At 36.0% G+C, this 72089-nt stretch overlaps 1 protein-coding gene across 1 annotated transcript; it reads right to left on the bottom strand.

Moving 5' to 3' along the window:
• Window positions 1-15742: 15742 nt before the first annotated feature.
• On the bottom strand, window positions 15743-26053 carry LOC131154477 (uncharacterized). Its single transcript, XM_058107277.1, has 6 exons — window positions 25521-26053; window positions 21967-22146; window positions 21416-21497; window positions 21230-21337; window positions 20916-21074; window positions 15743-16426 (listed from the first exon to the last, which is right to left on the bottom strand). The coding sequence occupies exons 1-6, from the start codon at window positions 25770-25772 to the stop codon at window positions 16230-16232; spliced, it is 978 nt and encodes a 325-aa protein (XP_057963260.1). The 5' UTR covers window positions 25773-26053; the 3' UTR covers window positions 15743-16229.
• Between the last annotated feature and the right edge of the window lie 46036 nt (window positions 26054-72089).

Here is a 72089-nt window from a genome sequence, read left to right on the forward strand (position 1 = left end):
GAAGGGTTAGTTTTGGTAGGGATAGTATGGTTTTGTGGGAATTGTCCCTAGATTTCATTTTTGAGATGTATATATGGGAGTACAGTGACTGCAGTAACTCTGGTACATTGTGATGTATGTTATGATGGAATGAATATAATTGTATATTTTCTGCGGCGTAGGCTTCTGTTGTACGTTGTGTTTTATCCCTCGTACCCACGGGTCCAAGTGGATGGTGACCTGCTGAGTTGGATGTGGAATTTGTATTATTGACATGAAAAAAAAAATGTGTAAAATGAGCAGGTCGTGACAAAGGGGCAAAAATAAAGGCTTAAACCCTTGTTTGAAAATAAGTTGGATGCATATTGAGAGGGGGAGCCTTTTTAGGCTTAAACCCATATTTTTACTTGTCGTATTTGTCATCATCAAAAAGGGGGAGAATGTTGACCTTATAGGTCACGCCCAGTTTTAATTATGACAAATACTCATTGTATCTAATGGGTACTTAAGATTTTGTACAAGAACTTAAATTGTCAGATCATAATGCATATGGAACGAGTAAAGCTTGAAGACCAAATTTCCATTAAAGACTAAATTGTTTATGCTGTATTATAATTCATTTTTGTAATTGGTCTGCAATAGTAATTAGAGCTTTCTGTATGTAATAATCACACACATCACATGCATGCTTTAATATGTAAGCTCATAATGCTTATAATACAAATGACCTTAGAAAGACCTTAGGATTTACCCTTCGGTCAACCGAAGGTCGACCGACACCGGATTTTTTCGGTGTCTTCAAAAGTACCCAAAAATGACCCTAGGACACTTGTCATTGCACCTATGAATGTTAGGCACTTGAATAGGATTTGTGTGAATCATAACAGGATCGAAATGCACACTTTGTGCACTTTCGAGCGACCGACCTTAGCAGTTCATTCTGCCCCGATCGATCAAACCCAGGTCCAGGTCAACGGTTGACAAATGCCCCGGTCGACCGAACCATTGTAGCTCAAATCCCCTGGTCGACCGAAACCTCCTGAGGTCAACAATTTGACAACTTGGTCAACCGAGCCAAAATTGAATACCAACTACCTGGTCGCTCGAGGGTCATCAGGAGTGAAATAAGGAATAGCTTCCCAAAAGGGGGCGTGAATTGGATTCTTTTAAATTTTAATGATTTTTAAGCTTTTGATTTTAATACCTAAAAAACAAAATATATAAATGATAATCACACTTAAAAACACTGAAATTTAAATTTACAAGTCAATTTATGAAATCAAAGTAATTCAATCACTCAACCAAGAATATTAGAGCTTCAGTTAAATTTCCTGTAAGCTTTTTAGAATGCACCTCTCTTGATCAAGATATCCGCAGATTAACCAATGTACTCCCTTTTGGGTTTCTGCAAACGATTAATTAAAATGTACTTTCTAAATTTCAAGTAACTTTGTTTCTTTCTCACATAAAAACCTGCAACCTGCACTTTTAAACCATACAACGATAACAAGTAAAGAATATAAAATAAAGCAGAGAGAAAGAGACAAGAATTTTTACGAGGTTCAGCTTCAACACAGCCTACGTCCTCGCCCTTGGAAAAATACCAAAGGGTTCCACTATAGTAGTTCCATTACCGGGTGGAACAACACCTTTTTACAACCACTCATTCTGTTAGGCTAGAGCCTGCCTCTCCAAACGAAAATCCCTCATTTGGTCCAACGATTCAACAACTCTGAATCTTCTAAGAATCAAGAAAAATAGATTTTGTGTACAAAAGAAAAACTCTCACAACAGAGTAAATTAGTACAACAATCAGTACAATGATACTTCAAGGTAATTCAAATAAAAAAGAATTTGAAGCTCAATACTTAGTATGAATCACCAAATAATTTTCAAAGAAAATGAAAGATTTTGATTTTTCAAAGCTTTGCTTCAAAGTATAAATCAATAGAAAATCAAAAATTTTAACACAAGAGAGTTTTAGATCCTTTGAGAAATTTGAATACTTGAAGATCACTTGATCTAAAAACCTTTGAAGGTTGCTTGATCTAAAATCTTTTGAAGGTTGCTTGCTCTAAAGACTTTTGAAGATTTCTGGATCTGAAAAACTTTGAAGATTGCTTAATTTCAAAAACCTTTGAATATTGCTTCAATCACAAAACCTTTGAAGATTAAGACTATTTATAGATGTTTTAGAAGCCATTCATTACTCCCAAAGATTCATAAAAACCATTTCCAAGTATTTTAAAATAAATATGTCCAAAAGTGTGGTTTAAAAGATCTTCCCGTTGAGAGATTTAATGCCAACGTTTGAGTGGCAGTCGCCTGCCACGACTTGGCAGTCACCTGTCACAGAGCAATCTCTCAACACAGAATGCTGGTAGTCACCTCCCAAAACCAAGGCAGTAGTCTGGCTTGTTCACACAGGCGCCTGATAAGTTTAGGTAATTGCCTGTCTAGCTACTAACTTTTAAAAAAACTATTTCTTAATGTGGTAGTCGCCTAACCTTTCAATATTTGAAAATTTTTCTTTTTCAAAAACTTTTCTTTTCATTGATTATGAAAATATTCTTTAGAGTATATATATAAAAATATATTTTTGAATTTCTAAGAGCTTCAAACCAATTTATACTTGAAATTTAACTTTGAAGTACTTACATTTAGAATATCCTTAAAAATATAATTCTTTGATCTTCAATCTTGTGCTTCCATCTTCTTTGTTGCTTCAATCTTTTCTTTGAACTTTTCACCAGTATAACTTTATTTCTCATACTCTTTGTAATCCATAAGTTTTACTTTGTGTTCTTCGAGAATTCTTTGTAATCCATAAGCTTCCTCATGCACTTGAGCTTTGTCACTTTCCTGAAAAACTTTTACTCGAAACATATTAAACATATCATTGATTTGTTATCATAAAAATAAGAATTGTAAGCCTTATTAGGCCAACAGGGAGAAATCCCAACTGTATGGTCAACTGAACCATTTAGTTCAAAATGGTCTGGTCGACCGAACCTTGATAGAATGGAAAATCGCCTTGAGCATGTACATTTCGGTCGACCGAGTCTCCAGTTCAAAAGTGTCCTAGTCGACCGAACCATATGAATTCGGTCGACCGAAAAGGTTTCTAGTCGACTGGGACCTATCGGGTTGCCTTGATTTTTTACCGTGGCTAATTTTTTAAAATAGGGTTAAAATAATTAAAATATCATTAATCTTTTCTAATAATACCAGACTTGTCCCCAACGGTTATATTTCATGGGGTGTATATATATACCCCCTCATTTGGGATTATTAGAACAAGATTAGTCGATTTGATTAGGAAAAATTCTCTGAAAATCCAAAAACCTATAATACTCATTTTCATACCAAAACCACTTATACTTACCTTCTTCTGTTGCTCATACTCTCTGTAAGTTGATTAAATGTTTATCTTTAGAGGTTTGCTCTCCCATTTGTATTTGATTGATTCAATTTTTTTGAGAGCCAAACCTAAGTGTTCTTAGGGGGTTTCGTTCATAAGCCTATCCTAAGAAGACTTGCTTAAGCTTTTGAATGTTGCATTTATGTTGCAATATCTTAGAAAGCTTGTATTTATCTTTGGGTTGCAAAATCATTTTCAAAACATACTCAAATATCTTGTGTGATTTATATTTGATAATACTTGTGAGGAGATATTTGTGTTTGTGATAGTAATCTTTGTGCAATAGTTATTCACTTACATATTACTTGCTGTATATAAAGATTACACATCTTTTGCAAACCAAGCATATACATTATCTGATGTACGTGACTGAGATATCATACTGATTAATATACTTGAGAATTACTTGATATCTTTGTGTGAACACGATTGATTGAATATCTTAAGAAACAAAGATTGTTCGTTGACACTCTCACGCACTTATTACACTGATAGCAAATATTTTGAGAGTTGAGATATTGGACCACACTAAGCTTACATATTAAATCATATTGTGGTGTATGTAATTGCATGTAGTTGGGTACACATCTGCTTTACTTGAAAGCATAATCACTGTACCGATATTATTTGATTGCAAATACTATTGTATTTCCAGGCACGGGCCTGAAGAGGGAGACTTGCCCTGGAATAGTCCCGGATTGGCTTAGACTCGGTTAGGAAAGTTAGGTGCGCCATCCTGTTAAGGCGTGTAAGTTGAGGTCAGCCTCGCTAATTGACCTGGTTAAGGTTGAGGTCAGCCCTATGGTAATTGACCTGATTATAATTGCTACCGTTCCACCCTTAAGTGAGCTATTAGTGAATCCTCGGGCTTGCGAGCTAGAGGTGGGGTCGTAGGCACAGTTAGGCGAACCCCGATAACATATCGTGTGTTTGTTTATATTTCTGCACTTTATATTTACTGCACGTGTATGTTATTATGTGAATGATGCGTTTGATTTAAATTTTCGTATATTATATTTATCGGTGTATTTGGAACTGCACAGAAAGACCCTAGGTTGTAATATTCTGCTAACATCTAGTTCAACCTAGGAGGAAAATTTAAAATTTCAATTCACCCCCCCCCCTCTTAAGAATACACCAATTCTAACAACGTGAGACAGGCACAATAAGATAGACGATAAAAAATTTAATTGCGGAAAATAATCCTATGTTTAACCATTCAAACAAGAAATAAAACCTATGTTAAAAATTTCAGACAAACGTCTAAAAAATGAAAACTTTATCACGTAACTGAAACATGCAATCCTAAAATCATCAATCAAACATAAACTCAATCAAAACTAAACTTTAAACATTCAAGAACTTAACAAAACGCAAACTAGAAACTAAACTTTAATAATAACCAAATATAAATTAAAAATTCCAAACTTTAATTAAACACAATTCCAATAAACACTAGTAACTTGGGCAACCATTAAAAAGAAAAGAGAGAATGAAAGAGGGAGATAAATTAAACTAATAAGATTTAAAGATTTTTAAAGAAAAGCAAACTAAACTTTAATAAAATTAATCAAACAACTAATTAAAATTCAACAATGAGAGAGAGAGAGAGAGAGAGAGAGAGAGAGAGAGAGAGAGAAATTGCAAGGTCATGAGGATTGGAGAAGCCTCCAAAGAGCTACTATGCAGCGCCTCTTCCAGCCCCAAAAGAAAACCTAGCTACAAAACCTCCAAGAAACCCTACTTCCTTTTCCATTTAATGCCCCCTTTTTTGACTTTTCAAAATTGCCCCCTTTGTTGACTTTTCAAAATTGCCCCCTTGCAAATTCTTTGCAATTTGTGCAATTCCTTGGGAATCCATGTGGGTCTAGAAGCCCACTCACCACGCGGTCACATCATTGGCCTCATATATGGGCTTTTCCTTTTAATTCAAAAGCACACGACATGTCCTGCACTTTCAAGCCCAATTTTGACCTTCTTATAACTCATATCTCTCAAAACTCAAAACATGAAAGTTGTAGAATATTTTCTTGGCTTTCCATATCATAATGAATTATCTCAATCGGATTTTCGATAAGAAATTTATGCCCAGATTACAAAACAATGTCTAAATTGTCCATAAAAAATAGCGTATGGTAATTTCACGTCCGATTTCGACCTTGATGCAACCAATATCTCTTAAAATGTAAAACATGAAAGTCGTAGAGCGTTTTCTTAGATTTCTACATCATTTTGAATCATCTGAATCATAGGTTGGATGAGAGAGTTATGCATGTATTACGAAGCAGTGTCGAAATTGTCCACAATCGCCCAATTAGCTTCGTTTTGCACTCAATGCCTCCATTTGCATCATTTTATTCTTTATCCTCCATGAACCCCCACATACGCAGATCTTTCAATGAAAAACTATGGCCTTCATGTGCACGGTTTACTTTGCATGCATGGCTCGATTTCTCTCACGCATGACTTGCGTACATTTTAATTTCAACTTTAATGTCCAAAAATCTTCCTACAATAATAAGATACCAAAAATCCATAAATTATCGAATAAAAACCCAAATATTATAAATTGAGCTCATTATTAAAATATTGAACATAATTTGATATTTAATTAAAATTATAATCTTTAATGCATGAATTTAAACGTCTAATTACGCAACTTTGATGCGTCATCACACCCTCCAACTAACGTTTTGCTAGTCTCTAGAAAATAACGTGAATACTCATACAACATGCTTCCCCCTATGACGGGTTGTGTGGCCCAAAGGCTGAATTCAGCATATGGTCGATCGACCATAACTGAGTCAAAAAAAGTTTGTTAGTACAATTGTGCCTACCCTAAAGGGTCACCTGGAACTGCATCGGATGGGGTCCCCGAAACTGCCTCGAAGTAGTACTATACCCAGGTCTCCAATCGACTATCCCGTATCACACTTCCATCCCCGTGTACTTGCACTCACTACTAACACATAGCTACAATACCGTGCTCATAATATCACATCGCATATCCACAAGGTTCTAAAATCATATATAGCAATTTACATAATAATATGGAAATTATAATTCATTTTTCATAACACTGTATAAAACATATGATGTTCGTTATTCTGTCATTTTCTATCTCGGTATAAAACTGGCATATCAAATCTCGGCTCATAGTCGTCACATCACATCTCAGCTTACAGTCGTCATTTCTCATATTAACTTATAGTCGTCACATCACAGTAGTTCACAAAGTTTGTTTATTTATGCCAGTTAAACTATACTCATGTCACATAATTTTTCACCTGATAAATCATAAATAAAGTAAACTGTATGATAAAATATCCAAGTTGCTGTAACCAGGGGTATAAGCATCTCCAGAGTTTTATTTAACTCAAACTACATATTTTATTGAAAATAGGAGATGTTCAAACCATTTATATTAGTTTTCCCCAAAAACATATAAATGTCAAAACAACCATTTCCATATACCCAATTCATTCATAAAATCATATATCATGTTTTTGTAAACATAAATTGCAGTTTAACCGGTCCATAATTCAAAAACAACTGACATAATATAATCTCATTACTTGTTTTCTTGAATCTAAGCCTGTAGGGATCCCAAACTATTTGCAGCACTTATACGAACCCTGAATTCATAAATCCTAATCTAATAAACTCAACCCCAGATAAAGACTATTTTAACATTTCCCAGACCCACAAACCCCAAATAAATGATTAAACTCGCAGAAACATCAAATTTGCTTAATTCCCTAAATCTTACCCTAACTTGGAGTGGTGCCTGGAAAATCCAGTTCAAAAATCTATTTCGTTAGACTTGTAGAGAAATGCTCCTAAATCATTGTGGTGACTTATGATCGTTGATTTGGGCGACAAATGTCGAGAAATCGAAGAGAAAGGAGATGGGATTCATGGGTTAGAGAGAGAGAGAGAGAGAGAGAGAGAGAATATTATATTTCCTAAAAAAATCCCTTATGACTTCTTTTATAAGCCATTGACCCGGCCACATTCTTCGACGAAATGGAGTATTCTTTGACGAGTTGCAGAAGAACATTCGTCGACGAAAGAAGGGGTTTGTCGACGAATCACAAGCTTGAGATTTCCTAACTCTCGGAAATGATTTGTCAACGATACTAGCACTTCGTCGACAAGTCAAAGAAGGGCACTCGTCAACGAAAATAGTCCTGCTAATTTGCCTTTTTTAAATTTTTTCTTCTTTTTATTTATTTATTTTTTTATTTTCTTAGTTCGAGTTACTACAATTAAAACTAATTTGGATGGTGGGAGCAATCTATCATTTAATATAAAACTAGTTTCCTACTCATGCTATGCAACGAGAAAGAAAATATATGAAATCAAAGAGAAATTTAATCAAATGAAATGAGTTGAGTTTTCTATTTGGTTCATAATAGAAATAGTAGTAATCTCTAAGTATGAATGAAACCTAAAAAGTTCATATATGAGTTAGACTTTTTGTACCATAAAAAAATAATAATAAAGACAAAGGAAACCAATGAATGAACGACACATACTAGACATATGGTACCACTGAGATACACTATGCTCTATTGAAAATAACCAAAAAATGATATTTATATCAAACTTTTTTCCATGTGAGAGAGGGAGAGAGAGAGAGAGAGAGAGGAAGAAAACCATGTTTTTGAAAGAGAGGACACGTGGTAAGTTGGAATGTACTGGCCTTTCTTTTTATTAAAAAAAAAACATTAAGAGAAAAAAAAATAACACATGGCAAGTTGTGGAAATTCGGGATGCACTAGCCTCATTTTTAAATGCATCAAGATTATATACATAAACACACACACACACACACATACACACATAGGCCTAAAATCAGTTAATTCAATTTCAGTTAACCGTTTAAAATGATTCAATTTTGGTTCACATTTTTCAACGAGCTAAAATTTTGTTTCAGTTAACACTTCAAGGGGTATGATTTGATTAATTAATCACTGTCAAGTGATAGGACTACCTACTAATTTAACAATATTAAATAATTAAATTTGAATTGACAAATAAAAAAAATTAAATGTGCAAATGGGAGTGAACTAGTTTTTGTATGCACACATTTGTCAATTAGAGAAATTTAAAAAATATTAATTTTAATGGATATATATATATATACACAAATGGGAAAGTTATGGGACTAGATAACATCCCAATTGAAGTTTGGAAATGTTTGGGTGATAACGGAATTATATGGTTAACTAATTTATTTAATACAATTGTAAAAATTAAGAAAATATCAGATGAATGGAGGAAAATCATTTTAATACTTATATACAAAAATAAAGGAGATATTCAAAATTGTAATAACTATCGTGGAATTAAACTTATGAGTCATACGATGAAACTATGAGAAAGAGTAGTTGAACAAAGATTAAGGTTAGAAACAAAGATCTCAGAAAATCAATTTGATTTTATGCCTGGGAGATCTACCACAGAAGTTGTTTATCTTTTAAGAAAATTAATGGAAAAGTTTAGGAAAAAAAAGAGGGACTTGCATATGATATTTATTGACTTTAAGAAAGCATATGATAAGATACCTAGGGAAGTTCTATGGTGGGTTTTAGAAAAAAAAAATGGTATATGTTGTAGGTATACTGATGTCATTAAGGATATGTACGATGAAGTAATGACTAGTGTAAGGACTATAGATGGAGAAACTAGAGAATTACTAATTACCATAGATGTACATCAAGGATCTACTTTGAGTACTTATCTTTTTGCTTTAGTGATGGACCAATTAACTAAGAGTATTCAAAAGGAGGTTTCATGATGTATGTTGTTTGCAGATGATATTGTATTAATTGACGAAACTAGGGATCGCTGAATTAGAATTATGGAAAGAAGTTTTAGAATCTAGAGGCTTTAGGATAAGTAGAAATAAAACAGAATATATGAAATGTAATTTTAGTAATGATAGGAGGAATATTTGAGACAAAGTTAAACTTGATGATGAAGAAATAAATAGCACTTGTAGATTTTGATACCTCGGATCTATTGTGCAAGCTGAAGGAGAAATTGAAGATGATGTAATGCATAGAGTTAAAGCAGGTTGGGTAAAATGGAGAAGTGCTTCAAGTGTGCTATGTGATCATAGAATACCTTTAAAATTGAAAGGAAAGTTTTATAGGACAACTATAAGACCAGCTATGCTATATGGATCGGAATGTTGGGCGACGAAAAAACATAATATCCAAAAAGTAAAAGTTACCGAGATGAGGATGCTTAGATGGATGAGTGGTATAACATTGAGAAATAAATTAAGGAATGAACATATTCGTGATAAGTTAGGTGTAACTTCTATAAAAGATAAGATAAGGTAGGGACGACTTAGATGGTATGGACACTTGCAATGTAGGCCTTATAGTGCACCTGTGAGGAAGAGTGACTTAGTTATTGTGGGGGCCAATAGGAGAGGTAGGGGTAGACCTAAAATAACTTGGAAGGAGATAGTGAGTAAGGATTTAATATCCTTGAATCTATCAAAAGAAATGGTCCATGATCACATAAATTGGCGAAAAAGGATTCATATAGCCTACCCCACTTAGTGGGACTAAGGTTTGGTTTTGTTATTATTGTTGTTGTTGTTACAAATGGAAAAAAAATAATGCAAATAACATTAGGCGGGAGATGGACTAGAAGAGAAGTTTGGGAAGAATAGAAAGGTCATAATGCCTATTTTGGATCTTACCATTAATGAGGGAAATTAGGAATTAGAAGTGAAAAAAAAAATTAATGTATTTGGGGTAGAAGAGACCATACATGAAAAAAATAAATAAATAGGTAAATAAATGTTTTTAGACAGAAGGAAAATCTCATTTCCCAAAACTAACTAAAGAATGTGAGAGAGAAGATTAAGAAAAAAAAATCGAGGCTAACCTCCTCCCATGCCTAGATTCAGTCTCACTCTTTTATGTTTATTTTCTTCGATAAATCTATTTAACTTTGCAATTAATTCTTATATTGATCACCAACGGTTAACAATCAATATTTATTATTCTATCATAGGAAAGTGACACGTGGCAATGAAGAGAAGAATAAAAAGTAGAATACTAAATATGAGATACATGATAAGGTATATCCCTTTCAATTTGATTCTATAATAGTGATAATTTGATGAAATAGTCATTTGATTACTCCTATGAGTAAGCTTTGCAACTTACCAAAAAAATAATTATTATTATTATTATACTAAAACCGACATGGTGTCCTCTAAAAAAAGGGAAAAAAAAAAATTTTTGACTTGAGATGACTAGCTTACAAGAATATAGGATTGGCTGCAAATGGTTTGAATAATTAAGCCCTTCCTTTAATTCATAAAGGTTATATTCTAGAAAAATTAAATTTAAAGTCTATTTGGTATCATTCTTGTTTTCTATTTCTGTTTTTGCACAATGATGATATAAATTATAAAAATATGTTTGTTTATGTTACCAATTTTCTATTTATGTTGTTAATTGTTAGTTGTTTTCAAAAAAATTGAAAATCAAGTTTTGTGTATTATTTTGCAATTTTATTATTTTAATCATATTTTTATAATATTATTTTATTTAAAGTAAAAAATGAGTATTTTTAATTAAGTTTTTCATTTATTTTAATTTAATAAATACTAACCAAACAAGTTCTCAGTTCCTGAATTCTGGTTTTTATTTTTATTTTTTTTATTGTATTTATTAATGTGTGTTATTTTATATTTTTATTATTTTAATCATATTTTTATAATATTATTTTATTTAAAGTAAAAAGTGAGCATTTTTTAATGAAGTTTTTAATTTATTTTAATTTTATAGATATTAATCAAATAGGTTGCGAGTTCTTGATTAGTTTCGGTTTCAGTTTTGGGTTTCTGATTTCCACTTCTATAATTTTTGACATCAATACCGAATGGCTCCTAAGATGCCAACTTGAATTCCTCTCAAAAACACTATAATAACATTATAATTAGATAAAGACTTTGACCTTCACTAATATTCAGCCCAAAGAACACTCACAAATCAATTAAAACACAAGCTAGGTTTTTCAATTGGTGTGGGCATAAAATTAGGAATTTTTTTTGCCCTTGGAGCCTCCTAATCAGAGATACAAGCTTAGTCATGTAATTAAAATAAGCCTCACACTAGACATAAATTTAATTTGGCATGCATGCTTTAATAGATTTTTAACTAATCAGTTTGTTCATTTCACCATATACAAGTCAAGAGTATAATGATTATCTTATTGAAATGCTAGCCAAAATGAAAATTCATACATTGAATCGAATACTAATATTGAAAAAAGTATGTATATTTTTAATACTTCGGTCTCGTTTGAAATGTCTCAAAAAATAAGTACTTATTAGAAAAATATTTAAGTACTGTTACCAACCAGTAATGTTTGGTTTACAATTAAATGAGTACTTATTTCAAAATGTACTTTTTCCAAACAACCTTTTTTTTTTCAAAGGAAAATAAGTATTTTCTTAAAATAATTTTTTTAAAATATATATATATATATATTGCTGTGAAAAAGTACTTATAATTGGTATTCTCATACTACATTCTAAGATAAGTGGCTTTTTATATAAGTAGCTTTTCTTTTATTATAGAAAAGTAATTTTTTATAAGTGATTCCAAACAATAAACTGGACATTTCATTTCCATGAATAAAGTTTACAAAATTATCATGTTACAGAAATATTTTTAATTTCATAAATTAAATGGTGCCAAAGTTCCATTTTTCATTTGTGTCCTCAAAAGTCAAAACTAGAAGTTTAAAGCTCAATTAATTTATTTGTTTCACAAAATAGCTATTTTTTAAAAATAAAAGAGGTATAGTGAAAATTTTGAAAATAAAGATAATAGTTATTCATTATATATTTCTTACTATTTTACTTAACATGTAATAAAAAAGGAATATTTATTCCCTTATACTGTGTTTGGGAGCATAGATTTCGGATCTCGGGTTTGAATTTGATCGGATATAGAAATTTTTCAATATAATTTTATATTACATTTTATCCAAATCCAATACAACTTCAAATTCAAGTAGAATTAGTGAAATTTAAAAATAATTATTCCTTATCTATTATTTTTTATGAACTTATAAAAAATTTCACTTTATTATTTACTTTATGATATCAATATAATTTTTTATATAGTTAAATATAATTAACCTTTTACAACGAATCTATTTCTAAAAATAGACATTACGCAAAGCAAACATAGAGTAAGGAGAGTAAAATTATCCATTCAAGTTTGTAATTTTGCTATCCGCAATGATAACTCATTAGATAATTTTAGGTTTCGCTTTTGCTTTATTTTCTTATTCAGTAGGAAAAAATATTGTCCAATGAGATAATTACACTAATTAAATAAAAAATTGTCGAAAAATATTGGAAGAACTTATTAAATTTTGTAAAATTTGTCCAATTAAGGGATTTTTCATTGACCCTATTAGTTTTATGTTAAATCTTAAAATTAACATCATTCTATTTTTTAAAACTAGGAATATAATATTTACCCACCACTTGGGAGTTTGAAATTTTGGCTTCATATTCTAAATCTGATACTAATATTCAAAAGAGGATGGTCGAGAAGAAGAATGAGGCTTCCAGACTTGGAAAAGCAAACAGAATGTTTTTAGCTTAATTAGTTAAGGGGGGGTACTTAAAAGAATGTGACAAGAATACGTCTTTCTTTCATGCTCTTATGAGAAGGCACACCAACAAGAATCATATTTCAGCAAGCTGAAAACCCATCAAGACTTGGGGATTTCCCATCACCAATACTGAACAATGCTTGCTTGATCTCTTCATCAGTAATAGGAGTCATAATATGGTCTCTTTGAGAATCATTAAGGATACAACCTTTTGTAATGATTTGATCATCAACCATAGTATTATACACCTCCTTCCCCGACAACTCTTTATAGAAACAAAGAAACTCCTCAGCCACCTGCATTTGGGAGTTTATTTGTTCTCCATTGTTCTTCATAACATCTAAATTATAATTCCTGCCGGTGTGCCTTCTCATAAGAGCATGAAAGAAAGACGTACCCTTGTCACATTCTTTTAAGTACTTCCCCTTAGCTGATTAAGCCAAAAGCATTATGTTTGCTTCTCCAAGTCTAGAAGCCTCATTCTTCTTCTCAACCATCCTCTTTTGAATACCCTAGGAAAGGAGTTTACTAATGCTGTTAAAGAATTCTTCTCAACTGGGAAACTTTTGAAGCAGATTAACCACACTATTATTGCTCTGATTCCTAAGTCTAGTCATGCCTCAACTGTTAATAATTTCATACCTATTTCCCGTTGCAATGTGATGTATAAAGTCATTGCGAAGATCATAGCCGCAAGGATCAAGCCTTGTCTTGAGGAGATTGTTAACCCAACTCAATTAGCTTTTGTTAAACATAGGAGTATGGTGGAGAACATATACCTTGTCCAAGAACTTGTGAGGAAATATGCTAGAAAAAGGTGTCACCCAGATGCACGATGAAAATAGACCTCAAGAAAGCTTATGATTCAGTGTCTTGGAAGTTTTTGAATGAGATGTTGGTACAGCTTAACTTTCCTCAGGTCATGGTCAATTTGATCATGGAATGTGTGTCTACTACATCCTACTCTATCTCTTTGAATGAAGGCTACTTTGGGTTCTTTGAAGGGAGGAAAGGGCTTAGACAAGGGGATCCCCTTTCCCCTCTGCTCTTTCTGATCTGCTTAGAGTACCTTTCTAGGCTTTTAAAATCTCTTGAGGAAAATTCAGATTTTAATTTCCATCCTAGATGTAAACATCTTAATATCACCCACCTTGCTTTTGCAGATGATTTGATTTTGTTCTCAAGAAGGGATTTTAATTCAGTAAAGCTTCTTCTGGATTGCCTTGGTAACTTTATTCAGTGTTCAGGGTTGATTGTTAACTGCCTTAAATCCAACTTGTTTTCAACTGATGTGAAAAGTGAAGACTTTGATGGGATTAAAAGAATTACAGAGTTCAATGAAGGGGAATTTCCTTTTCGTTACTTGGGGATACCTTTGACAGCTTCAAAATTGAATTACATGCATTATTCACCTTTGATTAACAGGATCACTAGCCTGCTTAGTGGATGGTCAAGACACACAATCTCTTGTACAGGTAAGCTAGAATTGATGAAATATGTTATTTTGGTTGACTATTTTCCCTATCCCTAATTATGTGTTGGATCATGTTGTAAAACTCTGTAGAGCGTTTCTGTGGGGTGGAAGGAAGAGGCCCCTTGTGGCCTAGAGGGAGGTTTGTCTCCTTAAAGCTAAAGGAGGTTGGGAGTTTTTGATATTAAAGCTTGGAACAAAGCCCTTTTCATTAGAACCTTTTGGAACATCCAAAAAAAAAAAGACTCTTTTTGGTCAAAATGGGTTCACCAGATTTAACTTAAGGGTGCTAATTTTTGGGATGCTTCTTCAAAACATGATGACTCCCCTTTATTCAAGAGGATGATTGAGATTAAAAATCAGATCTTGTAGAGATGTGGGGGTCATGTGGTTGCAAACAATTTGTTTAATCAGTGGGTTGTAGATGGTCAAATTTGTTCTTCAGAAATTTACAATTACTGGAGGAACAAAGGAAACAAAGTCACGTGGTACAAAAAGGTTTGGGAATATGGTAGATTGCCTAAACATGTGTTAACATTGTGGCAAGGAATAAAAGGGAAACTTTTTACAAGTGATAAATTGTTTGTTGAAGGAGTTGACCAGAACTGTGCATTTTACAGAACTGATACTAAGATAATTAACCATAATTTTTTTAGATATAAATTTTCTAAGATTGTATGGGATCTTGTCTAACACTATATGGGGTTCACTAGAGTTATGTCATCCCTGAAAGTTGCTCTGAAGTGGTTGCATATGGAGGCAAATGGCACATGTATTAAATATATTGGAAAGAAGATCTGCTTAACTGTTATTGTGTACTTCCTCTGGCATTTTCAAAACAAAAGGAAGTTTGAAGGCAAATCAATTAAACTAGAAGGGTTGTTTAAGTTACCTTATAAAGTCGTTTATGATAAATTTGGATTGTACTCCTTTGATTGAGTTTTACATTGCTTGTTTTTGCTCTCGATTGTTCTATTTCTTTTGGCCTCTTGGCCCCTGGATATGCTCAGGTTGATCTATATCTAGTCATTGTTTGGTTTTGATTTGATCTTCTGATTGGGAGCTTGATTTCCACTTGCATGGATATACCCAGTGTATATTGTACATATCCATTTTGATCAATACTATTTAACATTAACTGATAAAAAAAAAAAAAAAGATGAATTATTTCTAGTCCAAGTCTATAACAGTATACACCTAAAAACTTTTTATGGTCTTACAACAAACTCATTTATTCAAACACTTAAACAATGTACATTTCCATATAAACACAGTTGATCATTAATGACATCACAAAGTAGATCCATACGAGGAGATCAACTTTTGAAGGCATAAAACCCTTCATCTTGTGAGACACTGGAATCATGGAAGAAGAAGAATTTTTCCAATATGCTGGCTGCTTTCCAAGAGCTGTTGAGCTTCCGCTGCTTCAGACAATGGGAACGATTTGTACAGCACAGGCTTCACCTTGCCTGCCTCTATCGCTGGCCACACATTTTTCTAGTCCAAGTCTATAACAGTATACACCTAAAAACTTTTCATGGTCTTACAACAAACTCATTTATTCAAACACTTAAACAATGTACATTTCCATATAAACACAGTTGATCATTAATGACATCACAAAGTAGATCCATACGAGGAGATCAACTTTTGAAGGCATAAAACCCTTCATCTTGTGAGACACTGGAATCATGGAAGAAGAAGAATTTTTCCAATATGCTGGCTGCTTTCCAAGAGCTGTTGAGCTTCCGCTGCTTCAGACAATGGGAAGGATTTGTACAGCACAGGCTTCACCTTGCCTGCCTCTATCGCTGGCCACACATTTTTCTCAACCTCAGTTACAATTTGCGCTTTGTTTTCTGGGCTTCGGTTTCGCAAGCCAGCCGCTGCATGCCCATAAAATAAAACATCATTTGAAGTTCAACACATAATGCGCCCTTTTAAGTGAAACATACTCAATATGGTAATAGTTACTATTTTGAAAAATAGACGCAATATAAAGGAAGTTCCTAGTAACCCAAAAGGGCGGCGAGGAAAGCAAGCTCAAAAACTAGTAGAAGATTAAGATGGAAAAACAATTTGCTGTGCTCTATACTTTACATTTATCTTTGGGAGCCTGAAGGTTAGGCCTTGAGTTTGAATGATTTGGATTTGTGTGGATTTTGACAAAATCGAGTACAAAATTACATTCGGTTTCATCCATCTATGAAAATCCAAATTCAAGACTTAATTCATGCTCCCAGACACAACTCAAGCCTATAGGAAAGCTAGTGAGAGTCAGCAATCATACGATAATATTGAGCTGCCCCTCCCAGTAAAATGAGAAGAGCATTGAAGGCCACTGCATTTGAGAAAGCAAGCTTTGCTACTAGAGCCTCCCAAACAAAAAGGGGTTGGTGAGCCTCCATAAACCTTTTGTCAGAGGCTCTTACTGCAGCATTGAGGTTACTATTCAGAACATATTAATTGGGAGAGATCCAACTCTGAACTTGCTTTGTCACATCTCCCAAGGTTTTCACTTCTCACGGCATCAAATTCAGCAAATGAGGAGAGAAATCTCCATGAATATTTTCCTGATGTCACTGCCAAAGCTTGTCAATGAGTATTGCTGCAAACACAGGGAGAATATGCATCTGGATGATCAAAACTCAAAAGTTCTGATTGATTAAAAGCTCATACAGGCCACCTTCCAGGAGAGACTGGCTGCAACCCATTGTGCAAAATGCAGACTTTTTGCCCACTGGCATTCGAAAAAAAGAAGATGAATTTTCATATCATATCATTTACTACAAGTAGGCAATCAACAGTCCCAACTGCCTTCAAACCACCATTTTCAGCATCTCATGCAATTTTGGTGCCTAAATTTTCTTCTGAATGTTCAGTCCTCTTGAGCTGCCCTAAAACACCGGGATTGATCTGCCCAATATCCTCCCTAGTGGAGAATGACAGCAGAAGTTGCTGAACAACTCTACAAGAGTGCGCATTCTACAATATTTATGGTTCAGAACTGAGATCAACTTCAAGTTATGACAACATATTTTCCAACTAATAAAGACAGCATTCATTCTGCAAAAACCGATCCTCCCACTTGTTTAGGAGCACAAATGGAATCTCAGCTCTTAAGCATCAGTTTATTACCCCCACCATGAGAATAGCCTCAACAGGAATTTCTTATCACGACATCCCATTCCTCACAGAGGGAAATAGGGATTTTCATTGAAGTCATTACATAGGATGGCATAACCAAAACAACTTATTTTGATAGAGATACTTTTCCAATAAATGATAATCCTTGCTTCCAACCACTAATCTTTGCTGCAATTTTCTGAGGTACGTAACTCCTCCAAGGTGAATAAGGAGCCTAGACAAACTTTCAAATTGATTAAGCAATCCATAAACATAATGGCCACAAATTCTCTCATTTGCGCTACAGAAAATAAACAGAATGTTTGCATCAAGAAAATGGTTAATGCAAGGGTGTTGTCGAGCAATTTTAGTATCATGTAAATAACCTGATTCTTCTTTCCACAGTAGTAATCTTGAGAATTGAGTACCTTTGCTCCTAGAATAAAGAGGACAGGGAGATAGAATCCCTGTCTTGTAACCTTTTGACATTCGAAGAAACTCATTGACCCTAGGAAGGGGTTGAAATGCTCTGCTTTACAAAAATAAACTTTGAAGCCCATCAACTTCCCCCCTTTTCTCTTGCATATAATGCATAATTTCCTGCAACAGGATAGTATTATGTTCTATATCCACCCCCCTCCCCCCCAAAAAAAAAAACTGAAAAAAGCTCCTTGGAAAGGTGAGATCATTTTCTCTGTTAGTGGCTTAAGCTTGTTAGCAATGAGTTTGGAGGGTTTGTGTCAAAAATTGCAGAGTAATGGGCCTATATTGCTCTATCATGTTGGATTTTGGAGATTATGGAATCAGAAATTTCAGAACAATGTGTGTGGTTTAGTTCCCTTAACATCCTGCCCCATGAAAGAAACTCATAACCATGTCAGTAACATCTTTTGCCATTGTATTCTAGTACTGCCCTGAATTCCATCCAGGGTAGGAGATTTAAGAGGATGCATGCGTCCAAGTTCTTCCACAATTTCCACCTACTGCTGGGCTGCTACAAAGTCTATCATTTTCTTTGATGGGTATGCAGGTAGAAATGAGATTCCTAGGTGTTCTGGTAAAATTGAGTTAGTGATTTGAACGACGTACTTATAATAAGCTCCACAGTCCTCCCAAATTCTTTTCTGTCTGTGAGCCAAGAGCCATCCCAGTTTAAGCAATCAATGGCATTTCTTCTTCTTCAACAGTCAAGAGACAGAAGAACTTTGTGTGTGTATTCCACTATTCCCCTCTATTATTCATTTGATCCTAGATCTCTGACCCCAAAGCCACAAAGCTGTTCCTTGCTACATATTGTTCGTTGAGGTCCCATTTCAATGAGCTTCAAGAGCCAAGACTTCATCTGTTGACTGGCTCTGTTGCAACATATCGATTTGCTTCTGGATGTCATTTATTTTATCAAAGCAGTTCCAAAAATGCTACTTATTCCACTAGCTGAACACAACTTTAGTTTGCCTGATTTTCTACAAAAGGCATGCTTTAATCCTAGGATGCTCTTCTTCAAAGCCTTGTGCACGACTTCAAAGCCCATAGGATCTCTAGTCCACTTCATTTCAAACTTGGAAAGTTCAGGAAATCCATTAGTCACCTGTGTGTTAAGCAGCAAATGGTTGTGATAGCATTCAATAGCAGAGAGATGCATATCTGTAGCTCAAGGGAAAAAAGACATCTCCATGCAAAATTAACAATTCCCCTATCAACCCTTTATTTAACGTGAACCAAATGACTGAAAATTCCAGGCAAAAGGATTTCCAGAAAAGTCAAGTTCAGTGAGTCCTTTATCTGCGACAAGATTCCTCACCCCTCTTCCAGAACAAGAAGCAATATATTCCCTCCTTTTTTTTATCAGCCCGAGAGAAGAAACTGTCCAAATCTCCTATGCAGAGGGACGCATCCTGAAAATCCTCCACAATCCCTATCAGGACCCATTGGAAGGTCCAGCAAATGAGTCTGAATTCACCTCATCTTTAGTTACTTGACCTTAGTTTCTGACAAGGATACCAAATCTGGCATATCCCTCACCAAGAGCTAGAGTTGATGAATTGTCAAGGCTCGACCTAGCCCTCAGCAATTCCGCTCAAGGACAATCAACACACTTGGTGGGGCATGGTGAGGCCTGGCTCCCCAGTTAGTTGATGAGAGTAGTACTCAGTCTAACTTGAAGGCCAATTCTCCGACAAAGCATCAGATTGGTGCTAACTGGTTTATCTAGCCCCACATTCATTGCAAATTTGCCTCATTTTTCTCCTTATCTTAGTTTCTAGCAGAATGGCATAGCCATCCTTTGTTTCCCTGATGCCTTGAGTTGATGTACTGTCAAGGCACAGCTTAGCCTTCAGCAGTTCCAACCAAGGAAAATCACGGCACTTGGCGAAGTATGACCTCCTCAAATTAAAAATTTTATCTCATCTTACATAGACATAACTTAGTGGTTAGGCAATGCAACATGGAAACAAGATTTGAATTCTAATGCTGAACCTTTTTATGTCAAATTAAAAACAGTTACTGGCAAACACTTGCAATGAGTGTGTCTGCAATATGAATTGGATAATTCATCTTTCTATCTAAGCAAAAATACTAAATATACATATAAATTTATTAAATCTTATGTTAAAGTTCATACATTTAGGGTAGACTAGATCAGAGAAGTACAGGGCAAAAAGACTCCTTTCTGGTAAATAAATTTATTGAAAACAGAGCCCCTGTTTGAGAAACCAGTTGTCCTCTTACAAAATGAATTTCTTGTAGCTATAATTCATCATCCAATTGTGAGAATTTCTCCTCGTTCTGACATCTGATTTATTTATCTTTACTAAGTGTCTTTCAACAAAATTTAATACTATCACAAAAGTGAGAAACTTACATGGTTCTCTTCTTGAAAAGTAATTTAGACAGTTTCTCTGTTTTACGACAGAAGCATTATTACTTTAAATTCCAATATTCTTAAATCATGTCAGTAGTTATGCTCAGGCACAGATATTTCATTCATCAAAGAAAAGAAGAAGTTCATGCATGAACATTTACATAAGGAGGAAAGAAAAAATCTGGATTTGCAAAATGAATCAATCTATTTGGAAATTCTGCTGTGCAATTAAATTTATCATTTTTTGTCCAAGTAACACTGTGCTGTGATACTCTACAGGGGCACCTTTGTCAAAGATTCTCACTGTCCCGCTTTAATTAGGTTAACCCTATAGTCAGAAGATACAAAAGCCAAAATGATGCAGAAACAAAGGGTAACTGGGATACCTTGCACAGTGAGGCGCCTTGCAAGCAAACACGAGAGATTCACCTCAGTGACTGTTCCACCCTGGAAGCCAATGATAAAAAGCCGCCCATCAACATTTAAACAGTCAAGGTTCCGCTGGAAGTAGGGCCCACCAACATTATCCAGAATAACATCAACACCTACCAATCAGCATATCAAAGTTAGATTTCCTTTATAAAAACAGCTGAAGAAATAAGACACTATCCTGTAAGAAGTTCAGGAATGTGGATGAAAGAAAACAATTCCAAGCCCAATTTAACATACAAAATAATGAGAATATGAAGCTGGAATGTACCTCTCCCTCCTGTCTCTTGCTTCACTCTTGCAACAAAATCTTCTGTTTTGTAATTGATGCACACGTCTGCTCCAAGCTCTTTGCAAACAGATAGTTTCTCTTCATTGCCTGGAGAACAAAATATCCATAATAAATGGAAATATGAAAATCAAATTTATAACATGTGCTAAAATCATGCCACCAAACCTGCAGTGATGAATACCCTTGCTCCATTGTATTTGGCTATCTGAATTGCAAAAGTACCAATTCCACTAGAGCCCCCATGAATCTGGAATTTATAGTCCTCAATACATTATTTTTTATATAGATAAAAACCAGAAAAGAAATTACATGTGTGATGTGGCTGATGTATCTGGTTACTCTAAACAAAACTCATGTATCTTAATGTGGCCAGTCGGCATAAATTTATCATAAGATTTTATAACAACAATGTGACAGTTTTGCACTCAAGAGGGGGCAGGAAAAATAACTCAATGAAATGACAAAACCGAGATTTCATAAATTTTACCTGACAATGGCAAAGATAAAGGATCGGTAAATCATCGTTTAGACATGTACAAATATACATTTCCCAGGCACTGGCTAAGAATTAAATAATTGAATTTTAGCAGCATTGGTCATTCTTAAACCATCACAGATTCATCATTCCAGTATGCTGGTGCAATAATATAAGCTACAATTTCTATATAGGCATGCATGAAATGGAAGAAGAGGGAAAAAGGGTTCTCAAAACTTACCAAGAATGTTTCCCCCGCAGATAAGTGACTCATCATAAAAACAGTTGACCAAACAGTGCACGCCACCTCAGGGAAACTAGCAGCATCTTTCAGATTAACACCAGTTGGAACAGGAAGAACTTGCCCAGCAGGAACAGCTACTTTTTCAGCATAACCTCCTCCACTAAGAAGAGCACAAACCTGCATAAAACCATTATATGGTCTTGCATGTTAGCAAGTCATGTTTTGTGAGTATAACTTTTACAAACTTTTCCTCAATGCAACAGATGGCCAGGAGCCAATAACTCAGCATAGAAAGTTAATTCTTCATTTCTTTCCTCTTAAACTATAAGAGGAATTGAGAGGCAATAAAACAATGAAAATTTTGACAATTTTCAGAATTCTTTTAGATGGACTAAAATGACTGATCCATCTATAGCATTGCTATCATTAAAATTACGGGTAAAGGTTGTATCTGTAGCCACAAATCATTGCAGTATTAAATATGAACCAAACAAATTTAGGGTCAGGCAGAAGAATGGTATTAATGCATTTCCTGCTTTTCCCCTTTGTAGATGTTTGGAAATTTTGCGGGAGTTGAACCCACAAAACCGTTGTTTTCATGAAATTTGAATTCAGATATGCATAAGCAACACACAAATGTGTGAAAATTTATAACATAATGCACATTGATTTTTTTGGGGGGGAGGGGTGGGGGGATAACAAAGAAACATATTGAGAGATAAAAAAGAAAAACAACTAGAAGAGCAACAAGAAGTACTCGAGCAAAGAAACCAAAAAGTTTTTTTTTTTTTTTTTTTTTAAAAAGAAGGAAAAAAAGAGAGAAAGAGCCTAAGACATGTAATGTGTAATGAACAGCAAGGCCTTCCATACTATTACTTAAATATTTTGAGTTTTGAGTCAAAATTTGTATATTGAAGCCTAATCTAACAAGGAAACGTGTGGAGAATTGAAGACACCCCAACATGTGAAGATGAGCACAAGAGGCATTGAAAATTGAGTTTTGGGCAGGATTGGATGAATGATCCTGATCAACAACAAAAACATGCACTGCTTTTCTGCGCTAGGCAAGGGAGGAATTAATAGACCGTGAAAGAGATAAGTTTCCTATTTTGGATTGAGTTCCATTTTGGCTGGTAGAGGTTTCATAAAGCAACCAACAAACATGAGGATAAGGGATAGCCTGAAGAGCAAGGAAGAGTCTCCTACTACCTTTGTTAATAGGATATTTGGAGATCAACACTATGTCCATGAATGGAAGTGTGCTTCAAGAAGGAAGATGGCTCATCATGAGGAAAAGAGATCTCACAACTCAAGAGGAAGGGGCTTTGCCATTATAAGGCACTTTTTCCCGAGGTGAAGAGCGCTCCACATGGCGTTATTAAACTACAAATGTGTGTGTTAGCACTTAGCAGGCCTCCAAGCGTGGTAACTTTATGGAGTGTAAGAGAGGTGTGGCTCCCATATGTTTTAACTCGTGTGAGGATGTGTGAGTTCGAGTTTATGAGAATTGGGGTTGAGAGAGTGTGATGAATGCTCATAAGCCCTTTACTTAATGATAGTGGATTGCCCAAATTTACCAGAAAATGCTAACACCCTAGCGAACCACATATCGATACAACATTCCAAAACATGGTATATTTTCGTTCTAGAACACTGAATCAGACGATCCAAAGTTTTAATTCAATATTTTTCACACAACATATTTTTTTATTATTTAAAGTGGAGAATTACTGCATTATAATTCTTAAGTCATTATCAATATATTTAACAAAGGCAAATCTATTTGAAACACTTATACATCCTTCCCAAAATATACAAGTGTCATAGCATATTTTTCACCAATATATCTATATAAGTTTACCCCTAGCATTCCACGTTTTAAAGCATGTGCCATACTGCGATCATGGTTTTAAATAAAGGCCGCGACCGTTACGTAACGCCGTTACGTAAAGGTTTTTTGGGTTACCGATACCGTTACACACCGCGAAATCGGTAGGAAGAAAAATCACGGCCGTAGCGGCCGTTACGGACCGCAACCGTTACGTAAAGGCCGCTACAGCCGTTACGTAACCGCTACAGGACTGTTACACCAAAAAAAAAATTTATTTTTTATTTTTTCTTCTCACTTTTTCTCTCTCTTTCATATATCATTCTCAATATACCAAATGGCAAGAGGGGGAAAAATTATAATGAGGATGACAATGATACAAAATTTACTTTTTCTTTAAATACTCACAATAGATGCATTAATTAACAATTTCAAAATACTAACTTGTTAGGATTTTTTTTTTATAATAATATTAGTAATGTGATATTTATGTTCTTTATTTTTCAACTTCAACCTTTTTTCTTTTCTAACTATTTTATATTTATATTATTCGTATGTCTTATGTGTCTAATAGATTAATGGAGTGTATAATGTATTTTATTTTGTTAATTCATTTAGCACACATAAGAATTTATCACAGATAAGAACAATGAGATGTATAAATACGCACACACACGTAATTTTTTATCAATGATGGTTTAAAAAAATGTAAACTTGTTGCCCTTACTAAATAACTTAGTTACTCGAACTAAAGGGTTCAAAATACACTAAAACCCTTTCTAAGAATGGCCAAAAGCTTAAAACATGCAAGTACGCTAATATGCACAAGGTTGTGCGTGCTTCAAAAAAATTCACGGCCGTTACACCCGCTTCCCGTTATGTAACACCCGCTACTCCCGCTTCCCGTTACACCTGTTACCGTTACGTTACGCTACCCGCTACCGCGATTTAAAACCATGACTGCGATTCTATTCCCATTCCACGGACCAGAAGGCTCCATGTTCTAGGTAACAATGCGATTGCCCATGTATGCATTGTGGACCTACCAAGCAGAAAGGGCTGAACCACATGTATTCTCTTGCTAGTGCTTGATGTTATTCTGCTTGCATGTTGATTTGGGCCTAATAAAATATCTAGACAAACAAAGACTTGCAGAAGCTAGCATTTTCAGCTTTTGAATAAAATAAGTTTTCAGCTTATGAATAAACTAAGGAGAAAGTATGGGGGAGAAAAAAGCAAAAGACTTGTTTGCTCCAAACCGATATTTCTTCCTCGTATTTATGATTATCTATTCATCCCATCCGGGTGTGCACACACGCAAGTTCATAGACAAGGACTACACCTACAACCCCTGAAGGGACGTCAAAGTAACTTCAACCCAAATTCTTCGTTGTTCAGGACTTGATCAAACAAAAATTACCCACTCAGCCAGCCAAAGTGAAGTAATTCCAACCCAATTTCTTCGTATGTGAGGACTGATCATCTGAACAAACAAAAGCATCCACCATGTTCAGACTGAAACCTCTACTAACTCCAGAAATGCTTTACCCAAATTTGACAAGCCAAGAAGAAACAACCAAATGCACACAATCAAACGCGCGATCGAAAATCTTACGAAATTTAAGTTTTCTCGGCAACAAAAAGAACTTTAAACAAGAATTTCCGACGCTCCAAACACAAAAATTGACTCAAAAGACCACCACTTCCCATGAAACTGAAATACCTGGTCGCCGATTTTCCACCGAGTGACGTTCTTGCCGACGGCTTCAATAGTTCCAGAACATTCGAGACCAGGGTACGGACTGGCGCCTTTTGGGGGAGGATGGAAGCCCTTCCTCTGCAGCGTGTCGGCTCGGTTGAGGGCTGTGGCCTCGACCTTGATCAGAACTTCGTGGTCGTTGAGGTCTGGGTCTGCGACTTCTTGCAGCTGAAGAACTTCGGGTCCTCCCAAGCTTGCTATCACTATAGCTTTCATTGTTGGTGCCTGGTCGGAGTCGCCGGAGAACTGTGGCCGTTGACTGTGCCTGTGAAGAGGGAGGACGGGAGCGATGTTGGTTGCAGTTTGCTTCGGAGAGAACCAGAGTGCAGATCGCAAAATAAAAAATTATAATTAGGAAAACCAAAAAATTAAAATTAAAATAAAAAATTAAAATCAGGAATATCAAAAATAAAAAAATAAAAAATAACTCTAGCTAGAGCTTTGGCTAAATCCATTTCTCGATTCATTAATAAATGAATCAAAGTCATGTACAACTCAGATTTCAAGTTCAACTTTTACCTAATTTCATCACATAATATTATATTATTTTATTAATTTTTTGTATTTATGAATTATAAATTAATATTGCAGAAGATAGGATTAAAATATTTGAGTTTATAATCAATTGGATTATAATAAATTATATTGAGTTTTAATGTAATATCTAATATTTATGTTATTTTTAAGTTAATTGATTTTATATTTTTCAAGTCGGCATTCCTTTGATGTTTTTTTAATATATTTTATTTATTTATTAAAAAATATATATTAGCAGCTCACACCTAACTTGTTTGCAACTTGGATAATTAGAAGGAAGAGAAAAGAATTGATAGTAATTTCCTTTATGAAGAGAAAAGAAAAGAAAGTAAAGTAATTTTTTTTCTTTTGATGTTTGGATAACTAGAAGAAGAGAAAAGAGAGGACAATGAGTTATCTCTTGTGTTGTTTGTGTAACATGAAAGAAAATAAAGAGATAATATTATTTTATTAAATTGATATTTTATTTGTTAACTAAATTAATTAATTCTCTCTCACCCCGTCTCATTCCTCTCTCTCTCTCTCTCTTCTTGAGTTTCAAAAAAATAAAAAAGTTAATTTTCATCTAAATTTAGAATTCCACTCATGTGATTTGTTCACTAGGCATAACATGATTAATGTGTATTCATGGATTCATAAACTTCAACCAACACGTCATACTAATAGTTTGGCTAAGTATAATAAATTTTGATCCGCATCACTTAATTCTCCAAAATTCTGCTTGATTTTCTTCCTATAAGCAGTGGAGGCAACGGTTGATTCAACCCTCTGGATTTGGGCTGACTTTTAAGTGTACTATAATAATCGAATAGTATTAAGCACTAGAATCGACAACATACATTCAAATGGGCTATAAAAAGATATAACATTGATGTGGAGAAAGATAAAGAAGAATTGGTTGTGTCGAACGTACAAAAGTAGGGGTGGCAAAATAGGTTAATGGGTCGAGTTCGAGAGAGTCATAAACAAAATTGGGGTTAAACGAGGTTGGGTTCGGATTAATCCGTTTATTAACGGCTGACTGCTATGTAAACTCAAACTCACTCGTTTAATAACGGATCACAAGTTTAAAAAATATAATTTATTTATTTTAAAATTTTTAAAACATTTCATATAAAATGACATATATTTTTTTTTAAAAGTATTCCTTCATTCTTTTTAAACGGGTCATAAACGAGTCACCCGGCGGGTGACTCGACCTGAACCCCTGTTTAATAAACGGGTTGGGTCCGGGCTGACCCATTTATAAGTTGACCCATTTATAAATGTGTCAATTTTTATTAAATTTAAACCCAATTTAAATGGGCCTGTCACGGATCATCCGTCGAGTTTCGACCCATTTCACTACTCCTATACAAAGAAGTTGAGATAAACAAATTGCTTTTTTAAAGGGAAGAACTGACAACTCTTGGGGGAAATTAATTGATATAAGAGGGAAGTGAAATAAAAGTCCTTAAATATAAAACTAATTATTGTTATTATTTTAATAGGGCATTTTCTAACGTAAAAAAAAAGAAAAAAAACATTGCCCAATTCCTTTCTCTCCAAATCAATTAATCCAAACAAAGTGTAAAAAATTACACAAGCTTTCCTAATGCTTAAAAATTGTGCTATATGTCACGAGTCCATGTCATCACAAGCCCGTTACTTTAAGCATTTTACAATATTTAATCATTGCAAATTAAAATTACAAAAAATTGTCCATTCATTGAAATTAAAAATCTCGACAAACACTAACTTGACATTCTTGAAGTCTTAATGAGCAAGTCAATACAAAAAATCTTTTAATATAATAATCACAATTTTTAAATAAAAAATTTTACAATAACATTTAGGACAACTCTAAATTGTGGAGTCTTGTGTGTATAATATAATTTTAATTTTTTAAAAATTTAACTTACAGAATATGATTGTTTGTATGCATCTAGCTTCATTATATAATGTAAACTTATATCATACATAGATGTGTAGGCTCCAAATCATATTTAGCCCTCCACAAAATAATAAAAGAGAGACAGAAGTTTGAATTTTTTCTTTCACATAGTTTTCGTTTATTATACTCATCCCAATTCAATAGTGTTTTAGAGAGTGAGAATTTAGTAGTGTGTTTAGAGAGAGAAAGAGAGATGTGTTTAAAAGGCTTTATAGAAAAAGGAAAAAATTAAAAGAAAAAAATAAAAAATTGTTATAAAAATGCAAAAAATAAATAGAGACGAGACAGAAATTTTTACGTGGTTCGGCTATGCCTACTCTACGGGCGGATGGGATTAAAGTTTCACTATCACAGGAGAAATTATAATAGGATATGGAACTGGCCTTATACAATATATCTCTATCTTCTCTTTATCTCTCCTCTTCTTTTCCTTTTCTATATGCTCCTCACTTCAAGCATGCAATATGTACATATAAGCATGTTATGTGTCTGTGTATACAAATGAGAGGGAGGGGGTGCCATTTTATAGGGCGATAAGGATGGGAGATGAATTAGTGCAGATATATAGGGTAGGTTTATAGGGATATGAATTAGTGTGTGTATATATATATATATATGGAGTAGATTCATAGGGACATGGATTAGTGTAGATATATAGGGTAGGTTCATAGTTGACATGGAGGACATCCACCTATATTTCATAACACTCCCCCTTGAATGTCACCTATATATTAACTCCTTCTGCTAAGATCTTTAAGGTGACTCATTCCGATGAAATGAATAAATTTCTTGAATGTTATAGTAGGCAAAACTTTGGTGAACAAATCTACAAGATTATTACTTGATCGGATATGCTGAACATCTATATCACCATTCTTCTGGAGTTCATATGTATAGAAGAATTTTGGAGAGATATGCTTTGTTCTGTCACCCTTTATATATTCTCATCTCAGTTGAGCTATACATGCAGCGTTGTCTTCATATAAAACTGTTGGAATATTCTTGATTGATTGAAGACCACAATTTGCTTGGATATGAGAAATCATTTATCTGAACCACATGCATTCTCTACTTGCTTCATGAATAGCTAGTATTTAAGAATGATTGGAGGATGTTGTTGTAATTGTCTGTTTTACTGATTTCCAAGATGTAGCAGTTTTTTTGTAAAGAAATACATATCCAGTTTGAGATTTAGCATTGTGAGGATTAGATAGATATCCAGCAACTGCATATCCTACTAATTGAGATTTGGAATCAAATGAGTAGAATAGACCCAAATCAAATGTACCTCTAAAATAGTGCAGAATGTGCTTAATTCCATTCCAATGCCACCAAGTAGGAGCAGATTTGTATCTAGCTAGTAGATTTACAATAAATGCAATGTCGGGTCTTGTACAATTGACCAGATACATTAGAGAGCCAATAGCACTTAGATAGTACTTCAGGATTAAGTAATTCTTTCCTCTCATCATGAGGTCGAAATGGATCTTTCTTAACAGCAAGTGATCACACCATTATTGGTGATCATAAAGGATGAACTTTGTCCATATAGAATTGTTTTAATACCTTTTCGGTATATTTAGATTGATGACCAAGAATTCCGCCATTGACATGTTCAATTTGTAGGCCAAGACAATATTTTGTCTTTCTTAAATCTTTCATCTCAAATTCCACCATTAAATAATTAGCAACTTTAGTGAGCTATTCAGGAGTCCCAACTAAATTCAAATCATCAACATAAACAACAATTATAGCAAATCCGGATTCTAATCTTTTAATAAAAATGCATAGACAAATTAGATCATTTATAAAACCTTCTTTCACAAGGTACTCACTTAATCAATTGTACCACATGCGTCCGGATCGCTTTAGTCCATATACAGAACGTTGGATTTTAATTGAATGTAAATTTTTGGATTTTGCTTCAGGCAATTTAAATCCTTCAGGGATTTTCATATAAATTTTATTATCCAATTATCCATATAAGTATGTTGTTACTACATCCATAAGATGCATGCTCAGTCGTTAAGCGATTGCTAGCCCAATTAAGAATATGAATATGATTCCATCCACTACGGGAGAATATGTCTCTTCATAATAAATTTCGGGTTTCTGCAAGAAACCTTATGCTAAAAGCCTTGCTTTATGCCGAGTAATTTAATTATTTTCATTTCTTTTGCACACAAATACCCATTTATGTGATGCCCCGATTTTCATACCATTTTTTCCCAATAAATAGAACATATTAATCAAACATCAGTCACATCAAAAACTTTGATATCATTTAAAAATAACCCAACCCAAAGTGGGGTACAGGGTAATTAGTTCACCATATACACACATTTCTAACAGCGGAAGTCAATATTTACAAACCATCCAGAATACAAATACCCAGAGTTTTATACAACCATACTCATCCCTAAAAACCTACAATATACACTAGGAATCATATATGTAACGACCTGATTTTCCATGCAAATTATATATATATATATATATATATATATATATATATATATATACCATAAAATTATACTACTTTGATACCCTATATAAAATCTATAAGGTCATCCCGATCCAAGTGGGGACCGGGAAGCCTGAACATCCATAAAATTTCCTATGCAACGGTAAAAAAAGGCATATATGCATCCACATTTACATTACCTGAGTTTTAATATTCCCAAAATATACATACAACATGAACATTCCCAAAAATCTTCCATCTGATCTCCTATGGGACCATTCAAAAATGCATCTTTCCCAAAAATACTTACCCTATAGACAAGGCAGTACTGTAGTTACCCCTACCTCCGAGCCTAATTTGTTCATCTATCTGGTTCACCTAAAAAGTGATAAATTACTAGGATGAGACAACTCTTAATGAGATGAAATATGCTATTACCAGTATGTGGCAAATGAGTTTGTATAACTATAATATCTGATTTAAAAGTATTGTATGCTGTAAACAACTGAGCCTGAGAAAACACATATAAATAATATAACTCACATCTATGTTACTTAACATAAATAGTTTTTGTATATTCTATTCAAACATACTTTTAATATCTATAGGTATGACTGTTGTTTTTGTAATTCTAGATACATAGTAATAATAACTGAGAAAACTTCCCTCGATGGATAATTGAAAGTTATGAATTAACCCCTCATGATAGGGTTGTTTGGCCTGTAGGTGGGACTTAACACTGGTTGGCCGATCTGGATAAGTCAACTGAACTCCTATAGTCAGATCAACCACCACAACCCTAACTGATGGGGAACCTATCCACAACAAAGGCACGATCTACTGCTGAAAATTCACATACTATCTGAGATATGTGGTTGCACTTTGAACTAAAATTCCATCAGGGACTGATACTATATATATATATATATATATTACTGATATTTTTTTATTATTAATTAACCATGATTCTGTTTAACTAAAATAAATATATCGCTATAATAAATTGATCTAAATAAACTGATAAATCTGACTGTCATGGTTTTCAAATCTGAATATTATGGTTTACTAAAACTGAATTTCATATTTCTATATAATCTGTAAAAATCATAATCTGTATAAATCATAATTCTGGCTAATACTGTATATCGTGCTTTCTGTATAAACTGTATTATCACGCCCTGAACCCTGAAATGGGACCCAGGGGTGAATTGAGTAACCTAACCTGTTTCTGTATCAATTAAAAACATACATGATACCACATACAAGGAGGGTCTGACCCCGTGGGGTGAACGGAAGTCCTGCATACATACATACAATCTTCCATACTCATCAAAATACGCAGCGAAATACGGTCTTTCTATACATAAGTTGTACCATACAAGAGTCTACACCATACAAGGATATACATCCCTACAAATACCATACATACCACGGGTGTCTACAAAATCCATCAGGACAACCCGGTTACAAAACTTGTACCTATCAGGTAATAGTGGTAGCTAAGTACACCCCCCGCTTTCGGATGCTAGGATGCTAGTTTCGGCTACCCGAAGGACCTGAAAAATATTTGTATATATTCGGGGTGAGACACCTCTCAGGAAGGGAGAAAACAGGTTATATTAGTGTGTGGCATACTAGTGTCATTTTCATACTTCATAACTCATACATACGATACAGTTTGAAACAATACGTACAGTTTCAAAACAATTTCCATACATTTTCATACAATTCCAGTATTTCCACAAAATCCATTCCAGTTCATACGATACTCAAATACATACATACATACATACATACATACATACATATGGTCAGTGTCGTCACATAACTCACAACTGCACAAGTCACCTAGTCTCACAGCGGTTACGTTCCAACACATTAAACTATGAAGGTTTCCAACTCATGCCCAATAGTGAATCAATTGCTACATATGCAACTACACAAGGTCACCTGGTCTAAGTCCGATTACATTACCATGTGCAAACTACGCTGCGTCAACCTAAGGCCACTGTGATCCGTTGCTACATTCGGTGACCAACAGAATCATACTAGTGATATTTCGCACCCGGAATATAGAGCCAGCCACTCTTGGTGATATTTCGCACCCTAGATATAGAGCCGGCCACTCTTGCCCACGGTAGTTAGCCATTACAGGGCACAGCGTACGGTAGTTAGCTACCCCTAGCTATTACGGTGTATGGTAGTTAGCCGCCCCTAGCCGTTTCAGCGTACAGTAGTTAGCCGCCCTTAGCCGATTTTCATAAAACCTAGAATCACTTTGGAACTCACGTCCCTATACATTTCAGCGTACAGTAATAAGCCGCCACATAGCTATTTTTCACAAATACCTGGAACATTTACAAACATACACACATACCACACTTATTTGGTTTACGGCAAATCATATCGTTTACAATTTCAAGTATACAATTTATGCAAATATGAATTACGGTCACCTCAATAATACCGTTTAAACAACATAAACGGTTTTCCAATCAAATAAAAGATGACACCCGAAATCCCTAATTTTCCTGAAAAATGTAACCCGAAAATCCCGTGTTTTTACCTGATAGATTTCCCCAAATAAGTAGTCAAAACATACATACGATCGTAGCCTACAGGCTTACCGATCCGAATTTCAAAAATGAACTGATATAAACAGAATCCCCTTACCTCAACCCGAAACCAAATCACGAACTCTATGGCCCTCAAAACTATGAACCGAGACTCCGAAATCTACAAACCACAATACTAAACATGCTTATAATCCATACTACTACACATATACCGAATCAGAAATGAAAACCGAGCCTTACCTCGATTTTGGCCCGAAACCCAAAAATCTCCGAAATGAGATTTCGATCCACAGAAGTTGTAGAGAATCCTTCCACAATCCTCGTGGTAACCTCGGATTTTTGATTCTATCAACGACCGGCGAGGAAATCTAGAGAGAGAGAGAGTGAGTTTAGAGAGAGAGAGTAGAGAGAAGCTTAATGAAGAAGAAAGGAAAATTCCTTATATACCCCCTTTGACCCGCCCGGTTTTCATCGACGAAATGTGCCTTCGTCGACAAAAAATCAAGGATTTAGTCGCGGATGTCGGCAGCCTCGTCGATGAAGTCTAACATTTCAACTTCTCCATGACCCTCGGCTTCTCTTCGTTGACGAGTCACTGAATTTCGTCGACAAAAAGTCTACTGCCTTCGTTGACGAAATCTGGCTTCGTCAACGAAATCTGCAGAAATCCATTTATATTTTTCCGGGTTCTTACATGTATAATCATGGTACAGAGAAAACTGAATATTTTAACTACGTAAAATTACATAAATTCTGATAACATGAAAGTTGTATAAATTATGTACTATACTGATAATTTCTCATGCCACACAATTAATTATACAAAACACATGTACTGAAATCTATAGAACTATATAATTTACTTACTTTGAAAACACCCATAATCATATATCATATTTTATTAGTAAGTATTTTTAAATCGGCTAGCATAGCATATTTCCCTTACGTGGCAACCTAAGCTTGTCTTCTAATTCTAATTCACACCCCTGGTGTTCATAATTCCAAAATCCTGAAATTATACACATATATTTCCCTGTCAATCAACTAAAAACCCAAAATAATTTTCATACTTATATTTCCTGAATTATAAAATGTTCATCATCTTACCTGAGTTCTTGGGATGACCCTGTAGGTTCCCTAACCTGCCTGCAATATAAGCCCCAAAACCCTAAATTCACAATACCCAAATTTAATCCTCCTAACCATCAATATAACAACATATAAAACAAAATATGGGTTTAGGAAAACCTATAAGCCAAATAACCCTTAAATAAACTACTTACCCTGATTTTGGGATGGTGCCCAAACTTCTCAAATCAATATTCTACTCTGGTTAGGTTGTAGAGAATCTCCCTAGGATCACCATGGTAGCTTTTGATCATCGAACAGGGAAGAAACGGAGCCAGATTTGTAGAGAGAAGTCAGAGCAGTTGAATTTTAGAGAGAGAAAATAAGGGAGAGAGATTTTTCACGTTGAATTCCCGATTTTGCATATTTATAGGCGTCTTAACACATGACTTCGTTGATGAGCCACGTGTACTCATCGACGAGATAAAGAAGGTAGTTCGTCGACGAGAGGATCGTCAATGAACCACTGGGTCCAAAACACCCCCTCTTAGTATCTCTTCGTCGACAAAACACTGAACTTCGTCCACGAACTTATGAGGGAGTTCATCGACGAAGCCAGGGCATTCATCGACGAACCATGCTTTACCTTCTTTAGATTCTTCTTTTTCTCTTCATTTAATTACTATTATTTTATGGGTCTTTACATTCTCCCCTCCTTATAAAATTTCGTCCTCGAAATTTACTGTCTACTAAACACCATCCTATGAGAAAATTAGCTACTTATTTTATTACTTACCCTCACTTATGGCGGAGGAATATCGTGGTTACAATTACGGTTTTGGGAGATTACAAATATATACATAAAAAGAAAATTCTCCCAAAACCAAAAAAGCTATCTATCCTATAATATTATGTACAATTCATACCTTAACTATTCTGCACTGAAATAAATAATATTGATTTTATCTAAACTATGACCCTTGACTACTACTAATTCTCACCAAACAACTATGGGTATGTCTGTCGTATCTCCTCCTCTGGTTCCCACGAAGCCTTCTCTATTGTGTGATTTCTCGACAAAACTTTTACTAACGAAATTATCTTAGTGCGCAATACCTGCTCTTTCCTATCTAGGATTTGCTCTAGTGTCTCTTCATATGTCATTTAATCTCTGAGCTCTATCTATGCATAACTGATCATATGGGAAGGGTCTAGGATGTATTTCCTTAACATAGAAACATGAAATATGTCGTGTATTCTGGACAATGCTGGTGGTAAAGTTAGCTTGTAGGCTACTAGACCCACTCTCTCAAGTATTTCGAATGGGCCAATGTACCTAGGGCTCAACTTACCCTTCTTCCCAAACCTTATAACTCCTCTTGATGGAGCTACCTTTAGAAATACCTGATCTCCCATGTCGAACTCTAATTCTCGGCGGTGCGTATCAGCATAAATTTTTTGCCAACTTTAAGCTACATTGATTGTATCTTTAATTAATCAGACTTTATCGTACGCCTACTGCACGAACTCTAGTCCCAAAACTCGCCTCTCACCCATTTCATCCCTATACAAAGGTCAACAACACCTCCTACCATACAACGCCTAGTAAGGCGTCATGCCGATGCTGATCTAATAACTGTTATTATAGGCAAACTCAACCAGCAGCGTATATTGGGTCCAACTACCCCCAAAATCCAACACGCATGCTTGCAGCATATCCTCAAGTATCTGGATCATTCTCTCTGTTTGCCCATCAGTCTAAGGATGATATGTCATGTTGAATGATAACTGAGACCCCAAAGCCTTCTACAAGCTCCTCTAAAACTGTGATGTAAAACGTGGGTTATGGTCTGAAACTATGGATACTGGCACTCCATAAGGTCAAACTATCTCCTGAATGTATATCTCTGTCAGTCTGTTCATAGGATAGCTAACTTTGATGGGTAGGAAGTGAGCAGTCTTTGTTATTTGGTCTACTATCACCCAAATGGCATTTTGACCATGTAGCACTAGCGGTAATTCTATAACAAAGTCCATAGATACATGATCCTACATCAACTCAGGGATGTGGAGTGGCTGCAACTATCCTGCCAGCCTCTAGTGCTTAGCCTTAACCTACTGACACGTCAAATACTACTACACAAATTTGGCAATCTCCCTCTTCATGCCACTCCACCAGAAATATAATCATAATCCTTAATGAACTCTAACCATCTTCTCTACTACACATTCAAATCTTTCTAGGTGAAGAAATACTTTAAGCTTTTATGATTAGTGAAGATCTCGTATTTCCCACCATAAAGATAATGCCTCCAGATTTTCATAACATACACCAGCTAGTTCTAAATCATGCACATAATAATTCTTCCCATATTCTTTAAGTTTCCTGGATGCATAAGCAATAACTCTCTTGTGCTGCATCAACACACACCCAAGTTCCCTTTGGGATGCATCACTGTATATGACAAATCCATCCTCTTCTGATGGAATAGCTAACACTGGAGTAGTAACCAGCCTTTGCTTCAACTCCTGGAAGCTCTGCTCACCCTCATCGAACCATTCAAACCTCACACTCTTTCTTGTGAGCGGTATCAAGGGACCTGATAGTCTGGAAAAACCATCTACAAAGCGTCGGTAATACCCTATTAAATATAGAAAACTTCTGATCTCTTGAACATTCCTCGGCCTCGATCAATCTACCATTGCTTCTATCTTACCTAGATCAACTGATATTGTAAAGACCCTAGAAAAAATAAATAAATAAAATAACAAATAAATAAATAAAAGGAATTACGTGGGAAAAGAGAAAAAAAATTAAAATTAAAGAAATTAAATTAAATTAAGATAAATTAAATAATTAAATAATTAGTTATTAAATTAAATATTTTTACATTGGATTAAAAAAAAAAACTAATTGAAATAAGAGAAATATATATATGGTTAATATAATATGTAAATATATATATGTATATATGTATATATATATATATATATAATAAGTATATGATAAGATATATATATATATATAAAGTACTGACAGAAGGATAAGTAAAGAAGAAGAAAGAAGAAGAAGAAAGAAAAGAAGAAGCAGGAGAAGAATAGGCACGCCCCCCCCCCCTCTGCAAATTTTCCTGCGTGCCTGCGCGTCCATCTCCGTCTCTCTTCTTCTCTCAATTATTCGGCGAATTGGTAGCGGATCGAAAAACGGAAGGTGCCATTGGATTCCTGGTTCCGCTGCCGACATTTCTACTGGAGCAGATTTTTCATGGGAACGGCTTAGGCACTGCTCTTGGGGAAAGGTAATTTTTCTCCATTTTCTCAATTTCGCCATTAATATGTGGTTAAATCGACGAACGGACACCACCACGGGGTCCTAGTTGTCGTCATCGTCATTTTGATGTATGTAATTTTCCAATTGGGGTTTTCTAAGCCCTACTCCAAAGCGAGTGGGATTTGGAAAATTTGGCAATTTGGCTAAATTTAAAGGTATTATTATTTATTTAGGAATTATGGCCCTATAAAATATTTAAATAATATTTTGTTCATGAATAATTTATTAGAATTAGGAATTTAATTTCAGGATCCGGGTGAGCATCGCAGGTATTTTTCGGAGTCCCTGTTGGCGTAGTTCAAGAAATCAAGTCAGGGGAAAAATATATATATTAAATCAAAATTTTTATGAATTTAATGGAAAAATAAATTGTGTTATATGTACATGTATATGTTTCGATATGGGTAAAATGTCAACTGTTTAAATTATATTTTTTTCCAAGTTTAGGGTTGTTTATTAGATATGTATATGCAAAAATGAACTGATGAAAGTGGGAAATATTTTCAGGATAATTAAGTAAGAAATGAAAGGTATTTTTAGTATATAAACATTAAATGTTGGTTGGCTTATTTTACAGGCAATGTATGAATTTTACTATTAAATTGTGTGGCATGAGAATCTGTACAAATATATGTTAAATGTATGAGATACAGGCTAAGTAAGTAAAACCATGAAAATAAAATATGATATGAACAATGTTGCCTGTGTGTGTTAATGCAATCATGAAAATAGTTGAAAGTGGCTGAGTAAATGTGTCACAGCTGAAAGTGGCTGGGTAAATGTAAAACAACTAAAAGATGCTGGGTAAAACAGCTGAATGTGGCTGGGTAAATGTGTCACAGCTGAACGTGGCTGGGTAAATGTAAAACAGCTGAAAGATGTTGGGTAAAACAGCTGAAAGATGCTGGATAAAATAGCTGAAAGATGCTGGGTAAAACAGCTGAAAGATGCTGGGTATGAAATGAAATGAAATGAAAAGGGAAATGAATGGAATGGAAATGAAATGTGAAATGTAAACAATGTAAAATGGGAAAGAGTCACTTAAAGTGAAATGCAATGCAATGTTAAGTCATGAATATGAACAGATGTGTATGATTGAATGATGATAAAAAGAATGATGTATTATGATATTAGAAGTATGTATGTACGTAGAACATGTTACGATTGGGCGAGGCGTACCTTTTGCCTAAGGGCTTGCTGAGTAAGGCGAGTGCACTAGTAGTTACAGATGTGGCAGTAGCCATATAACGTATTCGGGCAGAGGGAACCTACTTGTATGGGCGGGTAGAATTCCCTATCCTTAGGGCCTTTGCCAATAAACTATTGTTAAATGCTTGAGTACGAGATTAATTTATCACTTGAGGGCTTACTGAGTAAGGTGAGTGCCCTGGTATGCTTAAATTGTGACCTTCGGGTTGCCAAATGTATCAGAGCAGAGGGGTGCTACTTGTATGGGCGGGTAATCACCCCTATCCTCGGGAAATCTCGTGGGTTAAACATTCGCATGTGTTTGATTAGGATCAGGGAATACTTTTGAAAATTATGTTAAGGATTTTCAAATGATAAATATTATGTTATATATAAACTCATGTTGGCCACACACTACTTTAATATATGGTTTCTTCCCTTACTGAGATGTGTCTCACCCGAATATAAATTTATCTTTTTTTTCAGGATTTCATCGAGATCGAGCTTAGAGAGCTCGAGGTTCTATAACATTATTGGGAAATAGTAAAAGAAAATGGTATATTTCTATGTTAATTATGAGATGCAAAAATTTATGTTTTACGTCCTTATATTTTAAATCTGTGGAGAAGAGAAAGTTTGTGAACATACTGAATTATTTTGGGAGTTATGTAGATTTATGGAAATGCAGGTGTTGGATGATTTAATATGGATTATAGTTAGAATTAGTAAACTCTGGTATTATGTTATATGGAGATTATGATCATATTTTTCCGTTGCGTATGTTATGTTTTGGAATATGATTTATGAGGATATGATCAGGTATAATGCACCGAACTCAGGTTTAAGGGTTCGGGGCATTTCAGATATACCATTCTCAAAGATCACATACCCTAGAAAAGTGACCCGCCTCTGCCAAAATTCACATTTCTTAAATTTAGCATATAGATTCTTTTCCCTCAGCACCTGCAAAACCAGTCTCAAAAGATGCTCGTGCTCCCCAAAACTCTTCGAGTAGACCAGTATATCATCTATAAAAACCACAACAAACTAGTCCAGATACTGATGGAACACCTGATTCATAAGGTCCATGAATGCAGTCAGTGCATTAGTTAGACCAAACGGAATAACTAGAAGCTTATAATGCTCATACCTTGTTCTAAAAGCTATCTTCGAAACGTCCTCCGCTTTAACTTTCACTTGGTGGTAACCTGACCGAAGGTCAATTTTGGAATAGACCTGGGTCTCCTGGAGTTGATCAAATAGATCTTCGATTTTGGGAAGAGGGTATTTATTCTTGATTGTCACTTTGTTTATCTCTTTGTAATCAATACACATCCTTATGGTCCCATCCTTTTTTTCACGAACAAGACTAGCGCTCCCTAGGGCGACACGCTGGGTTTGATAAAACCTTTATTTAACAACTCTTATAGCTGGTCTTTCAATTATTTCAATTCAACTAAAGCCATACTGTAAGACACTTTAGATATTGGTGTCGTCCCTAAAAGCAAATCAATTGCAAATTCTATCTCCCAATCTGGTGGTAAGCCAGGTAACTCCTCTGGAAAGACATCTGAAAATTCTCTAACCACTGAAATGTCAGCTTGTTTCAATTCTTCCTTTGGTAGCTCCTTTATGTAGGCAACATATCCCTGATAACCATCCAGAAGTAGCCTCCTCACCTGAATAGTTGACACCAATTGTGGCGAGGCACGCACACCTAACCCTACAAACCAAAATTCCTACTCTCCCGGGGGTCTAAAACCACCTCTTTCTGATGGCAATCAATGCTGGCGTAATTAGCTGCAAGTCAATACATACCCAAAATGACATCCAACCCCTATATATTTACTATTGCGAGGTCGGCTGGTAATACCTTCTCCTGGATACCCACTGGATAGTTTTTAAGTACCCTCTTACACCTCACTATTGATCCAATCGGCGTACCTATAGACAACTCAATATCTACAAACTGTGTTTCAATCCTAGACAGTTTAACATATCCCGATGACACAAACGAATGGGTGGCACCTGAGTCAAATAAAACAATAGCTTTATATGGTAAATCAATAAGTGTACCTGTAATAACGTCTCCGGCAGCCTCAGCGCCTCCCGGCGTCAAAACATAAACCCTCCCCGGAGCTGCTGCATTCCTCTACTAGCCTCCACAAGGCTCCTGATAACCACCTCGGAATAGTTTGGGAGCTAGCACGTGGATCGATGGTCCCAGACATGCTCATGCCATATGGTCGAGTCTCCCATAACGATAGCATACGTCTTTCCCTACTCAGCACTCTCCCAAATGTTTCTTCCCACACGTCTAACATACAAGGTAGGTCTACATACCCTAATTCTCATGATGTCCCGTCATCTACCTCTAACCTCCGCTATATTGGTCTCCTCTCCATAGGCCCCTGCTAGAACTAGTCTAAAAACCTGAGGGAACAGACCTCTTCTTCTGGCTTGATGTTCCTGCATCTCCCTGATTGCTCTCCTCTGCTATGGTGGCCCTATCTACTATCTCAGAGAAATCTTGTTCCTTTAGAACTGCCACCTGTTTATAAATGTCCCGCCTCAAACCCCTCTCGAACATCCTGGCCTTCTTAGCTTCATCTGGGACGATATAAAGGCAAAAGCGTGATAACTCAATGAATATTGTCACATACCTCTGAACTGTCATCTGTCCTTGATACAAATTTAGAAACTCATGTACTTTAGCCTCTCTGACAGTGGCAGGAAAATATCTATCAAAGAATATCTCTCTAAATCGGCTCCAAGTCATAGCCACTGGTGTGGGTTTCTGCTCCTCCAATAACCTCGTAGTTGTCCACCACCTCTCGGCCTTATTGGTCAATTTATATGTAGCATACAAGACCCGTTGCTCATTGGTGCACTGGAGCACCATCAGAATTTTCTCGATCTCCTGCATCCAGTTCTCAGCAACTGCAGGATCAACTCCTCTTGTAAATGCTAGGAATTCATCTTCATGAACTTTTCTATGGTACATTATGGGCTTGCAGACGGGCCTCCTTGCACCTTGGAACTCTTAGCGATCTCATCCATAACTTGCTGAGCCATGTTGTGCAAAATAGCATCTATATCATCCCCGCCTGCCCTCGAGGGCCCTGCGCCCTCATTACCACTAGCGTGGGCACTGCTATTCCCTGGGTCCATCTTGAAAAGACAATGAACATGGTTTAAGGACTTTATCTCCCACACATATCTAATACTTTTCATCTAACTGAAATCTCATATTTCTAATTAACTTGCCCTCCCTGATCTTAATTCAAGACTCAATCTTGCAAGCTAGATACACGACCCGACAATAGTTTGTTATGGCTTTCCTGAAATCGTCACCCTAGGAAAGACACAGAAACCAATACGGAAATCCTGTACCTAGACCACAAAACAAAACCTCAAATTCTTTTTCCTATACTCTGGTATTGTTTCTACTGTACTCTAAAGTTTACAAAACCTAACAACCTAGGCTCTGATACCAAATTGTAACGACCTGATTTTCCATGCAAATTCTTTTTTATATATACACCATAAAACTATACTACTCTGATACCCTGAATAAAATCTATAACGTCATCCTGATCCAAGTGGGCACCGGGAAGCTTGAACATCCATAAAATTTCTTATGCAGCTGTAAACAAAAAGGCATACATCTACATTTACAATAATAGAGTTTCAATATTCCTAAAATATATATACAACATGAACATTCCCAAAAATCTTTCATCTAATCTCCTTGGGACCATTCAAAATTGCATCATTCTAAAAAATACTCACCCTACAAACAAGGTAGTACTGTAGTTCCCCCTACCTCCAAGCCTAATCTGCTCGTCTTTCTGGTTCACCTTAAAAGTGATAAATTATTGGGATGAGACAACTCTCAGTAAGGAGAAATATACTATTATTAGTGTGTGGCAGATTAGTTTGTGTAACTGTAATGTCTGATTTAAAAGTATCGTATGCTGTAAACAACTAAGTCTGAGAAAACACATATAAATAATACACGGTATAACTCACATCTATGTTGCTTAACATAAACTATTTCTGTATATTCTATTCAAACATACTTTTAATATCTATAAGTATAACTGTTGTTTTGTAAATCTAGATATATAGTAATAATAACTGAGAAAACTTCCTTGGATGGATAATTGAAAGTCATAAATTAACACTTTATGACAGGGTTGTATGGCCCGTATGCAGGACTTAACACTGGTTGGCCGACCAGGATAAATCAACTAAACTCCGATAGTCAAATCAGTCACCTCAACCCTAACTGACGGGGAGCCTGTCCACAAAAAAGGCACGATCGACTGCTGAAAATCCACATACTATCTGAGATATGTGGTTGCACTCTGAACTAAAATAGCAACAGTACCGTGCTCTGAAAACTGATCTAGTCCATTAGGGTCTGATACTATATATATATATATATATATATAACTGATATTTTTATAGTACCGATTAACTATGATTCTATTTAAATGAAATAACCATATCGCTATAGTAAACTGATCTGAATAAACTGATATATCTGAATGTCATGGTTCTGAAATCTGAATATCTAGATTTTTCTAACAACTCTTGTAGCTGGTCTTTCAATTCTTTCAATTCAACTGAAGTCTGTAAGGCACCTTAGATATTGGCGTCGTCCCTAGAAGCAGATCAATTGCAAATTCTATCTCTCAATCTGGTGGTAAGCTAGGTAACTCCTCTGGAAAGAAATCTAAAAATTCTCTAACCACTGAAATGTCAACTTGTTTCAATTCTTGTTTTGGCAGCTCCTTTATGTAGGTAACATATCCCTGGAAACTACCTAGAAGTAGCCTTCTCACCTGAATAGTTGACACCAACTGTGGCGAGATGCACACACGCGACCCCACAAACTTGAATTTCTACTCTCCTAGGGATCTAAAAATCACCTCTTTTTAATGGCAATCAATGCTGGCATAACTAGCTGCCAGCCAATCCATACCCAAAATTACAGCCAACCCTTGTACATCTAATACCACGAGGTTGGCTGGTAATACCTTTTCCTAGATGCCCATTGGATAGTTTTTAAGTACCCTCCTACACCTCACTACTGATCCAGCCGGCGTAGCTACAGACAACTCAATATCTAGAAACTATGTATCAATCCCTGACAGTTTAACATATCCCGATGACATAAACGAATGGGTGGCACCTGTGTCAAATAAAACAGTAGCTTTTTATAATAAATCAATAAGTGTACCTGTAATAACGTCTCCGACAGCCTCAGCGTCTCCCGGCGTCAAAGCATAAACCCTCGCCAGAGTTGCATACCTCGCTGGCCTCCACGAGGTGCCTCATAACCACCCTGGAATAGTTTGGGAGCTGGCGCGTTTATAAATGGTCCTGGACATGCTCGTGCCATATGGTCGGGTCTCCCATAATGATAGCGGACGTCTTTCCCTACTCAGCACTCTCCCAAATATTTCTTCCCGCACAACTGAAACACAGGGTAGGTCTGCACACCCTGATTCTTGTGATGTCCTTTCATCTACCTCTAACCTCCACTATATTGGTCTCCTCTCCATAGGCCTCTGCTAGAACTAGTCTGAAAACCTAAGGGAACAGACCACTTCTTCTGGCTTGATGTTCCCGCATCTCCTTGATTGCTCTCCTCTGCTATGGTGGCCCTATCTACTATCTCAGGGAAATCCTGTTCCTTAAGAACTGCCACCTGTTTATAAATGTCCCGCCTCAATCCCCTCTCGAACATCTTGGCCTTCTTAACTTCATCTGGGATGATGTAAGGGCAAAAGCGTGACAACTCGATGAAGTTTGTCGCATACCTCTGAACTATCATATGTCCCTGATACAAAATCAGAAACTCATGTACTTTAGCCTCTCTGACAGTGGCGAGAAAATATCTATCGAAGAATATCTCTCTGAACCATCTCCAATTCATAGCCACCGGTGTGGGTCTCTGCTTCTCCAATAACCTCATAGTTGTCCACCACCTCTCAGACTTGCCGGTTAATTTATATGTAGCATACAAGACCCACTGCTCATCGGTGCACTAGAGCACCATTAGAATTTTCTCAATCTTTTGCATCCAATTCTTAGTAACTACAAGATCAGCTCCTCTTATAAATGCTGGAGGACTTATCTTCATGAACTTTTCTATGGTATAGCCCGGGCCTACAAAAGGGCCTCCTTGCACCCTGGAGCTCCTAGCGATCTTGGTCATAACCTGCTGAGCACAAAATAGCATCTGAATCATCTCCGCTTGCCCTCGAGGGCCCTGCGCCCTCGTTACCACTAGCATGGGCACTGCTATTCCCCGGGTCCATCCTGAAAAGACAATGAACATGGTTAAGGACCCCTTCTCCCACACATATCTAATTCATTTCATCTAACTGAAATCTCATATTTCCAATTAACTTGCCCTCCCTTATCTTAATTCAAGATTCAATCCTGCAACCTAGATACACGTCCCGACAATAGTTTGCTATAACTTTCCTGAAATCGTCACCCCAGGAAAGACACAAAAACCAATATGGAAATCCTGTACCCAGACCACAGAACAAAACCTCAAATCCTTTTTCCTTTACTCTAGTATTGTTTTCACTGTACTCTAAAGTCTACAAAACCTAACAACCTAGGCTCTGATACCAAATTGTAACGACATGATTTTCCATGCAAATTCTTTTATATATACACACCATAAAACTATACTACTCTAATACCCTGAATAAAATCTATAACGTCATCCCGATCCAAGTGGGGACCAGGAAGCTTGAACATCCATAAAATTTCCTATGCAGCGGCAAACAAAAAGGCATACATCCACATTTACAATACCAGAGTTTCAGTATTCCCAAAATATATATACAACATGAACATTCCCAAAAATCTTTCATCTGATCTCCTAGGGACAATTCAAAAATGCATCTTTCCAAAAAATACTCACCCTACAGACAGGGCAGTACTGTAGTTCCCCTTACCTCTAAGCCTGATATGCTCGTCTATCTGGTTCACTTGAAAAGTGATAAATTACTGGGATGAGACAACTCTCAGTAAGACGAAATATGCTATTACTAGTGTGTGGCAGATGAGTTTGTATAACTATAATATCTAATTTAAAAGTATTGTACGTTATAAACAATTGAGTTTGAGAAAACACATATAAATAATACATCGTATAACTCACACCTATGTTGCTTAACATAAACTGTTTCTGTATATTCTATTCAAACATACTTTTTATATTTATAAGTATGATTAATGTTTTTGTAAATCTAGATATATAGTAATAATAACTGAGAAAACTTCCCTAGATGGATAACTAAAAGTCATGAATTAACTCTTCATGACAGGATTGTGCGGCTCGTAGGCAGGACTTAACACTAGTTGGCCGACCTGGATAAGTCAACTGAACTCTAATAGTCAGATCGATCACCTCAAACCTAATTATCGGGGAGCCTATCTACAACAAAGGCACGATCGACTGCTGAAAATCCATATACTATCTGAGATATGTGGTTGCACTCTGAACTAAAATAGCAACGGTACCGTGCTCTGAAAACCTAATCTAATCCATCAGGGTCTGATACTATATATATATATATATATATAAACTGATTTTTTTATATTACCGATTAACTATGATTTTATTTAACTGAAATAACCATATCACTATGTAAACTGATCTAAATAAACTGATATATCTGAATGTCATGGTTCTGAAATCTAAATATCATGGTTTACTAAAACTGAATTTCATATTTTTGTATAAGTTGCAAAAATCATAATCCGTATAAATCATAATTCCTGCTAATATTGTATATCATGTTTTTTGTATAAATTGTATAATCATGGTACTAAGAAAACTGAATATTTTAACAATGTAAAATTACATAAATTCTGATAACATGAAAGTTGTATAAATTCTTTACTATACTGATAATTTCTTATGCATGCCACACAATTAATTAAACAAAACACATGTACTGAAATTTATAGAACTGTATAATTTACTTACTCTGAAAACACCCATAATCATATATCATGTTTTACTAGTAAGTATTTCTAAATCGGCTGGCATAACATATTTCCCTTACCTAGCAACCTAAGCTTGTCTACTAATTCTAATTCACACCCACGGTGTTCATAATTCCAAAATCTTGAAATTATACACATATATATTTCCCTGTCAATCAACTAAAAACCCAAAATAATTTTCATACTTATATTTCCTGAATTATAAACTGTTCATCATCTTACCTGAGTTCTTAGGATGACCCTGTAGGTTCCCTAACCTGCCTGCAATATAAGCCCCAAAACCCTGAATTCACAATACCCAAATTTAATCCTCCCAACCATCAATATAACAACATATAAAACAAAATATGGGTTTAGGAAAATCTATAAGCCAAATAACCCTTAAATAACCTACTTACTCTGATTTTGGGATGGGGCCCAAATTTCTCAAATCAACATTCTGCTCAGGCTAGGTTTTAGAGAATCTCCCTAGGATCATCGTGGTAACTTCTTGTAAAGACCCAAAAAATTAAAATGATTAAAAATAAATAAATAAATAAAATATAAATAAAATAACAGATAAATAAATAAAAGGAATGGCGTGGGAAAAGAAAAAAAATTAAAATTAAATAAATTAAATTAAATTAAGATAAATTAAATAATTAAATAATTAGTTATTAAATTAAATATTTTTTTCAGTGGATTTTAAAAAACTAATTAAAATGATAAATATAAGTAAGTTATATAATATATATATATATATATATATATATATATATATATATATATATATATAAATTATCTGACAAATAAAAAGAGAAAAAAGAAGAAAGAAGAAGCTGGAGAGAAGCAGACACGCCCCCCCCCCCCTTGAATATTTTTCTTGCGTGCCACTCCTCCATCTCTGCTTCTCTCATTCTCTCAATTACTCGGCGAGTTTGCGATGGATCAGGAAACGGAAGGTGTCGTTAGAATCCTGGTTCCGCTGCCGACATTTCTATTGGAGCAGATTTTTCATGGGAATGCGTTAGGTACTGCTCCTGGGGAAAGGTAATTTTTCCCTATTTTCTTAATTTCGCCGTTAATATGTGATTAAATCGACGAACGAATACCACCACGGGGTCCTAGTCGTCGTTATCGTCATTTTGACGTAGGTAATTTTTCAATAGGGATTTTCTAGGCCCTACTCCAAAGCGATAGTGAGATTTGAGAATTTGGCTAAATTTAAGGATATTGTTATTTATTTAGGAATTATGGCCCTAGGAAATATTTAAATAATATTTTATTTAGAAATAATTTATTGGAACTAGGAATTTAATTTCAGGGTCCGGGTGAGCGCCGCAAGTATTTTTCGGAGTCCCTATTGGCGTAGTTCAAGAAACTAGGTGAGGGGAAAAATATATATTAAATCAGAAGTTTTATGAATTAAATGAAAAATAAATTGTGTTATATGTACGTGTATATGTTTCAGTATGAGTAAAATGCCAACTGTTTAAATTATATTTTTCTGAGTTTAGGGCGGTTTATTAGATATGTATATGTGAAAATGAACTAATGAAAGTGGAAACATATTTTCAGAGTATTTATATAAGAAATAAAAGGTATTTTTAGTATATAAACATTAAATGTTGGTTGGCTTATTTTACGGGCAGTGTATGAGTTTTATTACTAAATTGTGTGGCATGAGTAAAATAGAACTTTGTGTGAAATTATGTTATATATACGAGATGCAAGATATACAGAAAATGAAATGAGCATGAAAATGATATATGAAATATGTTGCATGTGAGTGTTAATACAATTATGGAAACAACCACGGCTGAAAAGATGCCGACCATGACTGAAAGGATGCCGAAGCTAACCAATCATGGCTGAAAAGATGCCGACCACGGCTGAAAGGATGCCGAAGCTAACCAACCACGGCTGAAAAGATGTCGACCACGGCTGAAAGGATGCTGAAGCTAACCAATCACGGCTGAAAAGATGCCGACCACGGCTGAAAGGATGTCAAAGCTAACCAAATACGACTGAAAAGATGTCGACCACGGCTGAAAGGATGCCGAAGCTAACCAAACACGACTGAAAAGATGCCGACCACGACTGAAAGGATGCCAAAGCTAACCAATCACGGCTAAAAAGATATCGACCACGGCTGAAAGGATGCCGAAGCTAACCAATCACGGCTGAAAAGATGCCGACCATGGCTGAAAGGTTGCCGAAGCTAAGCAATCACGGCTGAAAAGATGCCGACCACGACTGAAAGGATGCCGAAGCTAACCAACCACAGCTGGAAAGATGCCGAGTATTTATGAATTAAAATAAAAATGAGTATGAAATGAAAATGAAATGAAAAAGGAAATGAATGGAATGGAAATGAAATGTGAAATGTGAACAATGTAAAATGAGAAAGAGTCATTTAAAGTGAAATGCAATGTAATGTTAAGCCATGAATATGAACAGATGTGTATGATTGAATAATGATAGAAAAGAATGATGTATTATGATATTAGAAGTATGTATGTACGTAGAACATGTTACGATTGGGCGAGGCATACCTTTCGCCTGAGGGCTTGCTGAGTAAGGCGAGTGCACTAGTAGCTATAGATGTGGCAGTAGCCACATAACGTACTAGGGCAGAGGGAACCTACTTGTATGGGCGGGTAGATTTCCCTATCCTTAGGGCCTTCGCCGATAAACTTTTGTATGAACTGTGTGAGTACGAGATTAATCTACCACTTGAGGGCTTACTGAGTAAGGTAAGTGTTCTGATATGTTTTAATTGTGACCTTAGGGTTACCTAAGTATCAGAGCAGAGGGGTGCTACTTGTATGGGCGGGTAATCACCCCTATCCTTGAGAAATCTCGTGGGTTAAATATTTGCATGTGTTTGAATAGGATCAGAGAATGATTTCAAAGATTGTATTAATGATTTTTAAATGTTAAATATTATGTTGATTATAAACTCATGTTGGCCACACACCGTTTTAATATATTGTTTCTCTCCTTACTAAGATGTGTCTCACCCGAATATGAATTTATCTTTTTTAAGGATTTCTTCGAGATCGAGCTTAGAGAGCTCGAGGTTCTATAACATTATTGGGAAATAGTAAAAGAAAATGGTATATTTCTATGATAATTTTGGGATGTAGAATATTTATGTTTTATGCCTTTATGTTTTAAGGCTATTGAGTAAGAAATAATTGTAAAAATACTGAATTGTTTTGAGAGTTATGTAGATTTATGGAAATGCAGGTGATGAATGAATAATATGGATTATAGTTAGAATTAGTAAACTCTGGTATTATGTTATATGGAGATTATGATTATATTTTTCCGCTGCGTATTTTATGGATTATGATTTATCAAGATTTGATCAGGAATAACGCACCGGACCTGGGTTTAAGGGTTCGGGGCGTTTCACTTCTGATCGTCGAACCGGGGAGAAACGAAGCTGGATTTTTAGAAAGAAGTCAGAGCAGCCGAATTTTAGAGAGATAAATTAAGGGAGAGAGATTTTTCACGCTAAATTCTCAATTCTACGTATTTATAAGTGTCTTGACACGTGGCTTTGTCGATGAGCCACATGTACTCGTCGACGAGTACATGTGGCTCATCTGGACGAGTACATGTGGCTCATCGACGAGACGAAGAAGGTAGTTCATCAATGAAGGTAAGAATCTTGTTGACGAACCACTGGGTCCAAAACACTCCCTCTCGGTATCTCTTCATTGATGAAGCACTTAATTTCATCCACAAAGATATGAGGGAGTTCGTCGATGAAGTCAGGTCATTCGTTGACAAACCCTGCTTTACCTTCTTTAAATTCTCCTTTTCTTCTTTATTTAATTACTATTACTTTCCGGGTATTTACAATATATCCCCAAATGAAACACTCACCCTATCTATCAAGGTACCAGATCCCCTCTATCACGGAACTCTATCGCCTGGTCTGTCACGATTTCTTGAAATATTAGATATTTGGGTGAAACTGTAACGTCTCAACCTGCCATATGGGCTCGGGGTGCTACTTTAGTGTCTTCTGTGTTCTTGATGCCATAAAAAATAGTATAAGTGTAGAAAAAATAAATAAAATAGTCTCCATAATCCATTACCAAAGTTCTATGTTACTAATATACATCAGAGTCTCCAGATGCTTATAATATAACCGTGATTACGCGCCGAAACTGCGTAATTGGACGTTTAACCCGAGCTTTACGATTTATATTTTTAATTAAATGTCCAAAATTATCCAATATTTTAATAAAATGTCAAAATCATCATTCTTGAACTTTATTGCACTATTTATGAGAATTTGGTAATTTTTTGTCGCAGGAAAATTCCCGGGAATCAAAACCGATACCTGTTCGTATTTTATGCATAACTTTTTTGTCCGAGCTCTGATCGAGACGATTCAAATTTTCAGAGAAAGAAGAAAGGGTCATCTACAACTTTCATGTTTTGAGTTTGTGAGATACGGGCTCCAGAAGAGTCAGATTTGCGATGAACAGAGAATGAAAAAAATGAAAAAATATAGCAATTCGAGTTTCCTATTCGGGTCTAGGGCTTTCCCCCCCATCCTATTTAACCCTTCTCTTTCTCTTCCTGCATAGGCAGCTCCCATGGCTCCCCATTCTCCTTTTCTTCTTCTTCTTCTTCTTCTTCTTCTTTAGTTTGTTTTTTTTTTTTTGTTCTTTTCTATTCTGCTTCTCTCCCCTTGTCTCTCTTCCTTCCCTTTGTCTTTCCTCCCTCACCCTCCCCCTTTCCTCTGTTTCTCTTGGCCTCCTCTGCCCTCTTGCAGCACGGCCAGCCTCCTCCACCATCTTCAGCAGTCCCCAAGCACAGCAGAACACTAGCCGACTCCATAGCAGGACCACCAAAGCGCAGCAGCAACTTCTCCAGCACAGCAGCAACTTCACGGCTCCGTGGATTTGTTTCTCTCTCTCTCTCTCTTTTCCTTTCTTTCTTTCTTTTATTTACTTTTCTTTGAATCTTGGAATATTGAAGAAAGTTTAGTTTTTTTTTAATGTTATTGGAGTTTTCTTTCTTTTTGTTTAAGTTGAGTAATGTTGAGTATTTCATTATTGTTAAATTAATCTTTTTGTTTATCTAATTGATAGTTATTTTAATTTAGCATTCTTAATTAAATTCAGATATTTTTTTGTCGAAATTCGATTTAGTTCGGGTCTATGATTAGTAAAGGTTGTGTTTTTATTGTGTTCCGTTATTGTTTATGTCTTTTAAATTTCCGTTGAGTTCATGTTTACATTTAAATTGTGAGTCTTGATTTGATCTCTTAATTGTGCTAAAGGTTCGATTTTTAGTAGGTTTGATTTTTTTTTTAGTGTGTGTCTAATTTAGTTTCCATTGTGTGTTTTTAATTCCATGTTCTAAGTTACCATCTTTAATTAGTGCGTGTGTCGATGTTTCCTTAGGTAGATTAGAGTTTCCATTCTAGCATGTTTTAATTCCTTATTTGTAGTTTCCATTTTTAATTAGTGTGTGTCCCAATGTTTCTTTAAGTAAATTAGGATTTCTATTCTTGTTTCTTTTATTTAGTACATGTTAGTTTTAGGATTTTTTAAATTACGTGTCATTTAATTCGGCAAACGTAAAATTGAACAACTCTTGAAAAACCCGAATCTGAACTGAGTTCAGTACCTTTTTAATTTCGATTGGAAGAACGTAAAATCTGAGATTAAACGCATTCCCTGAGGAGACGATCTAGCCCTTGGGCTTAATATTACACGACAGAACTCCTATACTTGGGATAGCTTCCGAGCTGCTCATTTTTCGAGTGAGTCAAACCGTAATACAATACCAAAACTAATTTAGTCTATACACCCATAATACATACTCAGGGCTTCAAATCCAATTTAGATACAAAAGAGTTCTTATTGACACTCACAAAAACTAACTATAATGACCCGAAGAATAATGACATTTAAATATTAAAGAGAGGGAAAAATGAAATTAGAAAAAAAAAAAGGGCGGTAGGAGATTTCGTCGATGAATGCAAAGTGTTCGTCGACGATGTGGCAGTTTGGGCTCGTCGACGAGGGTGTGTTTCATCAACAAAAAGATACCGAAAGTGAGTTTATAAGATTCTGAATTTCATCGACGAGGAGTGAGTTCGTCGATGAATTGTCTTCATGACCTTGTCGACGAGATAACGTGGCTCGTCGATGAAGGCCAATGTATAAAGAGCTCTAAACGCGATTTTTCAGCTGAATTTGGTCACAGGAATTCTCTCTCTCTCTCTATCTCTCTCTCTTCCTTCGATTCCCCTTACTTCTCTCTAGGATTTTGGGCCGATCTTTTGCTGGTTTGACCATCCGAGGCCACCACGACGCTGCTGGGGAAGTTCTCTACATATATGCCGGAGTGGATCGTTGGTGGGGCTAGTTCGGAATCCATCCCAGATCCAAGGTAAGGCTTTCTACTCAATATTTGACTTCTTGATAGTTGTAGGAAGCGTAGTACGTGTAGAAATACTGAAATTCAGTTTTGGGGAATATCATTTTCAGGGTGTTGAACGGGGAACCCTGCGAGTGCAGGACTGTTTTCTTAGGGGCTTTTCAGGAATCAGGTAAGGGGATAAACTAAGTTAGATGTTTATGAAAATATAAGTATAATTTTATAGCTTTTGATTTTAGAAAAATGTATGTATATAAATATGTATTATGTTGGAAAATACTGCTGAAACTGTTGAGATATTCTTATTATTTGTAAAACCCATTTTGTGTGGCATGAGTAGAATTTATGATAAATTACTATTTTCTGAGAACATGATAATGCTATGGATATGATTTACCGGCATATGGGCCGAGCTATGGATATGATTTTTCGGCGTACGGGCCGAGCTATGGATATGATTTGCTGACGTACGGGCTGAGCTATGGTAAAATATGAAATGCTGGCTTATGGGCTGATGATTTTCATGATATATAAATATACAAAATGATGCGATGATATTGATTTGGCAGTTAATAATATGAAATATCCATGTATCACAATTTGATTATATGTTATATGTTATCAGAACTTGGTTGGCTTGGTTTAGGCTAACACTTGCACGGTACCGCTGCTACGTGTTCATAATCATCATGATATTGTGTTAATGTTGTTGTACGGAGTAACGTGAGGATGGATAGTCGATGCGGTTTTAAAAAGTGTGGACACCCCTGGTGTACAGACCAGGTCTGGCAGACCCATTGAACTTACAGACTGTACTTTTGACTTGGCAATGGTCGGCCAACCATTGTCAGGTCCCGCCTCCAGGCCACACAACCCAGTCATGTGGGGGTAATACATAACAACAGCCAGCTAACCTGCCAGAGTTGTTTTCTTATTATTACTATTGTATGAGATGGGTTATGCTTAAAGAAATCCTATATGTTTTGCTATGCTATGATTATACATGTTTTTTCCCAAAAATAATACATACAGTTTTACTGGTTATGTTTATGTATATGATTATATGTATATCACAGAAAAGCTCATGTTGTCACACACTAGTATTAGTTTATTTCCCTTACTGAGAGGTGTCTCACCCCAAATTATATGAACTTTTCAGGAGCCCCTAATAGGAGAGCGGCTAAAGCTCCGCTAAGATAGATACAGCTGACCTGCCCTTTTTAAAGGGTAAGTATTTTGTTAGGGCCAGTTGGATTTAGTGAGAAGTGGCTCTAGGACACTTTTTGGGATGTGTATATAAATGTAATGGATGTAGTAACTCTAGTACTAAGGTGGATGGTATTATGTTTATAGTGATTATGATTTTATGTTTCCTATTGTTTAGGTTTCCGTATTGTGTTTCAGTTATATTCCTGGTACCCATGGGTACAAGTTGACTATAATCTGCTGGATTGGTTATAATGGAGTTGTATTATATAAAAAAAATTTTAAAAATTAAGCAGGTCGTTACAGTTTAACTAGCTATCAATCTGCCCTGAAGTTCACTAAACTCGACCTCAAGATGGTCCTAAAAAGATAATTTGTATATTGAGGTGAGACACTTCTCAGTAAGGAAGATTAAGTTAACATTAGTGTGTGGTTAGCATGCATTTAATGTTTACTGAAAACATTCATCCTTCATTTAACCTAAAATAGCTATTTTACTTCATACTCACTCATTTGCATAGTATAAACAGTTCAGTAAATAAATAACATCATTTACATAAATCTGCAAATATGCATAAAAAGCACTCCCTAGGACTAAGCACCATTTAGTTCCCCCATGGTATGGGTTGTGGGGCCGAAGGCTGGACTAAGCCCTGGGGGATCAACCTAGACAAAGTCAAATCATTCATCTGCCACTAACTCCGACTGCAGGCATCTGCAACTTGCTTGCCGGTTTGATTGTCTTACCGCTTCTTGGTTTGGATTGCTAGGGAAGGTACACCCTTTAATAAGGCTAATCGGCTGAGACCACCCTACACTTCTATCCAGAATAGTGTGGGCACACATAGTCAAATACTGAATCTCTAGCAATGGTACCGTGCTCATAACATAACTGGTCCTTAGGGTTCCTAAAGCATATCATGCAATTTAAGTAATAAAAACCATATTTCAAACTCATTTCATATAAAATTTTTCATATTATAAAACTCGGCCCCCGACTGTCATATACATCTTGGCTCATAGCCGCTAAACATAATCTCAGCCCTCATAGCCATTGAACATAATCTCAACCCTTGGCCATTATTTAAAACTCGGCTCACAGCCGCTAAACATAATCCCAACCCTTGGCTATCATATAAAACTCAGCTCACAGCCGTTATATCAAATCCTTGCATTTTCACAAACAATTCCAGCATTTGGCAAACAGTTCCAATATATTTCACAATCATTTCCCAAATTCGGTTTCATGATAAACCATAAAATCATTCACCTGCCACACATTTTATGTATTTTAAACATAACCTATAGGCAACCGAGAAACACAATATATTTAGTTTATAATGTCAAACCAACTTTATACCGTTCATTTTTACTCAAAATACCATATCATATATCCTAGGTTTGAAAAATTCATTTTGAACGGTTAGTTTTCGAAATAACAACTGAAAGTATAAATATGCATATATAGCATTTTAATCAGTTCAACTTTAATAAAACTCCTGACTTGACTTAATCCCCTTACCTATTTACTGAGAGAGTTCCTACAATGCTCCTAAGCCCAACCCATGGCAACACGGGCTCCAAAACCCTGAAAACACATTTCCCCAAAATAATAACCATTAAACACCCCTAGACCCATACACCCCATTTAAACAATTATACGCTAAATAAACAGTCAATTTCTACCCTTACCTCAACTTTGGGGTGATGTTTGGAAAGACCCCGTTCAAGAATCCACTCCGCTAGACTTGTAGAGAATTTCCCCCAGATTCTCATGGTTACCTTCAATTGTCGATTAGGACCACGAACGGCGAAAAATCGTAGAGAGAGAGTGAGGGATGTCGGTTTAGAGAGAGAGAGGGAGGGAGAGGGAGGGAGGGAGGGAGAGAGAGAGAGAGAGAGAGAGAGAGAAATATGATTTCTTAATGAAGAAGAAATGAAAAAACTTATTTATAGACCGTTGACCCGGTCGCATTCATCGACAAAATGGTGCCTTTGTCGACGAACTGGAGAAGGATGTTGATTGACAAAAGGAGGGGTTCGTCGATGAATTCTAAGCCTAAAATTCCTCTTGGGATTTCCTCATCGACGACACCTGAACTTCGTTGACAAATTGCAGAAGGGACTTTATCAACAAAAACAGGGAGTTCGTCGACAAATCTTGTTGTTTGCCCTTCAATTGTCGATTAGGGCCACGAACGGCGAAGAATCGTAGAGAGAGAGTGAGGGAGAGGTTTAGAGAGAGAGAGAGGGAGAGGGAGGGAGGGAGGGAGAGAGAGAGAGAGGAGAGAGAGAGAGAGAGAGAGAAATATGATTTCTTAATGAAGAAGAAATGAAAAATCTTATTTATAGACCGTTGACCCGGTCGCATTCGTCGACAAAATGGTGCCTTTGTCGACGAACTGGAGAAGGATGTTGATCGACAAAAGGAGGGGTTTGTCGATCAATTCTAAGCCTAAAATTCATCTTGGGATTTCCTCATCGACGACGCCTGAACTTCGTTGACAAATTGCAGAAGGGACTTTGTCAACGAAAACAGGGAGTTCGTCGACAAATCTTGTTGTTTGCCCTTAAAAAATTTTCCTTACTTCTTTTCTTATTTATTTTCCTTATTTTTCAGGTTCGGGTTTCTATAATCCCCCCCTTATAAAAATTTCGTCCTTGAAATTTGCTAACTGCCACCAATCACATCCTTAACTCACAATCCATATCTAAAGAAGAGTCAGTAGCAACCCACATAGCAGCCTCGTCCCAAGTTTATTAAATACCCTCACTTATTGGCGGAGGAATACTATGGTTATATATAATGTCTTGGGAGATTACAATATCATACCAAACTCCCCCAAGACCATTCATATACAAAATCATAAACAACCAACAATTTAAACAAACCTACCTTACCTGACCTGCAATTAAAACTAACACTTACCTGTGTTGCCTACTAATCTATCTGGGGTCAAACTTCTCTGAAAAGCTATGGGTATTTCTGGCATATTTCTGTCTTTAACTCCCAAGAAACCTCCTCAACTGCATGATTCCGCCACAACACTTTCACTAACTGTATATCCTTAGTACGCAGCTCATGTATTTTTCGATCCAGAATCTAAACTGATACCTCCCCATATGCCAGAGCATCCCTAATATACAATGGTTCATAACTTATCACATGCGAAGGATCTGGCACATGCTTTCTCAACACTGACATGTGGAACACATTGTGAACTTTGGACAAAGTTGGAGGTAATGCCACTCGATAGGCCACTGGACTAATCCTTTCCAAGATCTTAAATGGCCCAATGTACCGAGGGCTTAACTTGCCTTTCTTCCCAAATATCATTACCCCCTTCATCGAAGCAAGCTTTAAGAATATCATATCACCGATCTCGAACTCTAGCTCCCATCGCCGATTATCTATATAGCTTTTCTGCCAACTTTGCACTGCCTTAATTCTTTCTCTGATAAATTGAACTTTCTCAGAGGTCTGCTGCACAAGCTACGGCCCTAAAATCTGTCACTCACCGACCTCGTCCCAATACAACAAAGATCGGCACCTACGATTATACAGTGCCTCATACGGCGCTATCCCAATACTGACCTGATAACTATTATTTAATGTGAACTCAACTAATGGTAGATATTTAATCGAACTACCCCTGAAATCCAATACACATGCTCGTAGCATATCCTCTAGAATCTGAATGATCTTCTCTAATTGACCATCGGTCTATGGGTGAAAAGCAATACTGAAAGTGAGTTAAGATCCCAAAGCTTCCTGTAGGCTCTTCCAGAACTAGGAAGTAAACCGCGGGTCCCTATCTGAAAGGATAGACACAAGCACCCCATGCATTTTGACTATTTCCTACATATAGAGTTCTGCCAACCTATTTATAGAGTAACTGACTTTAATCGGGATGAAATGAGCAGTCTTCGTCAGCCTGTCAACTACTACCCAGACATCATTCTATCCTTGATGTGCTGATGGCATTCCCATGATGAAGTCCATGGAAATGTGCTCTCACATCCACTTAGGAATGAGAAGTAGTTGCAACGGTGCTATTGGTCTCTAGTGCTCAGTTTTCACCTGCTTACACGTGAGACTATTCAACAAAATGGGTGATCTCTCTTTTCATGTTAGACCACCAGAAATATTCCTATAGATCCCTGTACATCTTTGTGCTCTCTGGATGCACTGTATATAGAGAATGATGTGCCTCTTCCAGGATGGTTCGTTTAATCTCAACATCATTTGGTACGCATATCTTGGTATGAAATCTCAGCACCCCATTGTCGGAGACATTGAAATCTGCATTCAACCCATCCTATATTCCACTCACAATCTCTGCCTGCTCTGCATCTTTTCTCTGAGCTGATATGATCCTTTCCCATAAGGTCGGTTGCACTACCAGGCTAGCAAAGAACGTCTGGTGATTTCCTTCCACTAATTACACACCCAACCTTTCTGAATCCATCCCAATCTCATGTTGAACCCCAATTGCAGAGACTGACGCAGACACTAACTTCTGATTCAAAGCATCAGCTACCACATTAGTTTTTCCTGGGTGGTAACTAATGGTATAGTCGTAGTCCTTTATCAACTCAAGCCATCTCCGCTACCTTATGTTCAACTCCTTCTGAGTGAAAAAGTACTTAAGACTCTTGTGGTTGGTAAAGATTTCACACTTTTCACCATATAGGTAGTGTCGCCAGATCTTTAATGCAAACACGATTGCTGCCAGCTCCAAATCATGCATAGGGTAGTTCTTCTTGTACTCCTTGAGTTGATGAGAAGCGTACGCAATAACATTTCCCCTGTTGCATCAAGACACACCTGAGTCTTTTCAAAGATGCGTCACTATAAATTACAAAACCACCATCCCCTAATGGAATGGTCAATACTAGGGCTGTGACTAATCGTTGTTTCAATTCTTGGAAGCTCTGCTCACACTCATTAGTCCATTCAAACCTATTGCTCTTTCTTGTAAAATGTGTCAAAGGACTTAACAGCCTGGAGAAACCCTCGATGAATCGGCGATGGTACCCTGCCAGACCCAAGAAACTTCTAATCTCATGCACATTCTTCTGTCTTACCTAATCAACTACCACCTCTACCTTACTCAGTCCATTGAGATTCCTTCCCTAGACACTACATGTCCTAGAAATGCAACATGTTCCAGTTAGAACTCGCACTTCTTGAATTTAGCAAATAACCTTTTCTCCTTGAGTACCTGTAGCACCGGCCTCAAGTAAGCTTCATGCTCTATTGGACTCCTCGAATAAACCATGATGTCATCGATGAACACCACCACAAACTGATCTAAGTACTCATGGAACACCCTATTCATCAGACCCATGAATGCTGCAAGCACATTTCTTAAACCGAACGACATAACTAGAAATTTGTAATGGCCATACTGTGTTCAGAAAGCTGTCTTCAATACATCCTCTGATTTCACCTTCAACTAATGATACTCGGATCATAGATCAATCTTAGAGAAAACCTGTGTGCCCTTTAACTGATCAAACAGATCATCAATATGAGGTAACAAGTACTTATTTTTCACCATCACCTTATTAATCTCCCTGTAGTCGATGCACATCCTCATCAACTCATCCTTCTTCTTCATGAACAACACCAATGCTCCCCAGAGTGATACGCTCAGTCTGATGAACCCTTTGTCAGGAAGTTCCTGTAGCTGCTCCTTTAGCTCCTTTAGTTCAGTTGAAGCCATTCGGTATAGATCCTTGGAAATTGGTGTCGTCCTTGGAGTTAATTCAATGGAAAATTCCACCTCACGATCTGGAGGCAATCTTGGTAAGTCTTCAGGAAACACATTTGAGAACTCCTTTATCATTGGGATATCCTCCAGCTTCAGCCCTTCCTTTGGTGCCTCTTTCACACATGTTAGGTACCCCTGGCAACCCTCTAGAAGTAACCTTCTTGCCTCTGTGGTGTAGAGCGCACATACGACCCAAAAAATTTAATCTTTTGCTCCCCTAACATTCTGAATACTACTTCGTTTTTGTGGCAGTCAATGCTCGCGTAGTTGGATGCTAGCCAATCCATCCCTAGAATAATGTTAAATCCATGCATATAAAAGACGATTAGACTAGCAGTGTTAGCCTTGGTGTATTCCCAATAGGGGGGTGAATTGGATATTTAAAAATTAATCTCCTAGGTTCAACTAATCTAGCAAGAAGTATTTCACAAACCTAGGGTCTTTCTATGTATTCAAAATCCCAATCAAATATTTAAATGATAAACATAAACATACAGGTGCAGAAAGTAATTGCGAAAAATAAAATCAATACTAGATATGTTATCGGGGTTTGACCAATTGTGCCTACGTCCTTGCCTCTAGTTCGCAAGCCCGAGGATTCTATTAATGGCTCACTTCACTGGTGGAGCGGCACCGGTTACAATTAGGTCAATTCAAGGGGCTGACCTCAACCAACACGCCTTATCAGGATGGCACACCTAGCTTTCCTAACCGAGTCTAAGCCAGTCCAGGACTATTTATCAGGGCTAGTCTCCTTCTTCAGGCCCACGCCTGGAGTACAATAAATGATATGAATTTTTTTTTTTTTTTGTACACGAAAATGTACTTCTCAACTAAGCAGGTATATACTACAATACACAATATAATCAATGCACCTCACTGATGTATGAACTATAAGTTCAATGCTCTACGTGTGCAATCAACACTTAGTATAGTGATTATCTCAAGTCAAGCACATAAGTGTTTATACAAGCTAATATTTGAAACTAGGCAATGATAATTCTCAATCTTAGTTTAGGGTTTCAAAGATTCAAACTAACAAAAATCTAGAAAATCTCCAAAATAATTTTCTCAATAACAATGCACAATGAAATATTCAAATCTAAGTTTGTAAAATATTTTTGCACACAAAAAATTATAAGCCCTAATGAGTCTTGCAATGACAATGCAAAGACCCACTTAGCTATAAGATTTTTCTCACACAAAGATTTATCAAATAAAATTTGGCGGGAGGGGGGGGGGGAAATCAAGCTAAACCCTCAATATGAAAATCACAAGAAAAGCAAGTGAGTGTTTCTTAGCAATTTAAAAAAAAATGATTAATAAAACACTCACAAAGTAGGATTTCTCAATGGAATGAAGGTATTTAAGTGTTATGGATTTAGTAGGAGAAAATAGGATTTGGAATTTTTTAGAGAATTTTGGCTTAATCCTATTTGCTAATCTTTCCTTAATTTTGCAAATGAAGAGATATATATAAGCATAGGCCAAATTATGACCATTGGGGACACCAAGGGTATTATTAAATTTGTTTTAAAAATCATTAAGAAAATTAACCCTATTTAAAAACTTTAACCACGGTAAAAATTTAACAGCGGCTTAATCTTGTTTAAAAACTTTAACCACGGTAAAACTTTAACCATGACTTAATCCTATTTTCTAATCTTTCCTTAATTTTGCAAATGAAAAGCACCGATCGACCGGACACGAGGTTCGGTTGACCAAGTGACAAAGTTTGGTCGACTGGGCAAAATTTGAACTGAAAGTTTGGTCGACCAGACAAAGGGTTCCAAGGCGATTTTTCCATTTCCGCACGGTTCGGTCAACCGGGACACTTTGAAGTAAAAAGTTCGGCCGACCAGACAGTTGTGGCATCTCTCGAGGACCTTCGGTCGACCAGAGCGTTGAAGTGCTTTCCTGGTCGGTCGACCGAAAGGTCAAAGTTTTGACCCTAGGGAGTTCGATTGACCAGCAATTTTGAAATGAGCAAGTTCGGTCGACCGCATTGGCCCTTTCGAGATTCTTAAAAGAATAGAGTCAGTTGCCTACCAGCTGGCTTTACCACCAGCTTTATTTAGAATTCATGACATATTTCATGTTTCCATGTTAAGGAAATACCTCTTAGATCCATCCCATGTCATCAGTTATGCCGAGTTAGAACTCAGTGATACTTTGACTTATTAGGAAACTCCAATGCAAATTTTGGACAGGAAGGAACATGAATTGTGCAATAAGAGGATTCCATTAGTAAAAGTCCTATCGAGGAATCACACAGTGGAAGAAGCTTCTTGAGAGCTTGAGGAAGAGATACGACAGAAATACCCAAACTTATTCAGTGGAGATCAGCACTAGGTATATGAGTAAAGTAAATGTAGTATGGTTTAAGGTTATGAAAAGCAAGATGATATATGTATAAGTAGTATTGTAGGTCATAGAATAGGTAGTATTTTGGTTTTGGGAAAATTTTAGTTTATGCATTTGTAATCTTCCAATACCCTGAATGTAACCACGGTATTCCTCCGCCACAAGTGAGGGTCAGTAATAAAATAAGTAGCCCATTTTTTTTCAAGTATGGTGTCAACACTGATAGTAAATTTCGAGAATGAAATTTTTATAAGGAGGAGAGAATGTAGAGACTCGGAGAATTATAACAATTAAATAATAAAATAAGGAGAGGAAAAGGAATTTTCTTAAAGGATTCTAGCAGGGTCTCGTCGACGAGTGAAGAAGAGCTCGTCGATGAGTAGGATCCTTGGGCTTGTCGATAAGGACATACGTCTCGTCGATGAGAAGTTACCGAGAGGATTGTTCAGACTCTGAAACTTGTCGATGAGGAGAAGGTGTTCGTCAACGAGCTCCCTTCATTAACTCGTCGACGAGAAGTTGTGGCTTGTCGATGAGGCCACATGGACAAACTTTATATATAAGCTCAAAACTTCATTTTTTTTTCTACAAAAAATTGATAGAAACTCTCTCTCACACACACCTACGACTTTCTCCTCCTTCTCTTTTTGATTCTTGCCTCGTTCTTCTCTAGTTTGATGATTGGAAGTCGCCACATCACTCCTGGGAAGATACTCTTGACATCTGCTTGAGTGATTTGTAGGTCAAGCAAACTTGGGAACTATGCCAAAATTTGGATAAGTTAGTTAATTTCAGTTTTATTAGGTTTTTGGTGTTTCTAGACTAAGAAGAATATGTTAGGGAAGATAATATTGAAATTTTGTTGGGAAAAATATCAATTTCAGGGTGTTGTGCTGGGAACACTACAAGTGTAAGATTGAGTGTTTTGTGGGCTTCTCAATAAGTTAGGTAAGAGGATAAATTAAGTCAGAAATTTTTATGAAATTATTTATTATTTTACAACATTAAATTTCAGAAAAATATGTATATTATATAATTATGTTTGGGAAAATACTGTTATGAACAGGGATATGATTTAAATGTGTTTTATCAGAAATTATGATTTTGGAACAGATTTTACATTTAGGAGGTTACCCATTTCTATGTGGCATGAGTTTAAATTTCCATATAATTATGTATATCAGAATAGAATGTTTTTCCCAGATCAAGCATGATATGATAGATTTCAAGGCAATTATGAAATAGTACATGAACCATGATTTTATGAATATAATGTTTAATAGTACAGAAAAATTATGTTCAATATATTATGATATGCCGATGCAGATGTCATGATTCATGTTATGTTATGCCGACACAGATGTCGTGATTCATGTTATGTTATGTTGGCGCAGATGCCGAGATTTATGTTGGTGCAGATGCCATAATCATGTATGATAAGACAGAATTCATGAAGTATTATCATGTTAGATATTATTATGAAATATGAAACAGTTATGTTTAGTATATGAAATATAGTATATGTTATTAGAACCCGAATGGTATGGTTTAGTTCAGTTTTAAGAGCACGATACCGTAGCTATATGTTCAGAATTATGATAGTGCTACCACACGACCAGTAGTGTGGGAGATGACAGTCAATGTGACTTCAGTGTAGAGTGGAGTAGTCCCCCTGGCAGTTCGGGACCTACATACTTATGTTTGATCTAGCATGGTCTGCCAGCCATTGCTAGGTCCCGCCTTTGAGCTGCACAACCTAGTCATGTGGGGGTAAGACATTATATCAGCTAGCTATCCATCTTGGATGTTATTTCAATATTGTACTATTATATAAGATGATTTTCATATATAGAATCTAGTATGCTTTATTATGATATGGTAAAACATGTTTTACTCAGTTCTGCTACAGATAGATTTTACCAAATATGTTTATTATACTATTTATATGTATAACACAAAGATGCTCACATCGCCACACATTGATGTTAGTTTATTTCCCTTACTGAGAGGCATCTCATCCCAACTATATAAACATTTCAAGGAATCCAGATAGAGAAGCAGGTAGAGCTCCGCGACAGTAGAGTCCGACCGAGCTACCCTGTTAGAAGGGTGAGTTGTAGAGTCAGGGTTGGATTTATTTTTGGGAAGTGACCCTAGGTTACTTTTAGTCTTTTTGTGGATGATTGTATAAATATAAACAGATTTTGGTAGGACTCTGGTATTATGGTTGGTTGAATGGTATGTTTGTAAATTACGTTTCCTGCTGCTTAGGTATTAGAGTTGTATTTTTGGTATATTCTTGGTACCCATAAGTCCAGGTTGATTATGTTTTATCAGTTGAACAGGATGGTAGGATTATTATATTAAATGTTATTATGAAAAAAAAATGATAAATTAGGCAGGTCATTACAGCATGTCCCCAAACAGATAAAAGCAATTTAATTCTCATAATCATAGTTTTAGCAATGAGTTAAAGTCTCTTAATAAAAGATTCAACTAAACCATTTTGTGTATGGGTATGAGCAATGGGATGTTCAACATCTATTCCAAGTGACATGCAATTGTTATCAAAAGTTTGGGATGTAAATTCACCAACATTATCTGAACGAATTGATTTAATTAGATAATCAGGAAAATGAGTTCATAATCTAATCAGTTGATAAAGAAGTCTAGCAAATGTAATATTACGAGTAGAAAGTAGAGACACATGTGACCATCTATTTGATGCATCAAATTAGACCATAAAATATCTAAATGGTCCAGATGGTGGATGTATTGGTCCGCATATATCACCATAGATTCTTTGTAAGAAACTTGGTGATTCAAGACTTACTTTTGAAATAGATGGTTGGTCAATTAATTTCCCTTGAGAGCAAGCAATACACATGAAATCATTTGATAAAAGAATCTTCTGGTTTTAGTGGATGACCATGTGAATTCTTAATGATTCTTCACATCATTACATCTCCAGGATGTCTAAGACAATCATGCCAAAGTGTAAATAACTTTGGGTCATTGCACTTTTGGTGCAAGACATTATATGATTCAACTGTTTTAATCTTTGTATAATACAATCCAGAAGATAAAGTTGGCAGCTTTTCTAAAATTTGTTTCTTCCTAGAAAAAATAGAAGTAATATAAAGGAATTCTTTACTGCCTTCATTTGTAGTTTCAATGTGATATCCATTAAGTCTTAAATCTTTAAAGCTTAACAGATTTCTTCTGGATATGCTAGAATAAAAAGTTTCATCAATTTGTCATAAAGTACCATTGGGTAACTTTATATTAACTCTTTTGGAGCCTTCAATTAAATTTGTAGAACTAGATATTGTATTAACATTTGTTGAATATATATTCAAGTAATGGAAATATTTCCTATCTCAAAGAATTGTGTGTGTTGTAGCACTGTCAGGTAAACAAACTTCTTCCAAAAACATCTTAGAATCGATCAAAACTTTAAGACAATTCACACTACAACAAATATTTTAAAAACTCATTATTATAATTGATAATAACAACAATTTACTTACTATATATCCTAAAATATTACATCGTTATTTTCATATGGATTTACAAGGAAATCAGGAACATCAAGATAAATAGAATTGGATGGTCCAGCATCTATTGGAATAACATTATTAGCAAAATTTGTTTGAACCTCTTTACTTTTTTCTTTTCTTCTATAGATGCTTGGTATAGATCTACCAAATGCGTGGTCATACAACAAGTATTTGATCAATGACCTTTTCCTCCGCATCTGTAACATTCAGTTTCATGCTGCATGGGTCGCTGATTTTGATCATTTACCCGCTTTTAGGGGCCATCCCTCTTCTGGGGGTGTACTAACTCGGATAATTATTGAAATTAAATAATAAAGAAAAGAGAAGGGGAAAGAATTTTAAAAAAGAATAAAGTAGGGCCTCGTCGATGAACACAGAGCGTTCGTCGACAAATCGTCTGCTTGGGCTCGTTGACATAGACGCGTGTCTCATTAACGAGAATTTACCGAGAGGCTATTTTTCAGGATCTAAAACTCGAAGATGAGAGCATCGTCTTCATCGACGAACCGCCTTCATGGACTCGTCGACGAGGTGATGTGGCTCGTCGACGAGGCCACGTGGACAACATTTTTATATATAGCCTAAATCAGATTTCTTGAAAAAATTTCATTTTCTCCAGTTTCTTTCTCTCTCTAAAATGCACCCTCTCACTTCTCTCTAGATTTCTAGCTCCGATTCTCCCTGGTTCGACGATCAGAAGCTACCATAATGATCCTAGGGTGATTCTCTACAACTTAACTAGAGCAGAAATTCGATTTGAGCAGTTTGGAAACCATCCTAAAATTAGGGTAAGTAGATTTTTAGGTATTTTTAGTATTACCAGTATTATTCGAGGCCAAATTTTGTATACTATGAGAATATACGGGTGTTTTGTGGAATAAATTTGGGGTGTCATGTTTTCAAAAATAGGGTGTTTTGGGCCCCTATAGTCATGAGTTGAAGACCTCAACAAGTATCTGTTCGGAAACCCAAGTAAATTATGGTTTAAGAGATTTATGAATAAGCAATTTTAGGAATTATGGGTGTGTTGATTTACTGGAGAATATGTGTATATAAATGTAGGTTTTTGAGATTGGTATACCAAGGGTGCGGAGTGGAGTGTTGGGTGGAGGCCAGCCTCGCAGTCAGATAGGTAAGGGAAATATGCTATGCTAGGGATTTTAGAAAGTATATCAGAAGATTATGTATATATATATATATATATATATATATATATATATTCAATTTTTCCAGAATATCATTATTATTATTATTACAGCAAAAGTTACAGATTTTAGAGCATGAGAATCTAATTGCTTAATTGTGTGGCATGAGTTCATAACAGTTTAGTAAAGTATTAATATAGTTTTACAAATATCATGTTTTACAGTATACTAGCAAAAGATATCCATATACAGTTTCCAAAAAATATAGTTTATAGTACATTCAGAATGCCATGACTACAGAACCATAACACTCAGTTATTCAATTATTCAGTTATTTAACCAGATATACAGATTATGCATATTAGTTTTGAAATGTTATGGTTATTTCACTATCATGGTAAAAATAGTAAAATAATTAATTATATATATATATATATATATATATCAGTACTAAATAGTATTAGACCCTGTGGAAATATTCAGACAGATTCAGACAATAAGGCACGATATCGTGGCTATTTCAAATCAGAGTGCAACCACATATCTCAGATAGTGTGTGGATTCTGTCTACCATGCCAGGAGAGATTGCAGTCTCCCTAGGAAACTGGGTTGAGGTGGCTGGTTTGACGAGATAGAGTAGTAGCGTGCCTAGAGAGACTACACTAGGCTAGATTGTTGATTAGTAGAGATTCAGATTGACTTACCTGGTAGCCAACCAGAGTTAAGTCCCGCCTACGGGCTGCACTACCCTGTCATGAGAGGTTAAATCAAGACATTCAGTTCCCAGGGTATTATCACAGTTGTTCATATATATACAGATTTATAGTGAAGTAGCAGTTTTATTATATTATTAGAATTTTGTGTAACTGGAAGACTCAGATATACAATTGTATTTTAAACTATAATAAATGTAATCTATACAGTTTACTAGACTATCAACTTTACAGTTTCAGCATTGTAATAGTATATTAAATGTGTAACTCAGTTGCCACACACTAGTGATAGCATATCTTCTTTTACTAAGTGTCGTCTCATCCTAGTGACTTAATATTTTTCAGGTGATCCAGCTAGGCGACCAGATCAAGCTCGCAAGTAGAGAGGTTTCTTGCGCTACCCTTTCTGAAGGGTGAGTGTTTCCTGGGTGTTGGTTGTTTGGGTAGATCCCAAGGTTTTTTATGATGTCTATGGGTATTTTGTGATGTATATTTTGGTACTTTTAGATTTCTGGTATATTAAATATTGTTTATAGTTTTCTGTTTACCGCTGCTTAGGAATGTAATGTGAACAAAGTTTCCTTAGTGCCCCCTTGGGCCTGAGATGTTTTCAGCAGATAATATAGGGAGATTTTCCGTATAATTTATATGTGATTAAGTGGAAAAAAAAATGGCATGAAAAATAGGTCATTACAGGGGGACTATAGCCTCACATTGATGCCAATGATTATTTCGACCATGGCCACGACTATGCCCACGACCTTGCCTGCCACCTCATCCTCGACCATGAGATGTATTTATATTCACTTTAGGGAATTGAGTCGAACCAGTTGGACGAGTTTTGTAAGAACTCGAACCATGATAAATGGGTTTAAATATTAAAGAGAGGGACATTTTGGTAAAAGAGCAAGCCTCATCGAAGAAGCCAGATTTCGTTGATGAAGCCTTTGTTCTTCTCGTCGACGAAATTTAGAGACTCGTCGATGAGGAGAAGCCAAGGAGTCTCGAAAAAATCGGTGATCTTAGATTCGTCGACGAGGCCACTGATTCATCGACGAAGTCAATGAAAGATTCGTCGACGAAGGCACCATTTCATCGACAAATTGGGCCAGGTCAAAGGGCTATAAATATCATTTTCCTTTACTTCTTCACTAAGAAACTTCAATCTTATCTCTCTCTCTCTAGAACTTTCCCTACTCTCTCCCTCTCTAGATTTCTTCGCCGATCGTTGCTGGAATCGAAAGTCTGAAGTTACCACAAGGATCGTGGAAGGATTCTCTACAATTTCTACGGATCAGAATCTCGTTTCGGAGATTTTCAAGTTTCGGTGTAAAATCGAGGTAAGGCTCGGTTTCAATTCTGATCTGGTAGTTTTGTAGGTAACTATTTTGTGAGCATATTCTGTACTGTTGATTGTAGGTTTTGGAACTCGGTTCGCTGTTTAGGGACCTTAGAGTTCGGGATTGGCTATTCGGGGAAAAGGTAAGGGGAACTATGTTTATATTGGTTATTTTTTAAATCGGACTCGGTGGAACTGTGGCTCACAGTTCTGTGTGTGTTTTGGCTACTCATTTGGGGGGATCTAACAGGGAAAACTATAGGTTTTTCATTATTATAGTTTAAGGAAAAAGGGGGCGATGGGCTGAATCCCTGGTTTTGATGAAAACCTATGTATATGATGATTTATACTGTGTTATTGGGATGGCCGTGCCTTGACTTGTTTAAACTGTATTTGTTTGAAAAACCATGATTTAGATTACCAAATGGGTGTGGTTTGTTTGGTTATATGAGCATGCATGTGTGTGTGATATGTTGAAATGCTAGTAGGAACGCGGTTCCGAAACTGTTCCAGGTACTAAGAGTGTCTGACTCTATATCCAAGGGTGTGTATTTTACCGCCTGCCATGTGGGCAAGAGTATCCGGCTCTATATCCAAGGGCGTGAGCCCATACCGGTAGATCAGGCCGAAGGGTGTGGATCCACCAGTTATGAGCCGGTACGATGCCATGGGAGTCGGGGACTAGCCATGTGCCGGTGGAGCCGTGTTTGTGGGTTGGCTACGGGCCAACGCTGTATGTCGCGAGCTGGCTTCGGGCCGAAGGGTGTGACCACACCGAGGATTACTGATCATGTGTATGTGTATGTGTATGGGTGCGTGTATGCACTGTGAAAATTAGTACTGGAATGCATTTAACTGTGTGTATGTTACATCATGATAACACTCAAATGCCACACACCGATATAACCTATGTTCTTCCTTACTAAGAGGTGTCTCACTCCTGCTGTACGTACATTTTTACAGGTCCTTCAAGTAACCGGAACTAGCGTCCTGGTGTAGGGAGCGTAGTGGCCGGTGTACTGCGGTTAGCGCTTGGGTAAGTGCTAGAACTGTATTTTTGGTGGGTTGTCATTTTGAGATGTATTTGAGCACCCGTTTGTACGTTGTGATAGAGCCATGTTTTGCTCTTGTATAGACTCTGGTATGGTACTACATATGTTGTTATAGAATGACCTTTTTTCCGCTGCGTATATGATTGTGATTGGATGTGTTTAGGGTGCCTAAGAGCCCTATAGGGTCAAACCCTCATCCATTGTACTGTATCCTTGGATGTCTTATCATATACAGGGACAAGTTAGATTGCATTTTCACCCTTGGGTCCCATTTCGAGGTTCGAGGCGTGACAAGTTTGGTGATTTTTCATCAAAAACTCATTATTTTGCTCAGCGACAAGAAGACATGTTATAAGTTTAGAGAATTTAGTAAATTTCCTTTCCCTATATTGTTGCTGCAGGAGCACATTAGTGGGATGGAAAGTAGAAAAAGTTTTTTCTAGCATGTTTTCATTAGTAATATTTTCACGACATAATTTAAGTTTCGAGCTAATCTTATGTAGGGCTGAGTTATATTCACCAACTTTTTTAAAATCTTGCAACCTCAAGTGCAACCATTCATATCGAACTTTTGGTAAAATCACAGTTTTCTGGTGGTCAAATCTATCCTTTACATTTTTCCATAGGATAAGTGTGTCTTTAACAGTGAGATATTCAGTCTTTAAATCTTCTTCTAAATGATGACAGAGGAAGATCATAACTTTTGCGCGATCCTGCAGGGAGGCGGTATTTCCATCTAAAATAGTATTTCCCAAGTTCATTGCATTTAGATGAAAATTAACATCAAGAATCCATGACAAATAATTTTTGCCTTTGATATCAAGGGAAACAAATTCAACTTTGCTTAGGTTCGATATGTGAATAAATTCAAAATAATAAAATAATTTAGAAAACATAATGTATTTTACTGAAATAAAACTAAGATAATAATATGATAGTATTTCCACCATACAGGGGTACTTAAATATGTTTCTTCAGGAACATTATTTTATTTTTCTCAATTTATACTCTTCGCGAGTATAATTCCAATTTATAATATTAAATTCAGTAATAATTTAACACTTCTTCCGGAGGTTAAATATGCTATTTTGTATGGAAAATAAATGTTTCACCTCTTTAGAAGGTCGAATTTAACATCTCTGTGGGGGGTTAAAAATATAGATGAGAAATTTAAATATATTGCCTCTTTAGGAGGACTATCTCTTCGGGAGATTTAAATATGTAAATGAAAATTTTAAATATATTACCTCTTTAGGAGGATTATCTCTTCAAGAGATATATATACGGAAGATTTAAATATATATAGAGGACTATTATACCATCTCTTCTGAAGATTGGTAGTTTATATATATAGTACATAAATAAAATTGACCATTAAGGCGGTATAAATAGAAATAAAACCGTCCATTAAGGTGGTATAAATATATAGAAATATATTAATCGGGTAGAATCTCGTGAATTAAATAAGAATTAAAGAAATATGTTAGTTTGTTAGAGTCTCATGCTGATAACGTGTTATAAAAATGCAAAAAAATAGAAAATAAAAATAGAAAATAAACAGAGATGAGACAAAAATTTTACGTGGTTTGACTATGCCTACTACACGGGCGGATGGGATCATGGGATCAAAGTTTCACTATCACAGGAGGAATTACAATAGGATATGGAACTAGCCTTGTACGATATATCTCTATCTTCTCTTTATCTCTCTTCTTCTTTTCCTTTCTATATGCTCCTCACTTCAAGCATGCAATATGTATATATAAGCATGCTAAATGTATATGTATACAAATGAGAGGGAGGGGGTGCCCTTTTATAGGGAAATAAGGATGGAAGATGAAGGG

The sequence above is a fragment of the Malania oleifera genome, chromosome 4, assembly GCF_029873635.1.
Source record: "Malania oleifera isolate guangnan ecotype guangnan chromosome 4, ASM2987363v1, whole genome shotgun sequence".
Lineage (NCBI taxonomy): Eukaryota > Viridiplantae > Streptophyta > Magnoliopsida > Santalales > Ximeniaceae > Malania > Malania oleifera.

Bases quoted from the DNA above. Each gene is read 5' to 3' on its own strand.
- LOC131154477 (XM_058107277.1), bottom strand. From the start codon at position 25,772: ATGAAAGCTATAGTGATAGCAAGCTTGGGAGGACCCGAAGTTCTTCAG. The intron at 22,147-25,520 runs GTATTTCAGTTT...GGTTTTATGCAG, and splicing joins GGTGGAAAATCGGCGACCAG to GTTTGTGCTCTTCTTAGTGG. The intron at 21,338-21,415 runs GTTTGGTGGCAT...TTTGTTCTCCAG, and splicing joins AAGGGTATTCATCACTGCAG to GCAATGAAGAGAAACTATCT.